Here is a 60,000-nt window from a genome sequence, read left to right on the forward strand (position 1 = left end):
GTATTCACAAATCTGCCCCTTCCTATCTCTGTGGCTGCCTTCACCTCTACACTCCATCTCGCTCTCTACGATCGGCTTCGGATCCACTCTGTTTACGCATACCCAGATTCAAACACTCCACTGTTGGCCGCCGTTCTTTCTCTGTCTCTGGACCTTGCAATTGGAATGAACTTCCTCTTTCGCTTCGTCAGGTCTCCACACTCAGCTCTTTCAAGTCTGGCCTTAAAACCCACCTCTTCCCAAAATAGCTTCCCTTTCCTGAGATGCCTTCGAAAGATCCTCATCATAAAGTGGCAAGACAGGGTCTCCAACCTCCAGGTCCTAGAGAGGAGCGGCCTGCCCAGCATCGAAAGCCTGCTGATCCAGTGCCAGCTACGCTGGACAGGACACGTTGTCCGCATGACAGACAGCAGGATCCCGAAGATGCTTTTGTATGGCCAGCTGAAGGAAGGCCACCGCGAACTGGGGGGTTCAGAGGGGCGGAAGAGGGGGCTGGGGGGTGTTCAGAGGGGAGGAAGAGGGGGCTGGGGGGAGGGGTTCAGAGGGGCGGGGGAGGGGGGTTGCCTGTTCAACCCCACAGACAGACGTGCATACTGGTTCAACCAGCTGAAAGGAACTAGAGCCGATAACCTGGCGATAAGAAAACGTGAGGAATGTCAGATCATAACGATTGCCCACTGTGTATATAACCGACAGCAAACCATGAACACGACAACACAGAGGCCTAAATGCATGCACTCTCCATGCAGGCGTCTTTTCATATCGTGTGAGCCAAAATCGTGTGACAAATCAGTATGGGGAAAAAAAACAACAACAAGCGTTCCATGCCCTCTCCTTGTCTGTTATGCATGTGTTTGCTCCCACCCACACCCTCCACCTCTCTCTCTCTCTCTCTCTCTTTCTCCCCACCCCCACCCCTCTCTCTCCCTCTCTCTTTCTTTCATATCCCCTGGTAACATTTGTTTCCCCGAGTGTGCGAGTGTGTATGTGATTCTGTTTGTGGTCGATGGATTATCCACCCCTCTCCCCCCCCCCACCCCCACCCCCCTTACCTTCCTTTAAAAAAAAAAATTATTGTCTCTTTTTTGTGTCTTTTTTTAATTTTTATTTTTTAATAGTACTTAATTCTTTTTTTTCTTTTTCTTGTACTTGATAATTGCGAATTTGTGCGTGTTTTTTTTGTTTTCTTGTGTGTGTGTGTGTGTGTGTGTGTGTGTGTGTGTGTGTGTGTGTGTGTGTGTGTGTGTGTGTGTTTTCTTCTTTTTTCTCTCTTTGTCCAGGGCTGGGTGGAAAAAAGCATGTGTACTTGCTTATCTCATTACCCTGGTGAAATAAAATTTCGTTTCGTTTCGTTTCGTTTCTCTCCCCACCCCCACCTCACCTCTCTCTCTCTCTCTCTCTCTCTCTCTCTCTCCTCCGTCCACCCCACCTCTCTCTCTCTTTCTCTCTCTCTCTTTCAACAAAAGACTGATCTGAGAAGTCTAAGAGATTGACCTGAGAGATCAACTTATCTTAATGCGTGTATTTGTACACGTACGGACCGTTTCAAAGAGCTCTTCGCAGACTATGACGTCCAAAGCGTTTGTGTTTGCGAATGTTTCGTATGCGTGTGATAAAACGTTTTTGTTACACATCTACCCCTCTGTGTGTGTGTGTGTGTGTGTGTGTGTGTGTGTGTGTGTGTGTGTGTTTTGATTTAAAAAAAATTTTTTTTTTCTTTTTGAGAGATCGATCAGACTTCGCGAGGGCTTTTTACGACGATCAAACGCAACATAAATTGTTATCTGCTCTCTCTCTCTCTCTCTCTCTCTCTCTCTGAGTTCGATCAAACTTGTCGAGGACTTTTTTTTACGAGGACCATAATCAGATTCACATTGAAGTAGTTATCTGGGGCTTGTTTGCATGTGGTTTTCCAAACATATTTATGGAGGAGTCATTATATTCTGCTGTGACATTTCTGGTTTCGATAAACGGCCGTGTGTTTTTGCAGTCTAACTTGTCATTGTGGCCTGTTTCGGATTATACAATATGGCGATCGTGGAATAATGGTGAAGGTGTCACAGAAGGGTATAGTGGAAAGATTTAAGATGACTTTGTAAAGTGAAAAGTAGGGAAGAGTTTTTGAGAGAGAGAGAGAGGGGGAGAGGGGGGGTTGTGTGTGTGTGTGTGGGGGGGGGGGGGGGGGGGGGGGGGGGGGGGGGGGGGGGGGGGGCAGAGGGGGGTATTCTTGGCTTTTCGAGCTGTGACACCTCCTTGAGTAACTGAACTGAGTAAGGGAAGTGAATCATACACAGTTTTAATGAATAGTTTTGAAATAGTTTTGTCCCTTCCCTGTGCTGGGGCGGAAAAAAATCAAAAGTTTTTATCATGTCAACTTTGACATTGTGAGTCCTCAAGACAAAACATTGTCCATAATTCACTGGGATCGTGTGGGGGTAGTATGAACGATCTATTAGCAAGAGCTTTAATGAGTGTGTGTGTGTGTGTGTGTGTGTATGAGTGTGTTGAGAGAGCCGCGAGGCATAACTTCATATTCATTTAAAGAACCCGGCATGACTTTGTCTGATATATCAATTATGATGGAACCTAGCATATATACCTTTACTTACGCAAATTTGTGAAGGGTACAAATGTTGATTTTTGTTGGATACCATTCCACACTGGATTCCGTTATAACGACCAAGCAGATAGGGCAGCAAAAAGGGGAGCAAAAAATCATATAGATAGTATAAAAGTATATTGCCCATTGTCATACAAGGAAATAAGCAATATACTAGAAAGAGACTTTTATAGGTGCTTGAATTCAAGTCTAAAACCTCGTCAGTTGACTCTCTCAGACTTTGGTCCGATTCGCAGACCAATTCTGAGCTTAGCTCTCAGACTATTATCAAATTCATTACGGACGAAGTATTGTTCTAATGTCAAGTGTATATGCTTTAATAACCTGACAATTGAGCATATAATTTTTCACTGTAGCTTGATGAAGCCTTTTGTACACGAAAGTGTGTCTTCACAAGTGACTGAGAACGTTGATGTTTTTGACTTTTTGCATTCATTATCAGTTGTTTCGCTTGTCAGTTTAACGACTTCTCTTTTACGAAGTCCTTTAAGTAATTTCCTGTAACTGTATTTAGAGGGTTTTTTTTGTTTGTTTGTTTGTTTGTTTGTTTTGTTTTTCTTTCAAATTTCACCCACATTTTTACCCTCATTTGCCCAGTTTCCCCAAACCCTCCATTCATCCACATCTCCCACCCCTTCTAACCGATAATACTCAGATGTATTCATAAATACTTTTACAAAATGTCTTCAATCACCGATATGTGTGACGGGACATTAAACAAAAATTCCTTCCTTCCTTACGCAAATTTTTGTTTGCAACTATTGCGACTGCATTAACTCTTTTGTGACAAATTGCTTACACTTTTTTTTCTTCTTTTTTTTAAGGATGGTTTTGGCAAATGGACAACTCGTAAAAATAAGACTTTTAAGATTAATGATTCATTTCCACTTAGAAGTACTTTTGATACCATCGCAGATTGTTTCAAACCTTCCAATATTTTTTTTAAACTGGGATCATCGATGCTTTCAAATGTATTTTTTGTGTATTGAACGCTCAGATCTCAAAGGCTTAAAGGAGTGGAGACGATTTACAACAACCCCGTTTGGTTTCGTCTGCCTAAACAAAGGGACACAACTTCTAGCCACTGCTGCTCAACTCTTCCTTGGTTTCATGCGGATGCCAACAGAACAAAATAACCAGCACCTTCCTCGAAAAACATATTTTAAAAATATTAATAGAAATAAATAAACACACACACACACACACACACACACACACACACACATATATATATATATATATACGTGTGTGTGTGTGTGTGTGTGTGTGTGTGAATCCATAGTATCAGTATCAGCAGCTCAAGGAGGCGTCACTGCGTTCGGACAAATGCATATTCGCTCCACCACATCTGCCAAGCAGATGCCTGACCAGCAGCGTAACCCAATGCACTTAGGCCTTGAGGAAAAAAAAATATATATATATATATATATAAAATGAAATAAAATAAATAAAATGAAATGAAAATAAAAATAAGATTTTTATTTTTTTTAATGTGAATACATAGATAATCATACATAGATATATCTTCTTTCCTTGCACTCAACTATATTGCTGAAGTCGAGGTTTTTTGTGTGTTTTTGTTTTGTTTTTTTAAGTATTGATACAATAAAAGTCTTCCAAAAAAAATTTTTTTTAAGACCAAACTGTTGCTATTTTGATCAAGTTCTGTCACAGAAACTGCACATCGTTTAGGAATGGCAGAATTCAACATCTCCACCAAAACTGATGTCTATTTTGTCTTCAAACAAAAATTTGATAAATAGATGAATAAATGAATTAATGAATAAATCATCATCATCATCATCATAATCATTATTATTATTATTATTATATTGATAATGAAAAATGAAATAAAAATACATTAATAATTAAATAAATATTTAGGTGACATAAATAGTTCAGGTGGATATGCTTTGTGTGATAAACATATTTACAGGAGACTACTATAAAATGAAAATATCACTCTACTGATACACATTTAACACATTTTGCTAATTTTTACTTTCATTCACATATTTTGCTCTTCCTTACCTGTACTAGAAAATGCAATGTGCTAATTTCTTTACAGTGTATGTACCCTTACTCAGCTTGCTCTATAATCCTTTAAAACAAATTTAAAATTAAAAAAAAAACAACCTTGCTGTTGCTGATTGGAAACATTTGTTTCTGTTTAACTACACAATCCTAGTCATGTTTATGGATCTTTCAAAAATAAAGCAATCAATCAATAAAGAAAAAAAATTCAGCCAGTTCATATATACTGTCTGGAATTCAGCTTACCTGTTTGAAGACTTTTTCACCTTCAAGTTGAAGTTGTGTGTGTGTGTGTGTGTGTGTGTGTGTGTGTGTGTGTGTGTTTTAGGGGGAAGGGTTGGTTTAAGATATTGTTCTTTTTTGTTGTTGTGGCATTGTAAAAAATGACATACGTAAAAATGTGAAAATAAATGGACCAAGTATGTGTTTGTAGTTTTTTTTGTTTGGCTGTTGTTGCTGTTGTATGTTGTTGTTGTTGTTGTTGTTGTTGTTGTGTGTGTGTGTGTGTGTGTGTGTGTGTGTTTTAATTTGGTTATTTGGGTTTTTCTCCATCTTCTATTTCCCCATGCATTGCAAGAAAAGAAAAGAAATAGAACTTGCTATAATGATGCATCATATCATCCATGCAGTTTGATTGAAAAGTGTTGCATTCAGAAAAAAAACAAAAAAACCCTTCTTTGCAAGGATGAAAAGTAGACAAAGACAGTTTGGAAGATTAATTAAGCCATGCCTAAAATCTGATATCGTGAAATATAAAAAAAACGTTCAAAAATAAGGGGGGGAAAAAAAAAAGTTGGTGAGGGAAGACAAAGATAAAGGAGGGAGAAATGGGGAGGGGTGGGGTGGGTATGATCAAGTTCTTTTTTTTTTTTTTTTTTTTTGCTGCCCCATCATCTGCACCGTTTCAGTGGCATTACTCCCACGCCGCTCATTTAGATTCCCCCCATACACGGCCACACCCGGGTTCGTCCGTCGCAGTTCCAGCGTCGGCAGTCCACAGGGAACCATTGATGTTAGGTCGCCAGGAGGCCACACTCCAGAGGAGACCCTGCACTGCTGCTGAGTCACTTCGGTGGTGTTCAGTAATGCCTGTTCCTGGGTATGATCAAGTTCTTGTTCATCCATTGTGTCATGGTCTTAATATACATGATTAGACGTCAATACTTAGAGCCTTCCTGAAGCAAACATTGCCATGGGAACTGATTGACTACCAGTCATTTTCATATGTATGAAAACCATGTAAATTTTGCAAACACACACACACACATACATACACACACACACACAACACACACACACACACACAACACACACACACACACACGCACACACACACACACACACAGGGATCAAGAGAGCTTGTTATTAGTATTGCTAAGCATGATTGGTATAGTAAGTGTAACCACACACTCCATAATATAGGTGTGTCTATCTGGCAGACGGTGTACATATTTTTTCATTATTTGTTTTTTCAGCATGTAAAGTTTACTTTATTACAAAATAAGAAGAGGTGAATGAAGAAGTCAGCAGTGTGAAACAGAGAGAGAGAGACAGAGAGAGAAAGTGAGACAGGCAGACAGACAGAGACAGACAGAGATTGTGTGTTTGTTTATGTGAAGGCATGTGTGTATGAGTGCACATGAATGCATGAGCATGAGTGTGTGTGTGTGTGTGTGTGTGTGTGTGTGTGTGTGTGTGTGTGTGTGTGTGTGTGTGTGTGTGTGTGTGTGTGTGTGTGTGTGTGTATGCTTGTGAATGAGAGAGCTAGCCAGAAATTCAGACTGTCAGACACATAGCCAGACAGACACGGAGACAAGAACCAGATTCACAGAGACAGGGAAACAGGGAAGGGTTGAGCGAAAGGGCACACTTTAATCAACTTCTTAATGATCAGTAATGAACTATGAGAGAGAGAGACAGAGACTCAACATTTGACATTTTATTGTGCTTATAGCAATACATACAGCCCTCCAGACAAGCGTATTGTTGCTAACCTTGAACATTTCAACACACACACACACACACACACACACACACACACACACAACTCAAAATGCTGTCAAAAGCAGGCACCCACATCAGTCTTTATGAGCACACAACATATGTACAAAGGCAGTGATTAACCCAGCAACACTGTTGCCAAATGTCTAAAAAAAAATTTAAAAAAATGTATTAAATGAAAACAACCCACAAAATTGCTTTTGCAATGGTTAAGAGTGGATGGCCAGAAGCTAGAAACTGTCCACAGCTTTAAATACCTGGGAGCAACTGTGACAGATGAGGGATCCAAACCCGAAGTACTCTCCAGGATTGCACAGGCGACAGCAGCGCTCACAAAACTGAGGTACATCTGGAACGACCGGAACATTGCACTCGGCTCAAAGATCAGACTGATGCCTACCCTGGTGACATCAATACTCTTGTATGCATGTGAATCGTGGACCTAAACAGCTGAAATAGAAAAGAGAATGCAGTCCACTGAGATGAGATGCTTTCGAAGACTCCTGGGCATCTCCTACAAAGATCATATTACGAACGAAGAAGTTTGAAACAGAATCAGGCAAGTCATTGGGCCCTACGAAGACCTGTTGACCTTGGTCAAGAGATGCAAGCTCAAATGGTATGGCCATGTCATGAGATCATCAGGGCTTGCCAATACATTCCTGCAGGGCACAGTGCAAGGAGGGAGAAGGAGAGGCAGACATAGGAAGAGATGGGAGGACAACATCCCAGAATGGACGGGCTTGAGGTTGAGCGATACAGCCAGGAGGTCAGAAAACCGAGAGGATTGGAGGATGCTGGTTGCCAGATTACCTGTGGTGCCCCAACGGTCCACAAGACTACGGGATAGGTGAAGGTGAAGGTGAAGAAATGGGAAGCACTGCTGAACAACCCTCTCCCCTCCTACAGACTTGGAAAGATCACTGCTTCTTAAATCTTCAACTCCACACAAATCTCCTGAACGTCAGAGGCAAATACAATGCACATGCTGAAAACATCGTCTTGCCACATCCAGAATCCCACATCAGTACATAAACCTCAGTAAGATAATACATTAACCTCACACCAGGTGATGAGATCAGTTTTTGTGTTCTCATTTTCACATTCATTGAAAAAAATCTTCCAAGACAACACTGCAATAACAACGGAATTTAAAACTGAAAAGCTGCAAGGTTATTCAAAACAGTATGTGTACAACATTCACACAAATACACACCAACACACAGACATACACAAAACACATCAGCGGAATGGTGGTGAAGTGGTAACATGTCTGCCTAGGGCACGGATCCTCTTCTTCTTCTTCTTTTTCTGCGTTCGAGGGCTGCAACTCCCACGTTCCCTCATATGTACATGAGTGGGCTTTAACGTGTATGACTGTTTTTACTCCGCCATGTAGGCAGCCATACTCCGCTTTCGGGAGTGAGGGCACGGATCGAATCCCAACACTTGCCAGTATTTTCTTCCCCTCCTCTTGACCTTGAGTGGTGTTCTGGGTGCTAGTCATTCAGATGCAATGATAAACAGAGGCCCCATGTAAAAAATGCACACAGCACATGTAAAAGAACCCACAGCTTGTTCCGGGCAAATTTCTGTTGAAAAACAAAATCCACTTTTGATAGTCAAACAAACACACTATAGCACAACAACAAGAAAGAGAAATGGGCAGAGCTGCACTATGGCGACGTGTTCTCTCCTTGGAGAGCAGCTTGAATTTCACAAAGAGAAATTTATTGTGACAAAAAAAAAAAGAAGGTAATACAACACACATGCAGACACGCATGCATGCATGTATGCAGGCACAATAGAACCTTCCCTCCACACACACACACACACACACACACACACACACACACACTTGCAAGCACACACATGCACACAAGCATAAATATATAAAAAAATAAACCAAATATACAGATAAAGGAAACGAAAACACACACACACACACACACACACACAGAGGCTATAGCTAGTTTACAAAAAAAGAAAAAAAAAAAGAAATCACATTTCAAATGGAAATACAGAACATACCAACCAAGAGAGAAAACCCTAGGGACTTCCTCTCTTTCAGCGCTAAGGACAGACCCTGGGGTTACTGGACTGTGTACAGGTTCTTTCACATAAAGCGGCAACACCGCACAGTGTGAGTGTGTGTCTGTGTGTCTGTATGTCTCTGTGTGTGCGTGTACATTGCCCTTTATCATGCTGATATTCATGAGAAGAAAATCCTTTTCTCCAACAAAGTTGTGTGTGTGTGTGTGTGTGTGTGTGTGTGTGTGTGTGTGTGTGTGTGTGTGTGTGTATGTACACTACATATTTACCTTATGTACATCCCTCACAAATGTATACATACATAAAGCAAGTAATCAGACATTTTACAATAAATAATGTATGGTAGCTTTTTTCTTTTTTCTTTGTGTGTGTGCGTGTGTGTGTGTGTGTGTGTGTGTGTGTGTGTTTGCATATGCATGTGTATTTTACAAAATTAGAAAAAAACACTGAAGTATTAAAATATATATATTGTTTACCATCATCCTCTTTATGGACGAACAAAATACAAGTGTGCAACCATTCAAAACAAAAATACAAATTAACCCCCTGCCCTTTGCATATATACGCAAACACACACACACACAGACACACACACAGCTTTTAAATGTGTTGACATGTAAAATCTCTGCAATCAGAGTGGATTTAGTCCAAGGGAGAGAACTCATGAACAAAAATCTGACCCATCACAATACAAGCTGCCCCAAAGCACTGAGAGCAAGTCAAATCAAAGAAAGGAAGAAAAAAAAAAGAGAAAAAAGGAGGAAATAACCCACGAATCCCCCACACAGGATGTACCATCACCAGTCTACACATGTACAATGCTAGTAAGCCATTTGCAGTTGTAAATCTGGATCTTTTTTCCAATGAGTTTGTTAAAAAAAAAAAAAAAGTATACAAATATCACAGATATGTTATTCTCCAGCCTTAAGGCCTTTTTCTATTTAGATCTCAATACTCCCAAAATTACTGCGTACTAACAAACACTTCTAAAATTCTAACTGCCTTGGGTCTATGATAGATTTTGTTAAGAGTTACGGCACATGGTACTCATCAGTTCTATACCTATAAACTCCAGTAAAAGTTGACTGGAAAAAAAAAGACGACAGCATTCCAATTCTTTCATCCCGTTCTGCCGCTATGAACATCGCCCCGACTGAACCCAAGGCTGCGACTAAGGTTTCCAAATGGGAAGCGCACTTGTGGGAGCAGAATGGCCTTTCAGTCCCAGGGCGGTGGCTGGCCGTCGCTTCCTGACCGGCCTCCTGTCTCCGTCCTGGCTCTGATACCAGTGGTACATCCTGACCTTCTTTTTCTCCTCCCACGGGGCCTTGAAGCTGGGCTCCAACAGCGGTTCACCGAACAAAGTCTCGTCAACAAAGGTGGGGGTGTGCTTCAAGGGCCGATACTGGTGCTTCAGAGGCACTCCCTGGATCGTACCGAACGTGCTCGAGGCATCGCTGCTGTCGTCCATGCTTTGCTTTGTGGGTGGCGACCTCTTGCTGTTGATGCTGAACCGTGTGCTGGTGGAATCGGGTGCCCACAACAGTGGCCGGCTGGGTTTTTGTGTTTTTTTCTGAGCTTCCATCGTGCTGTTCCCCTTTGGCTTTTTGTCCCAGGGAGCCGCAAAGGAGACTGGCGCGTTCAGGGGGGAAGAGTGGTGAGACTGGAACAAAGTCTCCTCCACCAGGGAGCTGCGGTTCTTGGTGTAGTAGCCAAAGTCTTTGCTGGAAGCTGTCAATGGTCGAAGTCCAGCGACGGAGGGCGGGCGTGTCCCTGTGACCACAAAGTCATCCGCCATCTTCCTCACCACCTGCAACCACAAACAGGCGTGCTGAGGTGACGTGTGGGGCAGAAGAGCATGAATGGGGGTCTGAAACAATTCACCCAGCATACCTTCAAGCGCTAGAGTTGATCTGGAGGACATGAAGTCTTCTTCATTGTAACAGTCATGCTATATCTTGAGGGGTGATTGGTGGTGGTAGTGGAAGGGACATTCCAGGTGTGTTTCTTGTTTTCCCTAACCCTCTATCCCCCATTCTGATGTGTAATGCGGTGTGTGTTGTGTGTGTTTGTTTCTTTGATTTTGTTCATTTTTTTTCCTATGCATTTTACTAACACCATGCTAGTGCCTGTATGCCGTGTGTGTGTGTGTGTGTGTGTGTGTGTGTGTGTGTGTGTGTGTGTGTGGTTGTTGTTTTGTTTTGATTTATGCATATTTTTTTCCTCTGTTGTGTATCTCTACTAACACCATGCTTTCATTTTATTAAATATTGTGTAGTGTAGACCCTATTCAGGGCGGGGACTGGATGTAAAAAAAGCACACCGGTGCTAATCTATTATCCTCGAAATAAAGAATTTGTTTTGTCTTGTCTTGTCTTGTCTAACCCTATGAACAGTGAGTTATATTACAAATTCTTTAATCATGCATTGTTGACCTTGTGGATACAGTAAGCAGCATACCCATGAAGAGACATACATAATAGGTTTGCACACATGCTGACCTGTGAGACTGGCAAATAAAATGTATTCCATTAGAAGCAACTAGATGCCACTGGCATTCAAACCATAGACATATTTGTATTTGTATTTCTTTTTATCACAACAGATTTCTCTGTTTGAAATTCGGGCTGCTCTCCCCAGGGAGAGCGCATCGCTATACTACAGCGCCACCCATTTTTTTGTATTTTTTCCTGCGTGCAGTTTTATTTGTTTTTCCTATTGAAATGGATTTTTCTACAGAATTTTGCCAGGAACAACCCTTTTGTTGCCGTGGGTTCTTTTACGTGCGCTAAGTGCATGCTGCACACGGGACCTAAGTTTATCATCTCATCTGAATGACTAGCATCCAGACCACCACTCAAGGTCTAGTGGAGAGTGAGGGAGATAAGTACAAAACGGTTTGTGAGGGTCGGGGCAACGAGAACACACACACACACGCACACACACACATACACACGCGCGCATCATCATCATCATCACCATCATCGCCATCGCCATGTCAAAAGAGCGCAGTTAATTGTCAATGTAAACAACATGAGAATGTCATGCACGCACACGCACTTGACAAACCCTGACAGCAATGATGATGAAACAGTGTATGCAAATTCCGAAATAAGATTCACATTATATCCTTAGAATCAAACCGAAGACACGAATACAAAATTTGATTTTAAAAATCCCAAAAAACAAAAGATAACAATCATTACTTCATGTACACTCCGAATCCTGTCGCTTGGTCGACTCCCACATGAGCGTCATTACCAACCTGAAGAAAGGTAAGTCTCGTTTTAACGAGAAGTGAAATATCATCAAAAATTGAAGAAAGAAACTATTTCGTGTATGCTATTTATCTGTTTTGAAGTTATTAGCCGAAAAATCACATAAGTTTGCTTTCATTTGCATTCTTTGAAAAATGAGATTAAAATAAGATAGATTCATTAAGCTTACCCACAATGCCATTTTCATTCTGCGCTATCAATATGGCGGTTCCATGCGTGGGCTCTACGTTCCAACAAAGGCGTTATTTGATGCTGTTCTCGATTGACTCGGCGTATTATGGTAAGTGATCTCATAATTTAGATACTTTATTGTTTCAGATACCCATTGATGGGAGGCGCGCATTTGTTGCAAGAAAATTAATGCCCGATTGTGTGATAAAATGTCAGATGTAGGATTTGCGGGTTGCCGGTCATTTGATTGTAAACAGTTGTGTGGGAGAGGACGGACATTCGAGTGATGACAATGTTTCTTATATTTTCGTTTTGTTTACTATGTTGTTGCCATTTAGTTTGATTTTGTGCCGACATTAAGCCCTGTTGATCAGAATCGTGATTGTTGTCTGGGATGCCTCGGCAATATCCTATTCCTCCCCGTGTTGTATCCATTCAGTTTTGTTCCTCAGAGTAGACGGAAAAATCGCAAATCACAAATGTGTTTAAATAGCAAAACATTGTAATATATACTCTATATTTCTTTCCCTGTCAAGAGACGTAAAGAAGGCAAGTCAAAGAGTGGAGGGGAAGAAATGTAGAATACGTATTACAATGATATTAACAAATGTCCAAGTTTTTCCGTCTTGTAAATCAAAAACTACAGGGGAAAAAAATAAGAAATAAGGACATTGCCATTTTTTCAACAATCTGATTAATTTTTTTTTAACCAATGTTTGTGTTTTGCAGGTGAAATGCTTAAAATAGGAATGCAGAACAAAAGTTGCTGACTTTTGGTTACTCTGTCCTGTAGGTTTTATCAGTAGCCAAGCACTTAAAACACTTCATCCCAAAGGACTTTCTGGTCAGTCCTTTTGTGTGATTGGCATAGACTGTGAGTATGTCACAAATCTGTCAACATTCCAAGGTGGGAGTACATCATTGCAGCAACATTCTGTATCAGCATTTGAAAAACATTGAAAATGGGTCATGTAATGTCCGTGAGCGGCCAGAGCAGACGCCCAAGGTCTTTGTTGACAGTTGTCTTCATCACTAAGTAACCCTGCGTATGCGCCAGGAAGGGGACATAACTCTACATCACCCTTTCTTAGTAGAAAGCATGCATTAGATTTAACTTTGCTTTTAAACATCCACAAGCATTGTTTGTTTTTCAATTAGTCTTTGGCAAATTCTAAAACCTTATTCTGAAACCTGTTTAGCAGAAACACTTATCTCTAAACTTCAACAATTGAACTCAATTCACTTTTCATCCTGACTTTGTGTACATTGTCTTTTGATTCTTCTGTTCTTCACAAATCAAGTCTTTGAGGCGTTTTCACTTTTCGTCCTGACTTTGTGTATATTGTCTTTTGACCCTTCAGTTCCAAGGGCGGGTTGTCAGGCCTCTCCTCTGGTTGATAGAGTTGTGGGGTAGTCCTTTCTGCAGCAAGCTCTTCACTGTTCATTTCAACACAAGTCTTAAGGTTTTGCTGTGGAAGAATTGCGCTCGCTCTCAGTGTTGCAGGCTGAGTTGCTTTCTGGTTCCAACTTCTTCGACGAAGTTGAGTGCGGTTTCTGCGCTGAGGACCTTGTTCAGTCTGAACAACAGACCGAGGTGTAACGTTTTTGACCACAACTGCTTCTTTGGTTGTTGGAGTCTTCACCCACACAGGTTGTCCATTTGAGAGTTGTGGGGTTTCTTTCGCTCTATGTCGCAGATCATGGTAATGTTTCTGCTGGTTCCTGAATTGTTCATCCTTCATCCTGAATTTCTCAGCTTCTGGTTTGAAGGGAATGTGTTGACTGGGCATTGTAGGCACACAGTTTCTGAGTTTTTGGCTCATCATCAGTTCTGCCGGACTGTAGCCATTTTGAAGAGGAGTTGTATGGTAGTTGAGAAGGGCAGTGTAAGGGTCAGTAGACTTCCTCAGGAGATTTTTCACAGTTTGAACAGCCCATTCTGCTTCACCGTTCCCTTGTGGATGATAGGAACTACTAGTCAGATGAGTGAAGGTGTAGTCCTGTGAGAATTTGCATTTCTCATTGAGTGTGACACCAGCTTCCTTCATCTTCTGTAGAACAAGCTTCAGTCGATCATCATGTTCTTTCTGATTTCTCCCGAAGACAAGAACATCGTCGATGTTGCAGATGACTCCAGGTATTCCTTCGAGGATGCGTGTCATCTCTTGGTGAAAAACCTCTGGTCCTGAGCTGATACCAAACGGCACACGTTTGTAACAGAATCGCCCGAACGGTGTACATGAAGGTGGTTAGCTCCTGACTGTGTGGGTGAAGTGGTATTTGGTGAAATCCACTGTTGCAGTCCAATTTAGTGAACACTGTGGCACCATCCAGTTGGGCTAGCAGTTCATCTGTTGTGGGTAGTGGAAAGTTCTCTCAACGCACTCTCTCATTGAGCTTTGTGAAGTCGATGCTCAGTCGCACTTTCCCATTTGGTTTTGGTACTGCTATGATTGGTGCGCACCAGTCAGTAGGTGTCTCCACTGGGCGGATGATATCCTGTTCCTCCAGTTTCTTCAGTTCTTCTTGAACTTTTTCTTTCATGGGAAGGGGTAGTCTGCGGGGTGTTGAGATTGCAAATGGTTGAGCATTTTGAATGAGATAGAGACGAGTAGTAAATGACCATTTTTTTCTTTGTATACCAGTGAACAGAAGTGGGTCAATGTAATCACTCATTCTTTGGAGTTTGAGAGAGAGTGTGCCCGTTATGAATTTTAACATAGTTGATTTTGGGCAACCCGAAGTGGTATAGAAACATATTTTGGCTGGGTGGTAGTTTTGAACAATAGCTTTCCAGTCATACCTTTCTTGATGATATCATTCCAAAGATAAGGTCATTTGGCAGAACTAGAACTTGTGCCTCACATTCAGTTGTCTTCTAATTGCTAATTAGGTATTGTGGTTGGTCACGGTCAATCAGATATTTGGCTGATGTCTTCATGATCTCAATGAGTATGAGGCATACTTTTGGCAGAGATGGGCATAATTATAGCACAGCATTATTTGGAATGTGATAGCAGCATATTAATACAAGCTTCATCACCTGTAAATTCTGAACTGAGCATTTTCAATTTCATTGATTTGTAAAAACTGTGGACTAATCCACATCTGCTGTTGTAGGGGAAAAAAGGAGCAGATGGCTGTCATTCGCATCAACCCAACACGCTGGTCAGGCCTTGAGAGCCTAACCTAGGATTCAATAAAACAGTAAGACAGATGAAATTAAATAAGTAGATAGAATAAACATATAAATTATAAGTAAATTATATGTTAAAAATGTGATGAAATGAAAGCTGTGATGGTACAATGAAAATGGGCTACGTTAGCAAACTAGTACATTCCCACACAAGTGTGTATCACTGTATGCTCACAGGCGTTGAAATGCACAAACAGTGAAACACACATAAAGTGATACACACACAGGTATATGTTGGATAATTAAATTTCCAATTGTCCTTTTAACAAGATTATAATATTTTCACTGTGTTTCTGTAGGCAGTTCAGAACACTTTCTCCCGCTGTCTGAATATGATGCTGTGCCACTTGAAGCATGCAAATATTCTTTGTGTTGGGCATCTTTGTCGGATCATGGTCATGTTTTCTGATGTCAGAAATTTTCAGCTGGATTGGATAGAAATATTAGAATTCAGGTTGTGATTCTAATGCATGTGGACTCAACTCTAATGCACATGGACGTGTCTGTTATCCCATTCTCTATGTCCTTTCTCTTTACACTTGTCATTTGGCTGGTACATTTTGTGCCTTACTCAAGTTTCTGAAGCCTTTTGTCTAACTTGTACAGTAGTCAGCGAACTCCTTCAACTGGGTGAATCAGAACAGCCTGTATCTCAGCCACTTAGATCATTTTGCTTTGTATGATTGACTTCAAAAAAGTGTTTTACTCCGAGCACTTGATTCATTCTTAATCTTATGTTTTGTCTAGTTTAGAACTGAGAATTGATTATCCCCAACAACGATATTGGTCTGCCCTTTCCCTTTCCCACTACTCGGGTGATTACAGTTATTTTGAGTTTGGTGTCCAGTTCCTTTGTCTTTGGTGTGACATGCACTGTTGGAACTTACCTGTGTTCTCCCCTGTGCCTCAGATTTTTCAGAGATTTTTCTTGTGTGGCATTGTCAGGTTTCTGAGCCAAATTAATCAGCCATCAACACATTCATTCATTCATTAAATTATTCAGTTTGTTAGTTAACATCTCATGTCGATGTGCCTTAGAAGTAAAACTGTAAAGGCAGCTTGGACATCAGAGGTTTTACTAGCATGTGAAGTGGTTTTACATAAATGAAATAATTAAAATCATTTCATAATCATGATTATGATGATTATGAATACAATTTAAATTCAAAGGTAGCCGTGTTATTTGCTTGCAAATTTGTTAAGGGATTCTTTTTTTTTTTTTTTTTTTTTTTTTTTTAAATCAAATGTTGGTTTTGTCAGAAGTTCAAAGGAAGCTTCAGTTGACCACATTTCTGTCTTGTTCTGATTCATATTACTTGATAAAAACAACAAACGAGCGAAAAAAAAAAAAGGATACACATGTTGGACATGAACCATGTTGGCTTCTGATTCCAGAATGAAGGCTTGTCACAAATTATGCGTGACACAAGTGTTGGGGGTTGTGCGGATGCAAGCAGTGTTGGGACAGCAGACAGATCAGTCACTCAGTCCCAATCAGAAGACGGAATTGAACCTTTCTTCGAAAAGCCAAAGTCTAAGGCATGATCAAGTTTTTGATCCTGCTTCGCCATAGTTACTTAGCTTCCTTGTGTGGAAAAGAAAATTCTGAAATACTTGGAATTAAAAAAATCATTCAGATGTTACAATTTATTATTATTCTTATTTTTAATGGATTCATGAAGAGTCCGTTTGTAAAGTAATGAACCTTCTATCAGTAATTGTAAATATTAATTTTCATGGCTGACCAGGCTTTTTTTTTTTATATAAGTTATAAAGAACATTTTTTTAAAGAGCCTGCTCCAAATGTTGCAAAATTATAACTAAGATGATGCCAGTGAGAAATTATTATGTAGTGCAGTACAGTCAAACCTGTAGTGGTGAAAAATGCCAAATTTGCTCAGTAAGAAGAAATTGAAAAACACAGAATTAGACTGACTGTTTTATGGAGGAAGTCACATTTGACTGATACTTCGATAGTTCCATTTTTAGATGGTTTTGGAAAAAAAAAAAAGATTTTTAACCACACCACATTGTTCATGTACCAGATCACACGGAAAAGAGGTAAAAATGAAGGGGGGAAGAACTGAAGAAGAAGAAAACGATGTGCTTTGTTTCTAATGAAGAAATAGAATAGTGGTAACGGTGAACAGCCACTCCAGATATTGAAGAAGAAGAGTGCACATCTTGATGTCTGTGTGATGATAATGATTTATGTTTTGTCTTGGTATTTGGAATTTTACTGTTATGCTCACTGGTATAACTGGAGCTGAAGAAGAAGAAAGGAAATACACTGTTTTAACTCTTTTAAGTGGAGCTGACGAAGAAGAAGAAAAGAAACAAACCATACTTCTTTCAGTAGAAGTCTCCATCCTCCCTTCTTCTTTTCCATTGTTGAAAGAAGGAAAGAAGAAGATATCCACCACACTGGTGTGTCTATGTAATGATCTTGACCCGAAGAAATTTTTTTCCCCACTGGGTTACTTTTTGCTCCCAGTCCCGCTGTGGTGTTGGACAGTATGAAATCCTGCATGGAATTTTGAAGAAGAAGAAGGCAGCAAGACAAGTGTCTCAGCATCTGTAATGACACACAAACTGTTGATCAGCTGGAGATACAGTGGTTAATGACATTGACAGTTATGAATAGTATAATGCTACTGTCATTGTTACTGTTATGTAAGAACATTGCATGTCAGAAAATGCATGGAGGTGAATAGTTTGAGATGAGCAACAAGAACAGGATTGACTGTACTAAACTTATTGTTAAATGTCAGATTAATCATTAAATGTGGGGTTTTAGTGTATGTGTGTGTGTGTTGGTTCTGACTTGTGCTAGTTTGGTGATTTTTTTGTTTGTTTTTTTCCTGTGATTGTGTGTACGTTATTTGTGAGTGTGTATGTGTGTGTCGGTGCGTGTTGGTTCTGACTTGTGCTACTTTTTTTTTTTTGTGTGTGTATTTTGTGTGTGTGTGTGTGTTTTTGTTTTTGTTTTTTGTTCCTGTGATTGTGTGTACGTGTATGTATATGAGTGCACCCTTGTGTAAAATATAGTGATATATAATAATAATTTGAATGCAATTAATAGTAAGATGAACTTTTTTTTTCAAAGACTGGACAGTATGAGTATGTTTATGTAATGAACACTAATTTGATACCAGTAATTCAGTCCATCAAATAATAAATTGGAAATAGTGAACAGAAATGTAAATTATAAGAGAGAGTGAAAGGACAAATGGTAACGGTAATGTCTTTGATAGTTGATTCTTGGAGGAGGTAAATTCCATGTATTTTGGTCTGTTTTCAGAGTGACGGCTTTAAGCCGTACATTAGGAGCACCTCATTGGGCACTGATGGTTCTGGTGGTGATGGTGATGGTGATAAAACTCTGACGCTGCCGCTCATAGCTAATGTGTCTCATGGAAAGACTGCCAGGCGATACAGGAAGCTGAAACACTCAAAGGCAAAAAAAATGTTGCTGGATAATTTACAGCACTTTTGTCAGATTTTAAGTCGCTGAGTCGGTCATAAAGGTGTTGTTGTTGTGTTGTGTTTTGGTGGGGTTTTTGTGTTTTTTCCCCCATCTATCTTTCTCTCTGTTAATTTAGTGTGAAAAGCGTTCTTCAGCTTCATTGAAAGAGAGAGTGATATTTATGTTTTTAGATCATATTTATGCTTTAGGTATTTGCTTTAGATAATGTTTTAGTTTCATTTGTTTTTCTTTATTTTTTCTTTGCCTTTGCTGACAGCCTCTGTAGTATATAAATGAATTGGGTTATATGTTAATTAGTATATGTTACTTAGATCTGGGATCCACTAGTCAAAGTACCAAATATTCATCTCCATTTCGAGCAGAAAATATGTTCTGTTTTTACCAGATTTAAGCCTTGTAGGAAACACTGTTCTTCCTTTTGAGTGTTTTTGTGCCATTAAAAAAAGGATTAAAAAAAGAAGAAAAAAAGTGAATATTGACCCTTCTGAACAGTGAAACATAATGCACTGTTATCAGGGTTCGTAAATATATTTTTGTCAGTTTCAGGGGGGCATTGCCCCCAGATCTCCCAGTAAGGTGTCACCTTTCCATCACACCAGGGGGTTTTGCAGCCCTTCCCTCAACCCACACTCTCCACAAGATACACTATGCTTTTTTGATTCAGTCCCTCTCATATGACTCACTGCCAAAAGGTGGGCACTCACCACTGAAAGTGGATGGTGGCTGGGAAAAATCACTTATAACATTTCACAAAGATGAATGTTTTTTTGTAAAGGGACCATAAGAAGTCACCTTTCTATAAAAGGACAAGACAGCATGCTTTATATGTTCTGAGTAAATTACATAAAAAGTCTCTTCAGACAAGTGTGATGGACGTCAGTGTTTACAACACATGCACACCTCTGTGCAGCAAGAGACCAATCAGATAGGTTGAAAACATTTCTTTATGCAGTGTTCTTACCTTGATGTGCTTAGTCATTGTGTCAAATAATTGTTCCCTGCCTTTGGCCTTAGCCAATGCAGGAATGCACTCCTAATAAACTTTTGATAATTTGGATTTGTACCCTTGGCAAGTTGTTGTGCAGAAACCTTGATGACCTTCGTGTGCTATTGTCCATTTTCGGCAGCCTGTTTTAGGGGGGCTTCAATTTCCGTCCAAATGAAATTACTGTAAAACTGACAGGGTTTGGTGGTTTATATTGTCTCAGGTTTGTCTTTGGGCATTTTTCTACATTATTGCAAAGTTAGATAAACAATATAAATGAACAAAAAACTTGTTTATAAAAAACATTTTTGGTGGTAGATGAATCCTCTTGGAGTGAGACGTGACGTTTTGAACCATAGGCCTGTTGTCAAGTGATGAAAAGAGGACAGAGTGGATTGGAAAGTCCATGTGAGAATTGGATGATAACATTTCACTACTTTTTGTATTGATGGACCATGCACACTAAACACTGCTGATCACCATTCAGTGCAATACATGCTCAAACACATACACACACACATAAACATACAAACACACACACACACACACACACACACACACAAATTGCTTCTAAAAAGAGATAGGGGGTTAAAGAAAGAATAAGGACAGAGAGATCAAGGCAGAAGGGCCCAGGTGCTAGATGGCAGTGTCTCTGATGTTCAGTCCAGCCGACTGTACGGTCTCCAAGTGGTCAATGACGCGACTCTCCCAGTATTTTCTGTACATGCTGTCACTGGGGTTCTACCACACAGCTGAAATTCTTGCATGAGTGAAGCTGTGGTATGGGCCAGCAAAATGCTGGCTGACAGGGTTTTTGCAGCCTAGCTTCATCAACCTCAGGTGTTCTGAGAAGCGCTCGCCCAATGAATGGTAAGGTCTCCCTCACAGACAGCTTGGAGCAGAGGGTGCAGGACAAAACATACACAATATCAGTAGACTGGCAGTTGAGATGAGATCTCAGTGAAGGTGCTAGAGGGTCCAACAAGTGTACCCGAGGTGTCTATGAAGGGACAGGCCTTGCACTTTCGATCCCCACAGGGTCTGCAACCTGGTTAGGTTGAATGGCTGGTATGAGGTCTTAGATTGGACTTCACGAGCATGTCACACAGGTTCTTGTCTCTCTGAAAGGCATTTAGCAATGGTTTGGGAAAGGCTTCTCTGAGGTCTGGGTCCTGTTGCAGGAGACTGAAATTTGCATGCAGGATTCTGCCGACTGGCAGGTTGTGTGGATGGTATGGTGTGACTGCCACGGCGCGATCCTCGTTCTCTCAAAGTTCTCTTAGTGCTGGTTGTGTCCCTGTATAGTGGTTGAGAGCTTGTTCCTCCACATAGCCCACAAAAAGACATGCAAAACTGGCCCCATCTTTGTGCCCTTGCCACCCCTCTTGTTTGCTGGAAGTGATGATCTTCGAAGGCAAACGAGTTCAGGGAGAGAACCAGTTCTGCTAGGCAGAGGATGGTGGGGATGTGGAGGTCCTTGATGTCGCTCTTCTCCAGGTGGTGCTACAGAGCCTGCAAACCATCACCGTGAGGGATGCTGTTGTAGAGTGACACAATATCCATTGTGAAGAGGTGTCATCCTCCAACAACCTCAGTGTATCGTTAGTGTCTTTGAGTTTGATGTACGTAGACAGTCTTCTTCCCTGACAACATAAATGGATGAAAAACAATTGTCATAGAAAATACACAACCGTCATTGTGCCCACCTTTTGGCAGTGAGTCATATCTCTTTAAATTACCCATTACTAGTATCATTCCTAAAATCACTTTGTTAATGAATTTGATATTCAAATGATAATCAAATCATTATCTGGTAGTATACTATGATTTAGTTTACAGCTGTATCCGGGAGAAATGATTCTTGAATTTCTTTCTTATCTTTGCAAAGCTTTGGTGAGACCAAATAAATACATTCGTTTTATAATCCAGAAAATGACAGTGACAATTTCTTGTTAAAACTCGTGCAACAGCTTTGATTGTGAATTTATCTCCTTTATTTTCTGGACCAGTGACACACACACACACACACTCACACTCTCACTCACTCTCTCTCTCTCTCTCTCTCTCTCTCTCTCATTGATATTTTTGTGTGTGTGTGTGTTTTTATTTTATATTTTATTCTATAATTTTTTTAGTTTTATCCATCTGACTCATGAAAAGAAGAAGAAGGCGTTTGACTTTATTAATATGGTACATTTATTGCTTGGCAACTTCCTTGTGAAGTGCTGACATTATTTGATTACAATTTTCAGTGGTGTATTAATGGATTGATCAATAGATTAGTTGGTCATTTAGGCATAGGCATGCACGTCATTGGAAAAACTGAAGAAACAAACTCATGAGGTCTGCCATCTAGAGTAGGTTGCAAAACTGCACATACCTTTACTTGGAGATAAAAATCATGGTTGTGGTTATTTGATACATATTTTATTGATAGATATAGTTTACATGATTTTCAATCTCATCATGTTGATCATACCCAACCAACTGATGTAGAATTTGATTTTCTAAATGCTGTTTTGAAATTTAGTAGGCTTTTTCATTGCAGGTGTTGTTTTCTTTAAAGTGTACTGTGAAAATCGGGCTATTGAGCGCAGCGTTATGTAAGAGGCATACCCTAATTTTTTTTTTATTGGGAACTTATTCACACATTTAAGAACCGCAAATGTTACAAGTGCAAAAATGTCTCAAAATTAGCCACAGAAAATGAGAAACTTGACAAAAGCAGTTTCCCTTTTCAATGACCAGTTTGATCGCATTCAGTGTGAAGCTGTATCATAAGCATTGGGTCGCGTTTTCAGCATGATGGAAGTTGTCTGAGCAGGGGTGATGAACTGAATGTTTCATGTATATAAAGGTCGTGTAAGTTTGGAGAGAGATAAACGTGAATAGTTAACACTAGTACACTTTTACAGTGAGTTTTGAAGTCAGGGAGAGTCAAAACCAGTTTTTATACTTATAGTGAATGTAAAAATAAATTAGAGACCGATGATAACAGACAGTTTGACCTAAATGTGTCATCTGAAAAACCTGCGACATCAGAAAAAAATCTACAAACAATATGTTATTATTTTAGATGCAGGGGTCATAGTTGAGGGGGAAAGTTGCGGCTAATAGTCCGAATTTTACGGAAGTTTATGCCCCTTTTTTTTTTTCTTTTTTCATTTTTAAGCAATTGGTGCATGTATTAGTACATGCATTAGAATAGCAAGAACATATTTCATCAAAAGATGGGCTTTAGTGGATCAGTGGTGTGTGTGTGGTGATTCTGACTCATGTTGACATAACATTTCCTGCCTTGTTTGCTTGCAGAATAACGGCTCATTGCCAGTTAGTGAAAGAAACACAGGCAACGCTCAAGGTCCTGGTGGTGATGGTATTGATGGTATAAATCAGACGCTGGCTCAGCCAGGCAGAAGTCTTCCATCTCGAGGAAACGTCAGAGGACGCAACAAGCTGAAAAAGCCCAAGGCAAAACAATATGATGCTGCTTTCCTCTTTTTTTTTTTTTTCTTTTTTTTTCCCTCTTTTTGTTGTTGTTGATGGCAGCATTCATGTTTTATGAGCTTGTTGTTTGTATGGGCTGTTGCCATGTCGTCCTCGACTTGGGTTCAGATTGTTGCCAAAGTTACAAACTGCACTAAATAAGGGTTCATTGGAAGGGTTCTTTAGAGATGGAAGTGAAGTATTTAAAAAAAAATATATATATATATACAAATTGTTAGGGATCTTGGTCGTGCTATTTGGCAAATGAAAAATAACCATTGTAAGATTAAGAGAGCCCTAGCAGTAAGATGTTGGACCTTGTGTGTACCTGTTGGTGTCGGGTCTCCTGCTCAGTAGTTCATAGTAAAATGTGGAGAGAAAAAAGCTGTTTGAATTTCACACACATGCATATATTAGTAATAATCTTTGTAAAGTACCAGTTGCCACACACGCATGCACGCGCACACATACACACACACACACACACACCACACCACACCACACCATCACTCACTCACTCACTCACTCACTCACACCACACACACACACACACACACACACACACACTCACTCACTCACTCACTCGCTCGCTCGTAATAACCTTTGTAAAGTACCAGTTGCCTCAAGTGCAATGAAGTAGTTTGATAAAATTGAATGATTGATTTGAATTTTAGTGAGGGACGAATGAAATGTTTGAAGTAAATTCAAGGAAGATGAAGCAGGTGGGCTTTCTTGTCTGTACAGGCATTGTGGTACATCCACTGTAATGACAAGGTGCAAGTCGCAACACAAGCTTCAGCTTGATTTCCATTAGATGTCAAGGTTACCTGTATTGCAAAGAAGAAAACAGAAAGTCCAACCCTGACTTTGGCCTTCAGTTTCAAGAAACTTTTCAGGCCTGCCTTATTAAATGAAGTTGGTATCAGGCGAAATCTGTGAACCAATATTTGATTTGAATAAAGAATAATTGTTTTAACTTATAAATTATAGTAAACCAGAAAGATTATGGAACAATCAGTTATTCCTTGCGGTGTTTGTTTGAAGACTTTGAAGTATTATAAATGCCACGGGGATAATTGGTTTTCAGTGATAGAACAGTATTTGATTCATTTTTATCAGCATACTCTTACTGTCTTTGGAAACAAACCTTTTTTCCCTTTTTTTATGTTAAGGGCAGTAGTAATTTTTATTTTATTCCACTTCATTTTTTTTTTCTCTCACTCCATCTTAATAGTAAGATTATATTACATGGATTTGTAAGTTCTTTGCTTATTTGAAATCTTTTCTAAAAAGTTATATGATTGTTGTTGTTGACTTTATCTGCTATTCTAAAAAGTTATATGATTGTTGTTGTTGACTTTGTTGTTGGTGTTGAAAAAGTGTTTTCTTGACTGGATGTTGTTGTTGCTGATCTTCATTGTTGTTGCTCTTGTTGTCTGTATATTATCTGGAACCACTGACCTGCTCACTGATTTAGGCGTGCATGTACACAAGCAGTGAAGCACACACACACACACACACACACACTCTCTCTCTCTCTCTCTCTCTCTCTCTCTCTCTCTCTCTCTCATGGACTTGCACACTGATGCCTCGCATATTTTTGAAGATGGTCATATTGCTATTTTAGCATATTTTTGAAGGGTTGTCTCTGAGTGTGCCATATTGGTGGGGGGTTGAGTAGTAGTTGTAATCATTGTATCATGTATGTTCTGAAGATGGGGTATATTGTTATTCTTGTCAACAAAATGAATTGCACACATACACACTTAGGTGCTCTCACATAAAGTTAGATGTCCTGCTTTTACTGTTAGCTCTTCATTGTCCAAATGTTGCAGTGTGCATGATTCCTGCACATCTTTTTCTTTTTTTGTTTTTAAGCGGGAGTTTGAGGAGTGAAAGTCGAGTCTAGTTGCTGGCCTTTATTATATCATGTGCCTTTTGCTCTTTCTGAATTGTAAATCAGTGTAGAAAAACCTAATATCATGATTGTATCACTTTGGGCAAACCAATTTTCAGAATAGGTATTGCCATAATGTTGCCTCTTATTTTGACTGTGTGCTGAATAAAGATAGGTAACTATGGCAGTGGTGACTTCCTGTTTGTCTCTCTGCATGCACAAAAATAAAACAATACATTTTTTTGAACAAAAACATGTTGAAATCACTAGGACTGCGGTAAGTCTGGTAGACATGGGTTTTTGAAAACATGGACTCATGCGGTGTTAGAAATTTGTATTCATCTGTTATTGTTCTGATACAAAAGAGAAGGATTGATACACAAGTGAAAGGAAGTGAATAACAGTAGAACTTTGGCGTTTAGTCATAGACATGAGAAATAGAAAACTGGAAAGAGTTTATACAGGAAATACAACTGTTGATGAGAGAATTCACATTTAAATGGAAAAGTCCAATTGAACTGCATAGTTCTATCAGAAAGAATCCATAGTCAAACACTTAAAAAAACACAAGTCACAGGGAGAAGTGGGGGAGGGGGGGGGGAGAGAAAGAATAGCAGAGTGTTAAAAGAGTAAAACTGAATAAATGAACTGTAAGGAAACCCATTGTTTTGGTCTTCAGGTTCCCGAAGGTGGAAGAAAGCAGTTGTGTGGAAAGTGTGCTGAGGCTGGCCGGGAATCAAAGTTGCGTCTCTACCAGATCCACATCAACGAGGCGATTCTTATGTGCGAACATGCTGAGGTAAAATTATGTCTCATTTTGATATGATATTAAAAGTGTGTGGCTGTGTTCAGTTGTTCCCTTGTTCTGGTACACATGGTCCTGACTTTCTGCAGGGAAGATCCATGTGCAGTGCGGCATAGTCCTGTACCTTTATTCATCTTCACAAATTTATTTGAGACTAAGAGAGCTGCATGAATTTAAATTGGTTTGGAGGAAAAGTATCAACAGCAACTGCAGATTGACATGAGAATGGTTGCATTACGTTGATATTCTTGACTTATGAGACACACATGACTGTGACAGAAGAATCTTGCATGCTGCAGACTTGTATAGTTATCAAAAAATGACTGATGGGGAAGCTAAGCCCACAGTAAAAGCTAGGACAGTAGTTAAAACTGCAGGACTAACCAATGAAAAGGTGCAGAAAAGTCAGTTCCTTCAATCTTTTATTCATTTTGAGTCTGTTGAAATTGTAACTGAAATTGGAAAGAAAAAAAGAAAGAAAAGAAAAGAAACTGAAATTGGAAGAAGAAAAAAAGGCCAAAACTTTATTGAAAAATAATACCTCTGCAAAGTTTGACTTTTTTTTTTATAATTAATTATTCAGCATAAATGAAGTATTTTTTTTTGCAATTTTCGATAAACTTGTGAATTGAATTGACAGAGTAAGGTAAAAAACTTAAATAGACTTTAATCCAGTAGGGTCCAGTTCCTGCATCAATGTATTGAAAGCATTGCTCCAAGAAAGAGATAATCATGTTATTCTGATTTTGGTAGTTCTGGTATTACTAGATATATCTTCAGCAAAGCATTTTCAAAGTGCAGGTAGTCTGGAAGATAGCAAAGGGAGGTATTTCAACCAGATGCCTGCTGCAAAAGTGACATTACATTGAGAGGACTTTTTCCTATAACCTGTTGTTTTCCTGGACAAAATTGTGCAATATCTTTTTTTGTATGACAGATTAGTATGTTTTATTCATCTAAAATGGATTTGTTGGTAGTTTATTGAATTACATGACTAGGAACCAAATATATGCGCACCTGCAAACTTTTATCTTAAGCAGATTTGTTGTTAGTTTATTGAATTACTTGACTATGAAACAAATATATTCACACCTGCGAAGCAAAATTTAAAAAATGTTGCATTGAATTAGCAGAAATGAAGCAGTGGTTTAAATTGATGTTTTGTTAGAAAGATGTTGCATTGTTAGATGTTTGACACATACTGCTTTTTATCCTGAATGTTTATACAATGTTGAAACTGGTTCAGCCAGTGACAGTTGGATTTCTTCTCTCCTTTTGGCAGTGCACATTTTCCCTGACCACCAGCTGCATTGTGACAAGAGAGTTTGGCAGCGTCAAGCGTCTGCGTCGCAAGCTGCCTGCAGCCTACAGAAGCCTCCCACCCTCTCCATCTCTCAGCCATTCTTCTGGTTCCAGTGGAAACGGGACGGAGCTTGGTTTCTCTAGATCTTCTTCCCCTCTCAGTCACACTGTGTCAGACAGTTGCCTTGTTCGTCGAGGCCATCACAGTGTGTCCTCAGATTTGAGCCTTCTGGCCAGTGAAAGTGCTGATGATTGTTACTCACATTATGAACATCAGACTGCTCAGGTGTTCAAAGCGAGTGAAGCTGATAATTTAAGTGAGCTGCTGGCGGGATTGGAAGATGTAGACTTTACTTGTGAACCCAGCAACTGTGAACCTGAGCCCGGACAGTTCAGCAACGCCCTTGAGGACTTGATTGACATGGATGGTGACGACTTTGTTCCCTTGGACAAGGGAGACAATCTCGGGGGAGGGCCTGCTCGCCGACAGCCTGGGGAACAAGGCTCTGGGGATGCCTTGGCGAATGGTTCTGGGGAACAGGGTCTGGAAGTGGTCATTCAGCCTCAGGGAGAGAAAACTTTTCCTGCTTTCATTGGCGGTATGGAGACACAGAATGTTGACCAGGCTGTGTCCTCATCGACAGCCAGTTTTGAAGGGGGAGAAGGTGAACAAAAGATTCATGCCTGCGGTAGTGGAGATGGTAGCACACAGCATGTATCAGAATCATTTGCTGTGTCTGACAGTGACCCACACCAGTCACTCACTGAGGGGGAAGCTGAGATGACACAGCAATATGTTGTCACTGAAGGTTCATCTTACAGCCAAACGACTGTCACAGATCCCTGCACCAGCTCCCAGAATACTGATGTGGGAACTGGCTTACCTGTCAGTGAGGAAGGCTATGTTACAGTGTCACATAGCGGTGAAGCATCTGAAATGGTGTATGAAGAAAGTGTGCAGTACCCAACTGAATCTGAAGATCACTTTCACATCTCCCAGGAGTCCCATATGGCGTACTCAGGAGGTGAACAAGAACAGGTGGATTCCAGTAGTCATTTGTCAACCACTGGGCAAATTGCCTCTTCAGAAATGGTCCTGAGTGGAGCTGTTGCTGAATCCAGTTCGGCGTTTGATGAGTGCTCTGATGTGGGATATGGAGTAGCAGCTGACCAAAGTGAAGGTACTGTGCCAGTGGCGGGGGTCGGTGCCAGCATGCAGCTGGAGGAAAGCAGTGGTGAGGCGGACACTGTATCCACCACAGTGCAGTCTGCATCCACAGAGAGGTGTGATTATGAAGCAGAGTCACTGGATTCATCCAGTCAGCCAGAGCTGTACGACAGAGAGGCTGCCTATAGGGCTGATGATGAGCAGGGGGCTGTAGTGGAGGAGGCAGCCACAGTGCAGACTCACGGTGACCAGCCACAGGTTCAGTTTGCAGAGTCAGAAACAAGTGGAATTGACAGATCTTCTCAACTGGCAGCGGAGATTTTGTCCAGTATGCCCCATAAAACTACGGGAGTCATTTCACAAAGCAGTGACCAACCCTTCTCCCAGTTCTCAGATCGTTACTCAGAAATCCAAGCAGAGTACAGTGAGGAAGCCATGGAGACCAGCTTCAAGGAGGAAGTTGCCCAGCATTATCCTGTTGTTTCACATGAAGGTTCGCAGGAATATGAGGAAGTTCTGAATGAAGACATTGAAGAGGGCAGTGTAACAGACAGTGTTGCAGAGACCGTCAGCCAAGTCCATGGTGAGGTTGAAGAAGTGTCCAGTACTGGGTTTCACTCTTCCTCGGTGCCCAGGACCACGAGTGAGAGGGATCCCAGTGCCTATGCAGATGACTCGTTCAGCATGGAAGTAGAGAGCAAGGGTACAACTGGAACAGCCGAGTCAGTTCACATGCAGGGCAGTGAGATTCCAGATTCTGAAAAACACAGTCAGTTGGAAGAATATCAGGATGTGCCCACAGAAACAGGCACGGTACAAACCTTCCAGTATGCACAGGCTGAGTACCAGGATTCTGCTGAAAGCTGCCAGGCTCATTCATCTTCTGAACATGTTCAGCATGGGGACTACCAGTCAGACCAACCACAACAGCAGATAGTAGGCTATGGAGTTGCCCATGCCACTGAAGTTCAAGCTGAAGAATACCAAGTGGAAGAACATGTTGAGCAAGTAGAACATGTCGAGCAAGTTGAAGAACATGTTGAGCAAGTTGAAGAACTTGTTGAGCAAGTTCAGCCAGGTGTACACTCAACTAATGAGGCTCCTGAGGTTTATGATCAGGCGGAGTACCAGATTGTTCATTCCAGTGAAGTGGTACCTTCAGAAGAAGGCGTGACATCCCAGGCGGATGACCTTGTTCACTCACAGCAGTATCAAGTAGTTCAGCCCAGTGACTCGCTTCAGTCAGCCCAGTATGAAGTCCATCCCACTGATCAGATTGTACAGCCAGAACACTACCAGATTGGTCAGTCTGGGGACTATACTCAGGGACAGGAATATGAAGTTGCTCAACCCCAGGAACAGGAATATCAAGTTGTTCAGTCAACAGAGAGTGGTGGGCAGGAACCAGAGTACCAAGCTGTTCAAACCTCAGAACATGGCCAGGATGAACAATACAATGTTCAGTCCACGGAACACCAGGACCCAGAATACCAAGTTGTTCAGGCCCCAGAACACCAGGACTCAGAATACCAAACAGTTCAGTCAAGTGAGACTGTTCATGCAGGGAACTACCAAGAGGTACAGGCCCATGAACATGGCCTTTCAGAATATCAGGTGGTTCAGCCAGGAGAACATGGACAACATGAACAGTTGCAAGAGTTCCAGTCCTCAGAGCATGCAGAGTCATCTGCTGACTACCAGACCATACAAGAGCAGCATGTGCAAGAAGAGACTGTGGGGGCATATCAGCCTGTTGAGTATATGAATGTGGGGGACATGGGGGAACAGAGCCAGCAAGATGTGGAACATTTTATTGTGGATGCTGGACAGTCTGGACCAGAAGATGCTGAACAGCAGGAGGTGCCTGCCAGTTTCCAACAGCAGGTGGTCACATCAGACCAGTTCCAAGTGGTAGGGGAGCAGGTGTCTGTGGGTGAAGAGTCGGAGACGCAGCCAGTGGAGATGTCTGAAGAGGTGGTGGGGGAATCCTCCATGGAGGTGGATACCTCAGTGCATGCAGACATGTTGGCTGCTGCCAGTGAAATTGCTGGTGTCACCTCCTCAGAGACTGTGGGCGAGGGCATGGGGTCGCAAGAGACTGAGGCTGGCAGTGACTCTGAGAACGAGGAATTTGTACCTGTGGCCATAGAAACACGCCGAGTGGCTGCTTTAGAATCTGAAAAAGAAGCAGAGGGTGTGACCAGTGGCATGGAGCAAATGGCTGTGAGAGAGGGTGCGGAAGAGCAAGAGGAGGGGATGCCAGCACAAGAGGAGTCAACAGAAGGACAAGCTGAAGAGGGAGTCCCACCACCAGAAGAAACGGGTCAGAGTCAGATCAGACTGATCACAGCACAGGGCCAGACGATCCGCACCATCCCTGCCAGCGTTCTCCAACAGCTACAGCAGGCTTCTTCCAGTGGACAGGTGCTGTCAGGGTCTTCAGTAGCAGCGCTGTTGCAGCGACACCTGACGCAGCAGCCGACTGGAGCAAGCATCCTTCAGCCAAAGCAAACTTCCCTGCTGCTGCCTCAGCAAACTTCCCTCCTGCAGCAGACGTCTGCTCAGCAGACCTCACTTCTGCAGACCTCATCTCTTCTGCAGCAGCCACAACCGGCGTCCCTGCTACCGCAGCAGACTTCTTTGTTGCAGCAGCCCCAACAGACATCTTTGTTGCAGCAGCCCCAACAGACATCTCTGTTGCAGCAGCCCCAGCAGACATCTCTGTTGCAGCAGACATCCTTGCTGCAGCCAACTCAGGCAACATCACTGCTGCACCCTCAGCAGCAGGGTTCAGCCTCCTCCATGTTGCAAGCGGCGTCCTCCCTGTTGAAACAGGGCCAGTCGCTGCTGGCCCCGCAGCAGGCCCTCACAGGCGCCCAACAGCAGACCACCACCACCACCCAGCAGCAAACCCCGCAGCCGCCGGCCGGAACGCAACCCATGGATCCTCCTCTGGCTCGCATACTGCAGGACGTGGAGGCAACGGCTGTTGGGGCGCAGGTGGTGAACCTGTTTGTGCAGTGGCAGAATGTGGATGCTCTGTGCTGGCTGGACGTTCTGCTGTGCCCCCTGGTGCACTCGCCCACCCTGACGGCACTCATGACCCCCCAGCGGCTGAAGGAGCTGGAGGGCACCATCCTGTGCACTTTGGTCAAGGCCTACCGCCAGGCCCAGAGCATGCTGGAAGCGCTGCTCACCCGGTCTGCACAGCAGGAGAGCCAGTCCCAGTCCAGCACCGCAGCGCCATATGGCATTGTTAACAAGGTATGTGCGCGTGTCTCTGTGCTTTTCTTTCTTTCTCTGTCTCTGTCTCAGTCTCTGTCTCTCTCTCTCTCTCTCTCTCTCTCTCTCTCTCTCTCTGAGGTGCCTCAGGTATAGGCTGAAACCGACATAACTAGATGAATCAAGATTACTGAAGAAAGCTTACAATATGTTATGTGACATGGATGCCAGGGGCAAGATAAATTGGCTAACGTCTGGATTACTTGACTCAGCAATAGACAGTTATCTCACATCAAAGTGCTCAAAGCGTTAATTGATTAAGAAAGTCTAAAGTAGATGGCACTTCACTCTTTTTTCTATGTGTGTGTGTATGTGTGTGCTGTGATGGACATGGTGAGTGTGGTCTTGTTAAATGCAATGTGCAGCGCGTAAGTGTGACTGTACACTTTCATTGTGTCATAATGAGAATCGGCACATCACAATGTCACTCTGTTCTAAATGTGTGAGTATTATTATATCTCTGTCTTATGTTTAAGAAATTAAAAGATAAAACAAAATGTTACCACCACCACCACATGGACTCACTCAGTGTCTGTAAGGTATGCCCTGTTTTCAGGCCAACATAGCTGACATTGGTCAGGCTGTGGGAGTGCTGTACACTGCCCGGGAGAACATTTGGAAGACCATGCAGCCTCGCCTGCGGTGTGAGAAAGGGAAACACGACAGTCCTGTGTTCGCCATGCCCCTGCTGGTGCGGGAGAATCCGGAGATGAAGAGGATCTTTACCCTGCGCTATCGCCTGGTGTTTGCCTGCGAGGCGTGTGGCTACACACAGGATGACAAGCATCACAAAATCATGCCCAGTCTGCCTGAGGTGCCAGATGATTTCTCCATGGCAGAGCCGTGTTTTGTGCGCCCGTGCTTCCAGTGTCAGGCGCCAGACCAGAGGATGCGTATGATCTTTGAAGAGTAAGTGGGCTGATGTGGTCAGGGGCCTTACTTGACAGATTTGTGTGGTAGATGAAGTGCGTTTATGTATTCACTATGAATGGATTGTTCGTGTCAGTTGTAAACTTTTATCGTCTGTTTCTCAGTCTCTGTGAGTGGTAAGAACAGACCTTGCAGGCAGATATTGATGGTCATTTCCTACCACTTGTTTTATGAAGATGTTGAAAGTTTAGGGTAAACTAGTTTGATATAATGTTATAGTTGTAACAGGGTACATATTAATAATTTCAACTTGCAGGCATTACAGAATTTGTTGTAATAATTTCAACTTGAAGGCATTACAGAATTTGTATTTGTGTTTTATAACCAGTCTTCATCAGTTTTGGAACAGTGATCGGCCATGATAGTTATTTTCAAGGTCACAGTGAAGCACTCTACAAAGAAAAATGAAAGATAAGCTGGGCTTTGGTTTTAAAAGTATACCATAGTAACTTACGATGAGAAATTGACAGAAAAAGCTGTAAGGCACAATGGGTCAGTGAATGGTCATAGCCTTTGAAAGTCCAGGTCAAAGTTAAAGACCATAGTGTGGCTAACCTTTGCCCCCTGACTGATTTTGAAGTGTTGTTTTGACACGAACCAAAGCCAATGAATGAGAGCATCGTATCTAAAACGTTAGGTGCTGGAGAGTATTTTTTGCAGAAAAATTGCGGGGGTGCAAGTGAAGTGTTGTTAACGTGGGGTGGTCACAAGCTTGGGAACAAATTCACTTTTAGCAGTTCTTATTTTAGTTCCAAAGTGGGTATTTGTTGTAAGCTGATGGTTAGAAGGAAACATGCTCTAGAAACTGTTCCTACTTTATCAGCTGAATAGATATACATTCTACAATGTGTTGTGAACTTGATCTTGTGGTGTTTTGCAGTGTGCAGGACTTTTTCTTGCTGCACTTTGTGAATGGAATACCCCACAACCGGTTCCATGAGCTGAACTTCAGTTTTGGGGACAGTGACTACACGGTGACTTCTGTCGTGCAGTACAAGCGGAACCCAGACCACTTCATCTCCTGGATCAGAAACGCTCCAGGTCAGTCTGCATGTAGAGTGTTTGACAAGCATTAACTGTTTTTTTTGTTGTTTGTGAAGTGTTCCAAGCGGGAAAGTCACCTTCAGTCAAAATGCAGTTATATTGTTATATTAAAAATGATTATAACTATAAAAATGAGAAATGTTGTTTGAGAAAAAAAAAACACAAAAAAAACTTATCTTCAACATGACAGCAAAAACGGGCAAAGTTTTTATTTCATTCAGTTTTCATGATTTCTTGCTTTTGTATATTTATATGGAGAGTTTGTATTATACTCCCTGTTGGTTAAATATATGTACCATGTTAAACTAATGCCAACACAATGCAAGATTGTATTCTTGATGGACAACATTCAACAAACTGAAGTTAAATGATGACAAAACTGAAGCTATGAAAATAATAATTATTTCCTCTTTAAGAATGTCTACAATTGTTTCTTTCCCTGCCTTTGTTGTGGTTGGTGATGCCACAGTTCATTTTTCTAAATCAGCAAGGAACCTTGGAGTCGTTCTTGACTCAGAGCTCAGTATGCACGCTCAGGTTGTCAATCAGGTTGTCAGTCAGTTGTGAACTTTGTCGGCTTAACTGTATCCATTAGTACCTTTCTGTTGAAACTACAGAAACTCTTTATTTCTGCTTTTGTGCTATCATGAATTGACTGCTATAATTATCTTCTCAAGGCTGTTACATAATCTTCAGTGAATTAGAAAACATCAAAACAGTGCTGCACGTATGATTCTCAGAGTCCCATGTACTGATCACATTACTCACCACCTCCGTATGCTACACTTTATCCCCATTGAAGCGAGAATTAACTACAAAGTTGTGTGACTGCTATTCTGCTTTCCACTCCACGGGACCTACCGATCTTACCTTATCAGTGCTTACACTCACTCAAGAACTCCCTGCTCTTCCTCCTCCTGAAACTCTGGCCTGGGATCCAAGTGGAGACCACTCAAGAATGCACCAAATTATTTTTTCTTATGTATACTTATTGTATTTTGATGGAAGATGAAGTCACAGACAGCAGCAGTAAGTCACTGGCCTTCGGTTCTCTGTTTGCGTACCTTTCAGACCACTCATGGATGCACTTTGTTGTTATTGGGTTTTTTTTGTTTTGTTTTTTTGTGATACACCTGTAAGTGCATTTTGTTGGAAGATGAAGCAGTTGGTAAGTAAATAATAAACCAGTGGCTCTTGGTTCTTCATGTGCAAACCATTCATAGATGCACCCAAAAATATTTTTATTGTATATTTTTATGTATAACTGCATTATGATGGAAGGTTAAGCTTTAGTTGACAGCAGTCGTAGAGTGTAACTTGGTGGTCTTTTGGTTCCCCGTGTGCAGACCACTCGTGGATGGAGTGCGACGACCTCAAGTCCGTGCTGACACGCTTCACCCCGGGTCAGCCCTGCATCCCGCCCAGCCAGGTGCACATCGTGATGTGGGAGCGCAATGTGACGCCTGGCCACGCACGCCGCTTCATCAACACACCCCACACCAACCTGCTGGCTTCTCTGGTGCTGACGGTGCAGTACCCATCCTCGGCCTCCTCCACTGCCACCACTGGTGCAGCTGCTGGGACGACTCCAGCCTCCACGGTCACAAGTAAGTACACTTCTCCCCACCCGTGCAGCCGGTGCCTTATTGCGGCTGCGTGCGTGTGTGTTAGAATCATTTATTAGTGGTGCCTTTGGTATGTTTGTTTCATATTTTTAAAAAATTTTATCAAGAAATGTTCTTTTTTTTTTTATTGTAGTTTTTTATTTTGGTAGGAAATGATGGAGCAGTGTCAGAACATCGCTCTTTTCACACTGACACAGTTAAAAGAGTAAACAATTGTAGTGAGGTTTTCATTTCATTTGTTTCCCTCAAACTGTCCTGCTGCTGACTTTTTTTTCTTTTTCTATTCTTTTTTTGTGAGAGAAAAAAGAATTTCCTGCTTCCCATCAAAATGATTCATACATTTATGTGTCAACCCACTCACTGACTGTTGAAATAAGCACACAGTATGCAGTCTTGTTACATGAAATACAGGGATGTAGCATTAGTCAAATCATTGACTTGTTGCATGTGTACAATATTCAGGGAGACAGAGTGGAAGCAGTGTAGTCAGATGTGTGTTGCAGAGATTTAGGTTAGTTGCAGGACAGTGCAAGGTGACTGCTTGTTGTCATTGCAGGTAGCTCTGCACCAACCACACCAGTGCAGCGGATAGTGTACCCACCTGCCCCAACACGTGGACGAGGGCGTGGGCGGGGTCGAGGGCGGGGCCGTGGTCAGTCTCCCCACACCACCAATATCATCCGCCGGCCAGGTGTGGCAGCCTCCACCACGGCCGCAAAACAGTTGATCTACACCATGGGCACATCTGGTCTGACCTCTCAGGCTCCCAGCCAAGGCAGCAGCCAGCGCATTGTGGTGCTCAAGTCGAGCACAGGAGGGCTGCAGGCAGTAAATCCGGCCCAGCTGACCCCGGCCATACTTGAAGTCCTGAAGAAACAGGGGCTGAATATGGGGTCTCTGAAGGGTACCATTGTGGTGTCGCAGTCCGCCCAGGGAGGGGTGACCCAGACTGTGCCACTCTCCAGCCTGATTGCCAAGCCTGCAGCCAGCAGCGCAGCTGTGAGCGCAGAGCCAGAGTCCACCCAGAGCAGTGAGGCGTCGGAAGCTGTGGCCTCCCTGGTGTCCAGTATGGAGGACGAGGGAGGCTCAACCCTCGTCTCATCCTCTTCCCCTGCACCAACATCCACAGCCACAGTGCAGTACCAGACGGCGCCCACCAACACGGTGCAGTTCCAGACGACCCCCACCTCAGGGATGACCTCCTTGCTGTCGTCCAGTTCCAGCCTTCTGCTCCCCAGCAAGGTGCTGATGCCATCCTCCTCCAGTGCCGGGGACAGCCTGGGCAAGCCGCAGTCTGTGCTGGGCACTGTGCTGACGTCATCGGACACCCAGCAGCCCATGGTGGTGCAGCAGATGGCCACCTGTGAAGGGCAGCAGCCTGTGCTGGTGCGGCAGGTGTCCTCCACTGACTCCTCGCAGCCCATGATTGTCAAGCAGGTTGGGGCAACCACCAGTGCTGCCAGGATTGCAGGGGTGGGCACCCAGAGCCCCATCTTCCGCATCATGTCTTCAGGGGCCAAAACCCTTCAGGTGGGTTTATTTCTACCAAGGGTCGATTGATTTGACTGTCATGGAAAGAGAAATAAGAGTTGTATTGCAGTCTGTGGACACGCTTTTCTTTTTTTTTTTTTCTTTTTGTGCCACATATGTGTGCAAATGCTTCTTTACCATGTTGCATGTGCTGGCTGCTGACAGAAATGATTGTCATGTAATTATATTTTTTTGGTGCTGATCAGTGAAGACCTTGTGCATGGGATGAAAATTGCCCAGAATAAACTTCAGTCTGCACCATGTTTGCTTCTTCTCTGGTTTTGAATCTGTAGGCATTTTGATTTCCCCTTTTTCTCCCCCTATTTATGTGCAGATCTATGACGTAATGTATGTGTGTGTGTGTGTACTTGAAAGCTCCTTGAAATTTTCTTGAATTTTGTTATTAGCTGTTAGTATGAACCCTGTATGTGTAGGCACATGAGTGTTTTTGTGTGTTTGCAGATGAAGCCTGTGGGTACTGGCACTCAGGGTAGACGTGTGGTGATGCTGACCCAGCCTGGCAGCAGTCGAGGCATCAACATTGTTCACCCTGCACCTTCCATCTCCACTTCCCCAGCCACCCCAGTCAAGTACCAGCTGATGACCAAAGCAGACGGTACTCGCATTCTGACCCAGATCGCCCCCTCTTCTCCGACTCCTGGCCCTTCATCCAGTTCTGTGAGAGTGGCCTTGGAAGGAGGTGAGGGGGGCACACGTCTGGTCAGCATTTCTTCTCCATCCCGGACTGTGCAGACTGGGGCAGATGCTGTCAGCTTTCCGTCATCATCCCTAACCACCAGCCTGTCCTCCGTCAGCTCCATGGTGGGCACACCTTTATTGGAGGCTCGCAGCAGCAACATTCGGGCCGCCATTGTAGATTCAGTCATGACTTCGGGCCATTCCTCAACCAGCCCCATCATCATCTCTCCTCCTGCTGGGTCTGAAGCTAAAGCTGTCACTGTGGTCAGTTCTTCCAGTGCCAAAATGGCTCTCGATTCTGTGGTGCAGTCCACTGGCCAAAGTGGTTCTGCTGACAGCACACCCTCTGATTCTGAGGCGAGAAGTTCCGGTCCTTTGCTAGACATTCGGCATCACCTCACCTATCGCTCAGAACCTGTCACTGGCACTCCTGAGCCGGTCAAAGAGCCAGAGCCTGTTGAAGAAGAGGATGTTTCTGAAAATGAAGCTGACCTGGATTTGGTGGGCATGGCAGACACAGACTGGAAACAGTCCCAGCCCCGGGAGCCCAAACAAGCCACCATCCTCCCTCGGGCATCAAAACGGGGTCGGGGACGAGGTGGGCGTGGGAGAGGCCGAGGTCGGGGTAGGGGCCGAGGACGAGGCCGTGGAATTGTAATAACCAAGATAGCTCCTGGACTTTTAGCGCAAGAGGAAATGTTGCCCAACCCCACATCTGTAAGGACTGTGTCTGTTGTGCAGGATGCAGGGGGTTTGCCCCCTGCCACCTTCCCATCCTCTGAAGTTGCTTCAGCGGACAGTCAGGACAACACCGACAGCTCCTCCTCCCTTCTTCAGGAAACCCCAGCCTCGGAAGTAGTGTCTGAAGAATCAGTTGACATTGAGATGAGTGACAGCGGTCAGAATGTTAACTTTGATGACAGCCCTCAGAAATCGTCAGACGTTGAAACGCCCAGTGCCAGTGTCGTGACAGAGGCAGTCCAGTCTATAGAGCTAGGATCTGGAGACAGCTTGTACGCCTCCTCCCAGGTGGAGCAGGACCAGTTTGAAGGTGCCCCTAGTTACGAGGAAGCTCAGGACATGTCCATGGAGGTGGTGGAGCAAGAGGTGGTGACTTCTGACTTGCAGCTGGTGGAACAGGAGGTGACTGTAGGAGAAGAGGTGGTAGAGTCTGCCGCTGCCAGTGAAGAGCTGGTTCAAATGCAGTCTCTGGAAACATTTGAGGCCACAGAAGAGGACATGGGCCAGGTGTCACAGGAAGACCCTGCTGCCACTGTCACAGCCAAAAGAGGAAGGAGACGCAAGTCAGGAGGTCAGAGTCCTCGGAGAAGCAGAAAATCCTCGGGTTCTTCAGGTCAGAGCCCAAGAGGAAGAAGGAGAACATCGGCTAGTGCAGATGAGGCTAGTCAAGGTTTTGGAGCAGAAAACATGGAAGTTGAAGAAAGTTCATCCTTGAAATTGAGCCCTTTGTCAAGTCCTTTTACCTCCCCTGTGAGGAGCAGCCCGCAAAAATCCCCTGTTGCTTCACCCTCAAGAAGTCCCTTCAAATCCCCAGGGATGTGGGCAGGAGGAGAGAGTCCACACGCATCTCCAGCGCAGTCCCCTGTGAAAGATAGTCCACACAAATCCCCCTATGCCTCCCCAACAAGAAGATCCCCGTACTCTTCCCCAACTCGGAAGTCTCCGTACACCTCCCCTACAAGAGGCCCCTCCACCAAGTCTCCCCATGCATCGCCAACAAGAGCGTTGGCCCAGTCCCCAGGACCAGCAAGTCCTGTCAAGTCTCCTGTTGCTTCACCACAGCAAGCCCAGCTTCCTGACCCAGACAGCATGCAGGTACCGGTGAGAGAAATTGCTGCAGAAGTAGGGGGCAGTCCGGAACAACATGAAGAGCTGACTGCCATCCCGGAGGAAGAGGACATGGTGGAGGAACCAGTACCCAGCAGTGCCAAGGAAGAGAAAGAACCTGCAACATTACAGCCAGAGGAAATTGTTCCGCCTCCGAAAAAGAGGGGTCGGAAGCGACAGCCCCCACGCAGGGGCAGAAAGCAGGCTGAGAGCAAGGAGGTGATTCCATTTGGGGAACCTGAAGAAGTGGCTCTGGTGTCTCTTGAGAGTCCTCAGCAGACTTTGAATACAGCTGATGATGGTAGTTGTTCAGAAAGAGACCCAACAGAAAGAATAGTTACAGTACCATCTCCGTTGAAGTCTGCCGGAGCAACTGAATTGCACATGGTTGAAGTGAATTTGTCCAGTGCAGTGGAGTCCTCAGACCTTACTGTGTCCTCAGATATAGTGACATCAGCACACCTGGAGTCATCATCAGACATTCCTTCTTCCATCCAGTTTGTGGATTCAGTGGAGGACAGGGCAGATGAAGGAGATGTGTTAGCCCCAGGGGAGGCACAGCATGTGGCTCCACCAGAACCCAGATCAGGTTCACAGCAGGAAGACGAGGAGGCACAGAGAGCGGTGCCTCCAGAAGATAATGCCATTGACCAGGAAGAGGAGGCAGAAAGAATGGAAATTGTGCAGGCTCAGTCTGTCTGTCAGGAAGAAGGTGAAGAACCTGCTGTAGAGACCTTGGTTGGCACAGCCCTGAAAGGAAGGAAGCGCCGTGGACGCAAGGGGAAGGGCAGAGGACGAAAAGTGGAGGTGGATGTGGAAGTGGAATCACCTGTCAAGGAACAGAAACAGGAGGGTGTGACCATGGATGCTGAAACAACAGAGGAGGCTGAAGCAAGAATGTCTGAAGACGAAAGAATGTTGCAAGACGTGGAGACTGGCACTCAGGTAACTGAAGAACCACTTCTGGATTCTTCCATTGAGAAAGATGCTCTTCAGTCAGAATCGCCCCTGCCTGTTGTTCCTGTATCAGGAAAAAGGAAGCGAGGACGCCCTCCAAAGAAAAAGGCAGTGAAGAACGAGGCTGAACTAAATGTAGTTGCTGAGGCTTCCACAGAAAATGTGCAACCAACCTCAACAGAAACCATCATTACTTCTGGTGGTCTTGCCACGGCTGAGGATGGAACGATTGTATCAGACCTGCGTGCTAGTATTGAGACCCCAATAGCTGACACAGCAGAAATGACGGCAATACAAGGGAGAGGGAAGCCGCTTTCGCCAGCCTCATCTGCACGCAGAAAAAGTGGAGAACCCGTGATCGAAGAGGACATTCAGGAAGAAACACCTGCACTGGAAGAGGTGCCACCAGTGCCTGCACAGAGAGAGGATGTGGTCACTGATGTGTCGGAGAGTGCAGGTGAACCGCAGCAGGCTTTGGATGAAGCTGGGCCTGGTAATGAGTTGGGCTCACTAAGTGATGCGGAGCCATCCACATCAACCACTGTCACGCCAGTTGCTGCACAAGGGAAACACAAAAGGAGCCGCCGACCCAAAAAGAGGCGACAACCTGTGGTAAAGGAGAAGAGCTTAGCTCCTGCTGTGGAGACGGCTGAGGACATCGATGAACCTCCGACAGGAACAGATGTTGATCTTGGTGACAGACTGGATGATTGGGCAGAAGAAGAAAGCAAGCCGGTGTTTGTTGAAGAAGAGGCAGAAAGTATGGAGACGAGTGAAAGGGAAGGTGCAGAAGCTGTTGAGACAGTACAGGCTGTAGAGGAAGTGACGGAGGCCATGGATATAGAGCAGGAGGAGAGTAAGGACAACACTGTCACCAGTGGGCAAGTCACATTGCTTGGACTGGATCAGCATGTTTCAGATACATTGGTCCAAGAAGAGGCCACAGGGGTTGCTAGCAATGTGTCTGCGGATGTTGAAGCATCAGTATCTGTTCAGGCAGAAGCAGAATTGTCTGCAAGTGAAGAGCCAGCTGTTCCCAGGAAGAGACGTGGACGGCCTCCCAAAAAGAAGAAAGATGAGCACAAAAAGATGGCACAAGCAACAGTTGCTGAAGCAGAGGCCATAGTGAGTGACGTTGATGCCAGCAAACAGCAGGAAGAACGACAGGATGATTCTATGGTAGCAGAAGAGAGAAGTGAAATGGAAAGGAGTGTGGATAATGTGAATGATTCAGTTCAAGAATTAGGTGAAAAGACGGATGGCATCCCTGTTGGTACTCTGTCTGTAAGTACTACTGAAACTCCTCTGGAAAAGGAAGTATCCCCATCAAATGACTTGGCACCAGCACAAAGAAAAAGAGGCCGTCCGCCAAAATCGGCAAAGAAAGCCAGCAAAGAAAATACCACCGAGAGAGTGAAACCAGAGGCACTGACTGGTGGTCAGGAAGAACATGCCAAGCCAGATGAACTGGAACCAAAAGACGAAGCTGGAGAAGGGGAAATGGAAGTAGCTCCGAGTTCAGATACAGCCCCTGCAACCTCTGGCAAAAAGCAGAGGGTCAGCAGAAAGAAAAGCCTTGGCAAAGCAGCTGGAGAGGTGTCAGTGAGAGACGATGTTGCAGCCACTAGGAGGCGGGTTGCTGCTGCGTCCAAAGCAACCCCATCCCCTCTGAAAACACCAAATAGAACAGTAGGTCACAGTCTTGGTGAAGGGTCTCGTCAAGTCAGAGACAATATCTTTGACATAATGAATGAAGTCAGCCCATCTTCCAGAGAAAGACTAGCAGAGAAAGTGCCTCAGAAATCTCCAAAAGGAAAAGCCAGCAAAGAATCACCCAGAATGAGATCCCCCAAGAGTGCTGGCAGGAAAGGGAAATCCTCTTCAGACTTTGAGCAGGCAGTGGTAAGGCGCAGGAGTTACCCTGTAACTCAGCACACCCCTGTCCCTTCCACCAGCTTTGCTTCTCAGAGTAGTGAAAAGCTTTCAAGACAGAAAGCAGTTGCTTCCCGAAGCAGGTCTAATTCCCAGGAGGCAGTGGTGATTCGAAGGCGTCCTCGACCCCTGGCCTCTCCGGATGTTTTAGCTCCCCCTCTGGCTTCTCATATCTCCCCAGTGAGACCAGCGGTGCAGAACGACTACTCAGAGGGATACTGCTCCGTGCTCATCAAACGGAGGAGGCCTGCGGACTGGAGCACAAGTTCTGACCAAAGGCAACGGGAATCTTTTCACTCGGAGCAATTCTCAAGGATCCGGGTTTCACAGAACAGTGTGAGTGGTGCCGGTGACAGTGGTAGGCATTCCAAGACCACCTCAGTAGTCTCAGCAGTGCTGGACAGTTCTGCAGAAGCAGCCACGGTTACAGATGCTCAAGGTGACATGTCTGTTTCTGCACACAATGAAACTGTTTGTGCCGCACTTGAGGTTGGTGAGGATAGTTCAGTGGACAGTTCTGTGTCGAAGGAAGACCCTTCCAGTGCAACACTGTTTAGCAAGGTGTCTCAGTCAGGTAAGAAGTCCAGGACTAAAGGGCATGTCAAAGAATCAGACATTTCAGTGAAAGACCTCGTGGCAGAAGACAGCACAGACAGTGTTGAGAATCAAACGACCAGTGTAAATAGGCAAAGTGCAGTTTCTGCAGATGAGGTGGATTCAGTGACAGACAGTGAAGATCAAACAAAACTTGCCATCTCACCCCTACCCATTAGTCATTCTGACACTTACTTACCAGTGTCTGAGGCCAAGAATGAAGTGTCATCCTCCATCCGACGTTCCTCCCGACCTGTGGTACCATCACAACGTATGAGAGAATCAGGCATTTTGAAACGAAGGTTATCTGGTGCTGATTCATACGAACCCAGCCCAAAGAAAAATCGGACGGTGGAGTAGTGTGTGTATTTCACATGTCTATCAGTGCGTGTACATCAGTTCAGTTTCACTTTCAGTTCACAGTATTTTTTGTAGGATTTCTTCTTTTTTTTTCTTTCTTTTTTTTTTTTTTTTTTTTGTATGTGTGTTTGTGTCGCCTATACTAACACTGTAATTGCATCTGCATTTCATCAGTATGTTTAGGAAATAATATTTTCTTATGACTAATTTAATGCCAATTTTATTTTGTTTTGATTTTCTATGATAATTGAAGTCCACACTGAAAAAGGAAGAATGACACCATTACTTGATTATCAAGTTTTGCTGGGTTCTTGTAATAGGAAAACCAAACTGAAAAAGACTACTTAATATACTAAAATTCTCACACTCAAGGCATTGAGTGTTTTTATTGTTTTTGTTGTTGTTGTTGTTGTTTTCAATGTTTTTTAAGCAGAACTTTGGCTGGTGGGTAGCAGATGGTATGATAACCCAGTGTTATGAGGAAACGATTATATACGCAACATCATGAGTCCAGACTGGCAGGAGATCAAATCGAGTGATGAAGGAGGAGAACAATAAATTATTAATGTAGTACAGTTCAAGAAACATGCCTGCATGAAGACCTTTGGAACATGGGTCAGACATAAAAGAAAGAGCACAGTGTCTGTTTTGTTCTTTTGTTGGCACATGAGAGCTGAGGAGCAGAACTGCTGGCTTCCGCTTTTTTCCATTTTCACCTGTCGTACAGAATGACAGCTTGAAGTTGAAATGTGGAGTTAATGTTGAAATCGTTCACATTTGTACAGTACTGTATCAGTATCTTGGCATGTTGAGTTCTTAGCTTTGTTATGTTTTTATGTGTATTGCTTTGTACATGTACTCTTTTATTGGTAAGGGATCTGCTCTTCAGCTGTCCATTAATAGAACATTTCATGTAGGTTCCCCTTGGTTGTACATATTTGTTCATATTACCAAGCTCTCTGTTAAGCTAGGGAAGTATTTGTTGGAACCATCACCACTCCAGTCATTGCTGTGTTTAGAGTCTTTGGATGGGATCTGCTGGAAGCCTGTGGCAACTGACAGGTGTCCTGTGACATCACATGGCATGTCAGTAGAAGTCAAAGAGTTAGTTGAAACAGAAGGCATAGTTTATGATCACATATTTAATATCTGGGTCAAAATCACTGAATGCCCTCAGTTAATTTGAGGAATTATTTTCTAAGCAAAGCTGTCTTTCGCTGTTTGTAATGTTCAGATTTGTTTTATTCTATGTTTGTGAACCAAAGAACGCTTGAGGCAGCATGAGAGTTGTGCAAGAAAACTTCTTGACCAGCATTAGGGTTTCACCATGTGAAGTTGACAGGTCTGCCATTCACTCTCAGACCATGTGTTTCACAGATCATGCTTGGCAAATGGATTGTGGTTTTTTGCTGAAAGTGTCATCATTTGTCAGGGTTACGTAATCTTCATAAGCACTAGAAACAGTATTTTACCCTTAACATTGATTAAATTGGAAATGATTTTTCTGACTGTGTGATAAAAAGTCCGTTTTTCAGCTTCTCTTTCCATATCACAGTTCAGTTGTTTTTAACTAGAATTTTAGAATGTTCTGGAATGAATAGTCATGAGAGGTCAAAGCTAAAATCTAGAATTTTTTAAGTAGAAATGATCATTCAGAATGCAATAATGCTAGTTTCTTGCCACTAAAGTTGGACGGACTCAGAGGGTATTGCTTTAAACCACTTCAGATGGCAACCATACCCAATGATATATTTTACTCTGCAATTTGCAGTACACACGTTGAGCTCTAGTGAAGGTAAAACTCGGTTACAAAGTCTTTCACACACAAAAAAAGAGGATGAAGCTTATAACGCGTGGTTCACCTTCCGAGAGACCATAAAGGCAAGAGTATATCATACACATAGTATGAAGGGAGATAGTGATGTGTTCCGGTGCTGTCTCGTGTCTTTTTCTTGTCCCTTCTTCCCTCATTTCCTACAGAATTTGTTTTTGCTAGCATTAGTGTGTCCCATCATGTCTAATCCCTTTTCTATGTCCATCTTTGTAAGGATAGTACTGCTTGACAGATGGCCTCTTTTTCTGTGCGTCACATTACTTCAGCCGTACAGGTCAGTTTTGTTTTAATGGTGATCTTCAACTTGAAATTCAAGGTACCATTTGAAATATGTTTGTTTGCTTTTTCAGTTTTTATTGGTATAAGTATGGATGCGTTTATTATGTTATTATTATTATTTTGTGTGTGTGTGTGTGTGTGTGTCTTCTTGCCTGTGTAATGGAATAGTTCAAATTTATGGTGTTCAGAAACTGTTTTAAGGTATGCGAGCTATTTCTGCTTTTGATATTAATGATTCATTATGATGTATGATTTACAAATTACTTCTTTATTTTATTTTACATGCTCTGTCCTATGTTTTCATCCACACTTAATCTCCAAGTTGGGTAAAGACGTGTACTAGAGGGAAGTGTACTGTCTTGTTCAAGTTTGAATTAGTAAATATGTTGTTACAAGCTCCAGATTATGACATAAAGTGATGTTGCAATATCAGACTGTTCTGTTGTTGATTTTTTTTCTCTCTCTCTCGGTCCCTCACTCTCTTTCTCATGAGTATGTATGTATTTGTGAGATGTGCACTTGCAGTATAGCAAGGACTGAGAGAAATAATGTATGTGTGAGTGTAGCAAAGGAGAGAGCTGAAAAGGTGGACAGACTTCAGAATTGTTTGGAAAAATGTGGTGTGCATGTGTGGATAATTTTTCAGCTTCATCAGTGACAGGTCTGACATCATTTTGAAGAGATGGAGAAAAAGGGGGATTGGGTTGGGGCATCAGTGTGCTTTGAACATTACTCATTAGTGATGCCAGTAAAATGATTATTGCTACTTGAAATGTTTCAAAAGGGAAGGATGTGTCCAACTTGAAAAGCAGACACCCATGTAGGTCCTGAGTTATAAAACAGATGCTTCACAGGATGAGATTAGGTGTATAGATTAATAGAATAGCAGCAATTTGTGGGGTTTGTGTATCATGTCTGAATACATATGCGTTTCATTTACTTTTTGATTACTCAGCCTCAGCTGCGTTTTTGGCGCAGGTGGCTTGAGGTATTCGTGAGGGGAGGGGGAGATAACTCATGAATGTCTGTATCATCTTCTCTTGCTCTTAGCCGACAAGTTTGTTCTCAGCTCAGTAATCTTTTTTGTTGTTGTTGTTGTTTTGATCAGATTATTAAAGCATTTCTTTGTAAAGAAAATTTGGCTTGATGATTGGTGTTATAATATCTTCTGTTGTTTTCTTCTTCCCCCCCCCCACCCCCCCCCCCCCCCCCCCTTTAAATCCTTACTAGTCAAAGTTTTGTTTGTTTTGCTGTTTTGATTAAAATTGTTACTGTCCCCTGCCCCTCCCTTTTCTTTCCTCTATATCATTTCTGTTCAGTGCATATTCTGCAACAGTACAAGCTCATATATCCTTTATCTTTTATCCTTTCTGGTGTTTTTGGTTTTTTTCTTTTACTTGTAAGTGTAAAGCCATTGTTGCCTAGAATAGAACATACAATGTTGATTTTACAGAAGCAACAAGAAGAAGGGAATGTGTATGATACATTAATAGTGTTATATTTGATTTTGTTAAGTAATGGATACTGGGGAACAATCTGGAAGGCACCTGGAACGGTCCACATTGCAACTGTTGATGAAATAAATATTGATGATGAAAGTTATTGTGTGTACATTTTATTTACTATGCTATCATTCATAACTTATGTTATGGCTTATGATGATAATCATTTATGATTCAGAATGCTGTCATATATATTCCTGAACATTATGATTAATACTTTGTCGCTTTGTTGTACAGGTTTTATTCCTTGTTTATCATAACCTCCCATGAGAAGAAAAGATTGTTCTGAAAAACTTGAGCAAGGAATTTCTTACCATCCAGTTCTACCCTGTTATTAGTGTAAATAATGCATACACAATTATGTAACCCTGCCATCCAAAGTATTCATTATCTGAAGATAAGTTTTCAGTTGCAGCTGAACTGCATTCTGCCAGCGATACCCAAGTGCAGTGGCCATGAAATTTAAAAAAAAAAAAAAAATGTAAAGAATATTCAGGATGCTAAGGAAACTCAAGTTTATTATGATGATTATTCACAATTGATATTATTTATAGATCTTATATTCTTTGTGCCTTTTCGGTAATAAAAACTATTATGTTACAATAATCAGATAAATCGTCCTTTTGATTTAAGTTAGTCCAAAGAGCCTTGGGTGCTTTTGCTTCCATTAGTTTTTCTCATCCAGGGCCTTTTGGGATAACATGTGCAAGTTAGTCAATGTAATAAACCTGCTTCGGTTGTCCATGAGTGTGTGTGGGTCTTAACTCTTCAGAAAATAATTTTCTCAGCACCAACTTGGCTTATAGATCAGAAGAAAAGAAAGCTCTTTCACACATTCCAATTATAATGACAGTGCATTACTGGGATTTCCAAAGTAATTTCTTCTTTTCCCACATAATTTTTGCACATTTAGTTTTGGTTTTGTATTGAAAACATACAGTGATAATAATGGATAGCAGTCATGTTAGTAAAATAGTAAACTTAGCATGGATGTAATATTGATGCACACATCTGTCAGAGCAGCAGAATTCTGCCTTGTATGGGGACTTAAATCTGAATATACTATGGGGTTTTTTGGTTTTAAATGGATCATGGGTGTTCTCTATTAATCACAAATGGAAGAAAACATGCATCTGTTGGCAGCAAACACTTTGGCTGTCAATGTGTCTACAACATATTTTTTCCAGGAGTACAGCAGAATCATGTGTGTTTGTTTTTGTTTTGTTTTTTCTCTTTTTTTTTCACCTGTAGTGTAAATGCACTGCCATGGAAATTCATTTATGATAATTATAATTGTGTGTTTTGTGAGGGATTATGACTGGAACCAGGCGAGATGGGACTGGATCCTAGTACTGCAGCCTTGGGGGCGAGTTGGCCTTTGGGGATCTTCCCAGTGCCAACTGTTCTGAAGCCATTTTGGCTGAGAGAGTGGGTATGTAACTTAGCAAGACACTCTCCACTATGGAATAATCAAATTCTAGCCCAGACAGTCTGGATAGAAGTTGCCTCCTCTACTGTAATCAGAGTCATTGGACACAACCGACAATCATACATAGTGTAACTGTAAGTTCATCACCACTTCATGTGTCTCCAGGGCCAGTTCTTTGTCAATGTCTTCAGTTTCAACTCAATGTGCACAAAGGCTGTCAGTGATACTGTTGAAGTGGGAAGTTTTGGGGGGGGTTTTTGTTTGTTTTTTTTCCATCTCAAAAACAGTTAAATATATATATACATATAAAACATAGTTATGATGCATATTTTTGTTATAATAACTGAAAATGATAAAATTATTAATAAAAAAAAAAAGGGGGGGGGGGGGGGGATTGCATGCTCACATTTTCATATACATAATTTAAAAAAAATATATATATATATATATTTAGAGAAAGAGAAAAAGAGGGTGGGAGGACAAGACAGGCATACTGACAGAAACAGAGATAGATCTATGTTATATCTTTCCACTTCAGACACATAATAATTAAAAAAAAAAGAAAGAAAGAAAGCTTATTTAAATAACCAGTGAGCTGCAAATGACTGGAAAAAGTGTCAGATCTTGTTCTTCGTGACATACTTGATTTTGACAAAGCAGTATTGACAGACTGACTCACTGAGGATATGCACAAAGTGGGAAGTTTTGTGGACATTGCACTTGCATGGTCATGTGGCTCAATACCATCAGACCATGTAAAAAGAAAGTGCCATTTTCAGGCAGATATCCCCCACCCCCCTCCCCAAAGAACAGAGTCTGAATGCTAAACGACAGACATCAGAATATTTGCAGTTTACAGGCTAACAATGTTTTTAAAACTGATTTTTGCAGTCACAAGCCATTGTACTTGTCATGTATTACATGTTTGGGGGGGAGAGGGGTTGTGGGGGGGTCTTCTATTTTTTTTTTTATCCATGGGCAACATTTCCAACATTTCCCATGCTGGAATGGGCCAGAGATGGAGCTTGTCTGCTGCATTTAAGGACACAGACATTTAGCATCAGAACATTTGCGACTGCTTCCATTCCTGAATACAAGGCTCCCAGTTCTCACGGGTTTTGATTTGATAGGTGGCTATGAGGGTGGAAGGGGTTGGGGTTAGTGAACATGGAAATCAGCTCAGCCCAGCAGTAGTGGAAGACAATATACTGATGTATTGTGTGCCAGAAAAGTGGTCAGCAGTTATTGGACGTAGTGGTCCGGTTTCAAGAACAAAAATCTGGGTGTGAGACCAGAAAGCAAGAGAGACTGAGGGCATAGGATCAAATCCCATTCTCGCCAGAATTTTCTTCCCCTCCACAAGACCCTGAGTGGTTGTCTGGATGAGGTGATAAGCAGTGCACTTCGCACACGTGAAAGAACTTGGGGCGACAAAGGGTTGTCCCTTGCAAAATTTTGTTGAAAAACAAATACACATGCAGACATAAAAAATGGGTGGCACCGCAATGTGGCTACACACTCTCCATGGGGAGAAGAGCCCCAATTTTAGACAAAAAAAATGTTGGTAATATACAATACAATATGGTAGTGTGATGATTGTTCAAGAGCAAATATTGGGGAGGGGGGGGGGGGATAAGTATGCAGGATGAAAAAAGATAATGAAAACCTCAAAAGGAAAGTTTGCAATTCACAAATCTCACGAGGTTTGAGCACAGCACTGTGTGAATTTAAACTTTTTATGCCAGTTTTAGTGACAGAAGAAACTGGAAGTGATGTGATGTCATCTGAGGACCCCCCCCCCCCCCCAAAAAAGAAAAAAAGTAATAAAATGAAATAAAGATGTGGGAATCATAATCTGTCAGTATGTGCCATCTCTTTTGGACTAGGGCCAGTCGCAAGAAAACATTTGGCTATAGGCTCCAGCCTGGCTTGGCAGCTCATGTGCTGATAAAAATGAATAGGATTTCCCACACCCCAAACTCCAGTATCTAGGACATGGAACAGATAGTTAATATCACACAGCAGTCTAGTTTAAAACAATTATATATATATATATATATAAAATTAAAAAATGATCACAGAATGATCAGGAAGAATAGCTTTTCTTCTTTCAGTTAGTTGTCTTTCTGGTATTATACACAGAACTGAATGTTAAAGTCATGGATAGAATGACAACTGTGTGTGTGTGAATGAGACAGACACACAAAGCTTTCCCACATTTTCTTTCTTAATCCGCTGTTCCTGATTTTATTTATCTTTTTTCCCTGAATGAGAACAAGGGGAAAGAATCCTGCCCCCCTCCCCCCCCAACCATGTTACAAGTGAGGTGTATTTACCTAACATCAAACACAATTTTGTATTGACTTTATATTGGTTAACGTAGGTAGGTGAAATATATATATGTACCCCGGTATATGTGTGTGTGTGTGTGCTCGTGCGTGTGTATGAATGCATAAAATTTAAGTATTATGCTGACAACAAATGGAGTTTTGATTTTTTTGTTGTTTTGGCATAAACAGCCTGCAAATATTTACACAAAGTGATAATATCTGGCATTGAAATTTAGTTTTGTGATTTTTTTTTTTTTTTTTTTTTAAATTACAATCTGCTTCCAACCTGGGTATTGGTTAGGCCTCAGGCAGATACCTGCTACAGTTAACATGGGAGTTTTCTTTGCACTCATCCATTAACAGTGTTCAGAGCGTTTAATGTGTATTTCTCATGATGGTGAATGTCACACTGCCTCCCAATAACCATCCCTGTAATGACTGATGATTGGCATTTGCAACGGGGAAAGCCATTTGGCTGCCAAGGTCACTGCCTATGCTGAGACGTAGTGTGCTTGAAAGTTGCAGCCATTGTTTCTCCCAGCGTACACTTTGGGAGGAAGTTGAGGGGGGGGGGGATGCATCTCTTGTCCCGTGGAGTTGGTGCTAGTCATGCGTTCAGCTGCAACTGATAACTGGGTCCACATGTAGGACTTGGAAATTCAGGAATGTCTTGGAATTGGAAAACAATTTTCTGGGACTGAAAAGTTCTGGAATTGAAAATACAGCCTTCAAAAAACGCAAATGCTTGCATTGATTGAAGAACGGAGGGAAAAAAATTGTTTAGTAACTTGGACCATCAACTGTTTAGTGTTAGTATATGTACAGTTGCATGGTTTCATTCAAGGTATTGTGAGGACAATACTAATTGTGTGCATTTGTGGTGTGAAACCAAGACATAAGGTATGTATGGCTTAATTATGTTGTCTTTCTGATTATTCCACCATGGGCATGCAAAGCATGTTAATGTTTGTAAGTTTTATCATCCCAATTGCACATTTTGATAACAAGAAATACTGTTTTTTTGTGGAAAATTCTCAATTTGTAGTCATGGAAATTTCTGAAGATGGCAGGAAAAGTCTTGGAATTTTGAACTTGTAAATGTGCGTGGACCCTGTGATGATACACTAGGAAACGGTGTCCTGACCTTTGAGTGAGTGTGTTGACTGAGTACAGCTTTGTTGTGTACAGATCATTGGCAAATGAATAAAGTATTTCACATTCGGCGGTTTCAAGGATTTTATCACATCATTATTGAATAAAAGTGACAATGTGAATAGATAGCTGATGCTCCTTGTGTTTGAAATTATTCATGACTGCAAGACTAACTTTTTTTTCTTTTTTAAAATTTTATTTTAGATTTACATTGGGTACGCACATTATTTTTTACTTTGCCTTTGAGCATGAATTTAACAAATCATATTGTAGTACCTTTCTTATTATTTTGCTTGCAATCATGACAAAGACATTGAAAAGTTATTTGTTGGCTGTCAGTCTAAAGATTATGAGTAAAACTGTTCACACACACACACACACACAGATATATATCTCCAGGATGCCACACACCAGAGGAGACCCTGCACTGTTGCTGTGTTACTTCGTTGGTGTTCAGTAGTACGCGGCTGTGCTGATTCAACATTATACAGAAGACCACAAGCTGTGCCTCCTACTGATCACAATAATTGTTCAGTTGAGGGAGTTAGACTGGATGAACAAAATGTCTTGTAACGGCATATACTGTTGCCGCCATATACTGTTGCCAGCATTTATTGCCAGCACCAACGAAGTAACACAGCAGCAGTGCAGGGTCTCCTCTGGTGTGTGGCATCCTGGAGACTAAACAAACATTGACTGGCCTGGGTCTCGGCTCCCATAGACTGGCACAGCTTGACTTGCCTCAGATGATATCAATTACCGGTAAATGTGCTACAGGTCTGAACAGTGTTCACTTGTTCTGCTATTCTGTAATAATAATACTATTACTAATACCGCTCCTAATGATAAGTACTTTTTGGCATTGAATCTTGTGCATAGGACAAATCAATGCGCTTTCCACACCAGTCATTCAGACGCATACATAACCAAGTCAAAGGGATGAAAGCCAAACTTACTGATACTTGTTAAAAGCTAGCTGTTGAAACTCAGTGACCAAGGAAAGTTGTTTAGGAAAAATGGTTTGCTTGTTTTTTTGTTGGTTTTTTTTTTTTTTTTTTTTTTCCTCAAAGGCCAGACTTGAAAGAGCTAAGTGTGAATATTGGGCAAAGCAATTTTGGGAGCTCATTCTAAGTGGAAGGTATCGACGGGGAAAAAGAGCAGTGGCTGATTGTGGAGTGTATAAATTGATCATTCGCAGGACGCATAATGAAAGTGAGACATTCAAGGGAATAGCTAAACCTTGAGAATGCTTTGATGTAACGTCCATTTCGCCTGAATACAGCCACCTGCCTGTTGAGTGCACTGTAAGCCTAGGTTTGAATCTCTCTAGCTGTCCTTGTGTTATGGTGATATGATATGGATACTTATATAGTGCCTGTCCTCATTCGGAGACTAAGCTCTAAACGCTTGACAAACTAGCGGTCATTTGCACAACAGGCTGCCTACCTGGGTAGAGTCAACTGAAGGCTGCCATTGGGTGCTCATTCTTTTGCTCTGCCATTCAATCAGATTTCAGGCACGCACAAATACACACTGAGACAGACATGCAACATTTTATACATGTGTGACCGTTTTGTTTATTTATCCTGCCATGAAGGCAGCCATACTCTGTTATCAGGGGTGTGAATGCTGGGTATGTTCCATTATCAACTGAACACTGACATGGATTACAGGATCCTAAATGTGCGTATTTGATCAGCATACATGTACACACGAAGGGGGTTTATGCACAAGCAGGTCTGTATTACATTATGTTGACCTGGGAGATCAGAAAAAGCTCCACCCTTTACCCACCAGACGCCATTACCATTTGAACCCAGGACCCTCAGATTGAAAGCCCAACGCTTTAACCACTCGGCTATTGCGTGTGCGCAAACACACACACACACACACACACACACAGCCCAGTTCAAAATGTTTGTAAGTACTAGTAAAGTTTCCAACCACTAAAAATATATAATTACCTGTATAGTTTTGCTCGTCTTCTGAATATGAGAACGTCGGTTTCAGCATCATATGGCAGGAGTTCAAACATCTGCGCTCTAGCCTGATGATGCAGAGAGCATTGCTGCAAATAACGAGATGCATCTTCAACTGCAGATCGAGACACAAGCACATGGCAAATGGTCTGAAAGCTGTTGATTAAAGCTGTCACACTTTGGATCACTCATTTTAATCTGAAATTTGTAAAGAACTATGTCTGAGGGTCAGTGAGGTATTAGTAATACCATGGTACTAAGCTATCAGTGTTGCATGTTGAGAAAATGTTTGAGACAGTTTAACTTACTCAGTACGGCCAGTCCTCTCTTCTCCTCTACACAGACCCCTTGGATGTCCAGTGGGTGTCTGAATGACCCAACCTTTAGCTTCCGTCGTCATAATTGTGGTATTCTTTCTCAACATTCATGTCTTCAGTATAAGAGCCTTCCGCATGCAATATTTTGATGATGGTAATTGGAGTGAAACGCTGTTAACGTCGTCTTTCGCCGTTCGTATGGAAAGAGTTAAGGTCTGCCTGTGCAGCCATCCCAACCAGGCATATTTTGGCTCATCTGCATCAACGGGGTGGGGTGCTTCACTTCAGACACAACTTTATAGCAGTCGCTCAACCAGTACAGCCACCAAACTTCACATAATGACTGGAATATATAATTGGTGAAAAAAAAAAAGGATCCAATATTTTGTAACTTTAAACTGACCCTTTCACTTCTGGAACTATGCAAATAATCACCAACCTCGAAATAAAAATCACAAAAATGAAATATATGCTCAAAAGTATGTAAAGGTATATGTTTTCTTGAAGGAAATGGAATGGAGAATATAACTACCGATTTTGACAGGATGAGATAACTCCTACTCAGAGGGAGATAACTCGGATTAAAAAAAAAAATATATATATATATATATATACAATATTTCGAGAGAGAAAAAAAAGATAAAATCTACATTTGTTCAGTTTACGTGTGGAAATAGTTCTAAAATATCAGCAAATGTTTCAGACCAAGTGCAGTTACGTTGTTTCCTGCACTATCATGTGGTTTTAAATATAATCGCTTGCATACACCCTCCCAGACAAGCACACTGTCACACATTATTACGATACTAAACTCACTTCAAACAATATTTCGGCTTGAAGCTTTCATCTGGAGGGTTTGATAGTTGATGAAAAACCCAAAAATGAAGGTTTCAAGCTAAAATATTGGGTGTTTGTGTTTTGTTTTGTGGTTGGTTGGTTTGTTTTTTGTTGTTGTTTTTTTCCCCTTCATTACTTTCGTTTTCTATCATATTTTTGTCGAAGTTGTGCGGAAAATCAAACAAACTTCTAGCCACCTCCACTGTACTTTACGTTCTGGCAGGCATGGTGACACGCTCAACAGCTTTTCGTTTCATACATATAAAAGAAAATAAACAAAAAATCGAATCAAAACTTGCCGAGAAATTGCTTCGAACGCTCATCAAGGCAGTCGCCATTTGCAAGGGAGGTAAGCTATGCAAATAGTTGGCTAGATATCTATGCAGTTAACTACCCCTAATCGATCGCTGATGTATCAGCGAGATCGGAAGTAAAAGGCACTGACTCCTTGTTTTTCAAAGTTTAGTTTTTAAAGTGCACTTACAGATCAATTATTCGCTTAAATCATTTGAAACTTTACAGCCTAAGACAATCATACTGATATAAGTGAGTCAAAATTGATAGCTATCACACTGCATATTTAAAAAAAAAAAAAATTAATGATGTGATTGATCAATATGTGTGTGTGTGTGTTCAGCAAGTAGATATTTTAGTTATCTACCTATCTACCTGTGTATCTGTCAATTGCTACTTCATCGCCCGTGCATGGGACCACATGACAAGCCTAAAGTCAACGCATCCTTCATCTCGGGAAGAGACAATGCAAGTGTGTGTGAGTGCATGTTTCCGTTTATGGTTGCGGGTGTCCTATTTTCATTTGAGGCTTAAGGGGAGACTATTGAAACTGTAGTGCAATATGACTCTTTAAGCGGTTATGTCCCTTACATTAAAAAAAGGGGGGGGGGGGAAACCTCTGCACTGAATGAGAGAGAGAGATACTGGAAAAGAGGCATAACTTTGTATTTGTATTTCTTTTTATCACAACAGATTTCTCTGTGTGAAATTCGGGCTGCTCTCCCCAGGGAGAGCACATTGCTACACTGAGAGGGCCACTCATTTTTTTGTTGTATTTTTTCCTGCGTGCAGTATCATTTGTTTTTCCTATCGAAGTGGATTTTTCTACAGAATTTTGCCAGGAACAACCCTTTTGTTGCCGTGGGTTCTTTTACGTGCGCGACGTGCATGCTGCACACACGGGACCTCGGTTTATCATCTCATCCGAATGACTAGCGTCCAGACCACCACTCAAGGTCAAGTGGAGGGCCCGGGGGAGAAAATATTCAAGTGGCGGCTGAGCCATGATTCGAACCTGCGCGCTGCTCAGATTCTCTTGCTTCCTAGGCGGAAGCGTTACCTCTTGGCCAACACTCCACTTTTGAGAGAGAGAGAGAGAGGGGGGGGGGGGGGGGGGGGGGGGGGGAGGAGACAGGGACTCGGAGGGATGGAAAGAGATTTTATTTTATTGTTTTTTTGTTTTTTTTATGTATTCTATCCTTTATTGCGTTAGGTTGTTGACTTATGGTATATTTTACACAACGTTGTGTTTATTTTTATCAACGATTTCATACTTTGTCAATTCAAGTTCCATTCTTCTCTTTCCGTCTAACAGGAGAGCTGCTGGACATGTTACAGTCCCACAGCCTGATCTCCCTTGTGTACTACGGAGTTCTCATCCTTGCCTCTTCCATTTTGTTCCTGGTCGCCCGTCTTCCAACGGTGCCGACGATGAAAGTCCTGCCTGCAGGCTTTGTCCCTTGATGGACTCTATGGTTTATGCACTCACTTATAACTTGTGTTTACTTACCAATTTCCTTATTTGCTTAATCAGTTATGTGAGAATGTCACAGACAAGGGTTCTTTCTGTGTGTGTGTGTGTGTGAGAGAGAGAGAGAGAGAACGAACGAACGAAATTTTATTTTACGAGGGTAAAGGAGTAAGCACAAAGTACTTTTTTACATCCAGCCCTCTGGGCATAAATAATAATTGGAAAAAAAAGCAACAACAAAAAACAACAACAAAAAAAAGCGAGAGTCAATTCACAACACCAACGTCAAAATAACGTCAGAGAGAGAGAGAGAGAGAGCAAATGCAAACGCTCTAAGTGTACACCACTGATATCTATTTTTAGATCAGTGAGTGTACACCCATTCAGGCACTTGAGCATTAAGCGCTGCTTGGAGTGTGGATTCTGTGTAATGCACGTGTTGTACTTTCAGCATGAAATTCAGTTCGGTGGCAGTTTTGTGATTTGGCGAGCCACAAGAGTTTACTTTGTGGGAAGAACTGGTTCAGATTGACAGTGGATCAAGAAACTTGGCCTGGTCAACAACCGAGCCGAGAGGAAAGACTCTCAGTCAGACTGAAATCTATCATGCTGTCAACGCACAGGTTGCTAGGGGAACCTTGTGACACGCTGTCGATATTTTGGCCGGAATCAGTAGCCCATTGAGGTATTCATTTTGTGTCGTTACGTAAGTAAATTTCTCAAATGGCAGTATTTCTGCTGTATTACCGACCGGAGAATAGGTACATATAGTTAATAGTCAGTTTTGCTCTCCACATGTTTGTTACCTGAATTTTTACTGTCCGATCTTAACCGGTGTGTTTGTCTCGTATTTTCGTCGTTGATAGTTATTTTCTAGTCGGAAACCGGCTACCAGTGCCGGTACTGATGTGAAACTGTTACATGTATGTTTTTTGTTCAGTGTTTTTTGCTGGAATGCTTGGTTCTTGTTCTTTGTTCGCCAGTTCGTTGTTACTGATATTTCACTCCATTTACCACTTACTGACTTAGTATTACCTTTTGGCTGAATTACTATTTTGTAGAAGAAAAAAAGAAAAAAGAATGAGAAGTATTGAAAACAGTGCAGTTATATTTTCCTGGTTGTTTTACCTGTAACCTGGTGGGATGTAAGGGAAGCAAAAGAGTGTTTGTACGTCATAGTATAGTGTAGTGCACCACACACCACATCTGCCAAGCAGATGCCTGACCGTGTAGTGCGATTGGGATTACTCTTCCACCTCGTGACGGCGGACGGCGCCGAAATCAGGATTTTAGTTGATCATGTGGTAGAAACTTATACGCGGATTTTAGGCTTTGTCGCTAGGGGAATCCACTACCTTTGAGGCAACCTGACGTCATGCCATTCTGTGAGTGGCCTCCCTGTTCCATCGTCACAACCTGTGGAGGAACTTCAGCGTCGTTGGTGGACGTCATTCCCCAAGATCTACAACCCTGGAACACCTGACGTGCCTGGACAACTGGGACTACAATGTATGGTACCAGTAAGGCGGTCAGGACGCCATTTTTCCCCAGCTCGAAGTTGAGTAATGTAGAAAAATAAAAACCTGACATTTAAGGAGGTAACGGATGGGATTCATTTATTTTTTTAATTTTTTTGGGGGGTGGGGCGGCTTCTTCTGCGAGAAGGGAGTGAATTTTTTTTTCCATTTTGTGTGTCAAACTGCTCTGAAATACCCTTGTCTCAATGTGTTGTGTTTGTGGTTTGTGTTGTAAATATTTGAAGTGAATTTTTGTACATATTTATTCTGGGCTTTCGTTTTGGTGAGGGTGATAGAGGGTGTGAGAGTTGGCCAGAACTTTTGAATGAAAAGTTGCATGTGACAGTGAATGTATGAATGTAATGTCCTACTTGCGTGATGTCCCTTGATACAATGTGTTGAATCTCCTTGTGAATTTGCTGAATTTTTCTATGTATGGCCACACGTATCGGTGACAGTCTTGCATATCTTGTCGGAAGGAAAGGGACGTGCATCTATTAATTTCGTTGTTGTTTTTTTTCCTTTGTTTTAAACGCTTGCACACATTAAATGCATTACAAAATTGTATTTTTATGTGCGCTAGTCTGTTTTGTCGCCTCTGTCACTTTCATCTAGCATTTTCCCCTAAGTGAGTACAAGTTTGCCATCGAAACCAAAGAAACCTTCTTTGGGACCTAAACGCCATACTGAAACTACGAACCATTTTCTCACACCCATCTCCTGTCAAAACGTCTTTCGAGAATCGATCTGTCTCAGATTTTGGTCTTTCTCAGAGCCAGCAGTCTGACCGATCCACACCAGTCTGTTTATATCGCTGGGCAAAGCACAGAGACTGCTCTCCTCAAAGTCGTGAACGATCTTCGTCTTGCCTTTGAGGACGACAAAATATCTCTTCTATCTCCGTTGAACCCTTCTGCAGCTTTCAATACTATTGATCATGACGCCCTTCTATTTAGATTTCAGAACTCTTTCAGGGATTTCTGGCACAGTTTTAAACTGGCTGAAATCATAACTCTGCGTCCTGTCCCTGACAATTTTTGACAACAGCCTCACCTCCTCTGCATCGCCACTGAACAGTGGGGTCCCACAGGGTTCTGTGCTTGGACCTGTTCTGTTCTTTTTGTACCTCAGACTCGCATCTGGCGTGTTCGACCAACATGCACTGTCACACGAACGCTTAGCTGAAGACACACAGTCACATATACCAGATTCCATTTCTGAACTCAACAATATGATTACAAGCACCCAAAACCTCATTTCAGACTTAAAAACAAATGGATGGCACTGGAAAAACTACAATGCATCTATCTGTTTCTCGTCTATTTCTGGCACTGCCCTGAGATAGCTTACAGATACCACCCACATATTTGTATTTGTATTTCTTTTTATCACAACAGATTTCTCTGTGTGAAATTCGGGCTACTCTCCCCAGGGAGAGCGCGTCGTTACACTACAGCGCCACCCATTTTTTTTTTTTTTTTTTTTTTTGTTGTTGTATTTTTTTCCTGCGTGCAGTTTGATTTGTTTTTCCTATCGAAGTGGATTTTTCTACAGAATTTTGCCAGGAACAACCCTTTTGCTGCCGTGGGTTCTTTTACGTGCGCTAAGTGCATGCTGCATACGGGACCTCGGTTTATCGTCTCATCCGAATGACCAGCGTCCAGACCACCACTCAAGGTCTAGTGGAGGGGGAGAAAATATCCGGGCGGCCGAGCCGTGATTCGAACCAGCGCGCTCAGATTCTCTCGCTTCCTAGGCGGACGCGTTACCTCTGGG

The 60,000-nt window shown here is 42.3% G+C and overlaps 2 protein-coding genes across 3 annotated transcripts; one reads left to right on the forward strand and one right to left on the reverse strand.

Moving 5' to 3' along the window:
• Window positions 1-6,517: 6,517 nt before the first annotated feature.
• LOC143291276 (uncharacterized) lies at window positions 6,518-11,989 on the reverse strand. Its single transcript, XM_076601114.1, has 2 exons — window positions 11,914-11,989; window positions 6,518-10,517 (listed from the first exon to the last, which is right to left on the reverse strand). Exon 2 carries the CDS (start codon window positions 10,503-10,505, stop codon window positions 9,879-9,881), a length of 627 nt encoding a protein of 208 aa, XP_076457229.1. The 5' UTR covers window positions 10,506-10,517; window positions 11,914-11,989; the 3' UTR covers window positions 6,518-9,878.
• A 184-nt stretch (window positions 11,990-12,173) lies between these two features.
• LOC143291277 (uncharacterized) lies at window positions 12,174-48,580 on the forward strand. 2 transcript variants are annotated; one of them, XM_076601115.1, is made up of 9 exons: window positions 12,197-12,265; window positions 18,654-18,809; window positions 25,887-26,006; window positions 27,295-31,746; window positions 32,321-32,673; window positions 33,575-33,735; window positions 35,085-35,345; window positions 35,920-36,893; window positions 37,356-48,580. In XM_076601115.1, the coding sequence occupies exons 1-9, from the start codon at window positions 12,263-12,265 to the stop codon at window positions 43,281-43,283; spliced, it is 12,408 nt and encodes a 4,135-aa protein (XP_076457230.1). In that variant the 5' UTR covers window positions 12,197-12,262; the 3' UTR covers window positions 43,284-48,580. The 2 variants fall into 2 exon arrangements, with proteins under 2 accessions (XP_076457232.1, XP_076457230.1); XM_076601117.1 differs by lacking the exon at window positions 18,654-18,809 and having other exon boundaries at window positions 12,174-12,265.
• The last annotated feature ends 11,420 nt before the right edge of the window (window positions 48,581-60,000 follow it).

The sequence above is a fragment of the Babylonia areolata genome, chromosome 16 (genome assembly GCF_041734735.1).
Source record: "Babylonia areolata isolate BAREFJ2019XMU chromosome 16, ASM4173473v1, whole genome shotgun sequence".
NCBI lineage: Eukaryota > Metazoa > Mollusca > Gastropoda > Neogastropoda > Buccinidae > Babylonia > Babylonia areolata.

Bases quoted from the DNA above. Each gene is read 5' to 3' on its own strand.
- LOC143291276 (XM_076601114.1), bottom strand. From the start codon at position 10,505: ATGGCGGATGACTTTGTGGTCACAGGGACACGCCCGCCCTCCGTCGCT.
- LOC143291277 (XM_076601115.1), top strand. The intron at 18,810-25,886 runs GCAAAAAAAATG...TTTGGTCTTCAG, and splicing joins GGAAGCTGAAACACTCAAAG to GTTCCCGAAGGTGGAAGAAA. The intron at 31,747-32,320 runs GTATGTGCGCGT...CCCTGTTTTCAG, and splicing joins CATATGGCATTGTTAACAAG to GCCAACATAGCTGACATTGG.